Source organism: Adiantum capillus-veneris, chromosome 3 (genome assembly GCF_014529385.1).
Source record: "Adiantum capillus-veneris isolate H3 chromosome 3, ASM1452938v2, whole genome shotgun sequence".
Classification (NCBI taxonomy): domain Eukaryota; kingdom Viridiplantae; phylum Streptophyta; class Polypodiopsida; order Polypodiales; family Pteridaceae; genus Adiantum; species Adiantum capillus-veneris.
The window spans coordinates 10,633,516-10,705,604 of record NC_140933.1 but is presented as its reverse complement, the minus strand read 5'-3'; positions in this window follow the sequence as shown (position 1 = coordinate 10,705,604).

The following is a 72,089-nucleotide window of genomic DNA, read 5'->3' as shown; positions in this document are numbered from 1 at the left end:
ACCCCTCTAATTTGTCGAAATTCCCAAAATACCCTTCAAAATTTTAAAATTCCCAAAGTACCCATGTATTTACTTTGGTCAGATTGTTCAAGCTTTTCTACTTTTTATTCCTTTTTGACAATTGAGATGCTTTTTTGAGTGCTTAGCATGTAATTTGTCACATATTACCTCACAAAAAAGCGATTATGTCCAAAATAGTGTTAGAAAAAAATCGGGGTCCAATGTATTTTAACTGGCTGAAATCCTAAAATCCTTGTTAGATTTTGAGCTTGCCTTGAAGAAAACCGAGAAGTTTTCACAAACTTTAGTGTAATTACCGGCAAAAGATTTAAATTTTGACCTAAAAACCGGGAGAATTTCAAGCTTGCCCTTATTTTCTTCGGTTAGGAAAATTGTATTTTTCTAGCCTTGGTCCAAAAATAATGAAGCGATTCATCTCCAAAGCCTACATAACCAATTCAAATTCTGGTTTGAGCATCTTGTATTGATAGACAATCACTCTTCTTATGAAAAGCAAAAAAAAGCATATCTTTAGAGAAATTTAATCTCACTACCAGGGGTATTTTGGAAATTTTGAAAAATTGAAGGGCATTTAATCTCATGACCAAGGTATTTTAAATTTTGGGAATTTTGGAAAATTTAATTTCACGATCAGGGGTATTGGGGATATTTTGAGAATTTTTGAAATTTGAGAGGTATTTACTTGTTTGCTTATTGCGATTCAAGATTGAAGTTTGAAGTGTGGGACACTGTGGGCGTTTGTCCAAACTCTATGGCCGTGTGAGGTTTGAAGTTCCAGAGTTAGAAAAAAACCAGGGTCCAATGTATTTTAACCAAATAAAATCCTACAATCCCGGTTAGATTTTGAGCTTGCCTTGAAGAAAACCGGGAAGTTTTCACAAATTTTAGTGTAATTACCGACAAAAGCTTTAAATTTTGACCTAAAAACTGGGAGAATTTCAAGCTTGCCCTTATTTTCTTCGATTAGGAAAAATGAATTTTTCTAGCCCTGGTTGAACGCATATACCCTAAAAAAGTTCTAACTGCTCACTTCATGCCCTTTCTCAGTGCTCAACTCCCACCTCTGCGTGCATCTCTTTCACTGCTCTTCGCTATGGAGCCGTAATCTGATGGAGCCGACCTATTGGAGCCTGGCGGCGCTGAGTCCTTGACGCGTTTCATCTGTGTTCAGCCAGTTACACTGCAGCCTGCTATGCCTACTGCAAGAGCTCTCGAGTAGGTTCTGAGCTGCTCGATGCTGCGTCTCGGAGGCTTGGAGCTTGCTGCGCGTGCTGCAGCCAAAGACACAAGAGGTTTCAAGGTTTTCCTGAGTCCCAAGCAGTGATATATAATAGCATTGTGAGTAATTAAATTATATCATGCCTTTGAGCTTCTCCATTTTAATCAATCACCCTTGGTCTGCCTATATGCACCGAGTGATTCATCTAGCATAAGTTAGGTTGTCATTTGTGAACAGCATGCTCCCATGATTGTGTGGAATCTGGTAGAGCAAGCAGCACTTGCATTGATCAATAGTGCCCGTTGCCAATTGAGCTTCTAGTAGACAAGTAGGAAAGCTATGTGTAAGGACTAATAGGACAAAAGACACCCTAGATTTATAAAAGCGAGTACTCTTCAATCTTATCACACTAACGACTCAAATGAATTTTAAACAAATTAACATAGAATGATGCATTATGCCTGAATTGATTGTGATCTTCATGCTTCCCAATTTGCAACCTTTTTCCCTCCCCAATGGATGCTTCGCAACAACTAGTTGAATAGGATTGCGCCCATGAACCCACCTACATCTACATGTTGTAGGGGTTGAACCATAACCCCTTTTCATTACTACAACCTAAACAATTGGTTTTCCAAAGAGGAATAATAAGATGCAGCTTAGAAAAGTTTTCCATTCGGGAAAAGTTTGTCTCAGCTTAGCCTTGAGTACATTACGTAAAGAGAGAGAGAGAAATGCAAAGAGGGAAAGGCGAACAAAGATCAACAGGGGTAGCCCTTCAGCCCTTCAAAGGCATTTAAAAGTTTTGGGTGTGTATCATGCGTTTTTATCATAATGCATGATGGCCCAAAGTAAGCCACATCCGCAACCTAGATATTTCAATCATCGACAAGTCTGGGCATGAGATGTTGATTCGATGCTCATATTGGAGGTTAACTCACCTAAGAAGGTTGCCAACATGAATGCCTTGAGCTAGTCCTTAATGGATTAACATTCGATACCCACACATACTAGATCGCATGCTTTACCTAGCCACTTGGTCAGGCCTTCAACTCGACCACCTTAGTCGGTCTTGTAATTTCATTACCACTTTATCGTGGGATTGATTTCTCAATAGGGAATGCAAGCGATAGTACATTAGCTCCAACATCGTACTATATATATATATTAAAAATCCTTTAAATAATCTATAAGAGGAAAGATAATTGTAGCTAAACTATTTGTGATGCGCTCTAACTAAGATACATTTTTAGCAATCTCCAAAAATGCTATAATGGTAAGTACTTGAAAGAAGCCAGCACTTATTTTCTCTTGTGTGTTACATCACCGACGCACCTGTGCATTTGATCTATGTCCGTGATGATGGCCCCATTGCAGGTGTCACTTTGCAGTGCCCTGGGGGTTTTGAAGGATCGGACTAGCATCTCCTTAGCCAAGGTAGAAAGTGCAGGTTTCGGTTGACCTTGAAGTAGCTATTGTGAAGGCTACGAGCCATGATGACACTCCGATGGAGGAAAAATACGTGCAATTGGTTCTCCACTTGACGTGCTATTCAAGGTCTTATGTGAGTTCATGCGTCCAGGCTATTTCTAAGCGTTTGAGTAAGACTCATGGTTGGAATGTCGCCATCAAAGCCCTAATACTTTCCCATCACCTGTTGAGAGATGGAGATTTTGCTTTTGAAAAAGAGCTTACACTCTCTGGAAATGGGGTCTGCGTGTCTTGAATGCTTCAGATTTTTGAGATGAGGCCCATTCAAATGGTTGGGATTTTTTTTGTATTTATTCATGCTTATGGCCTCTACTTAGATGAACGTCTGGATTGCAACTCAATCGGTTCGTTTGCATCTTAGCAAAAGCAGGGGCGGAGATCCCCTTACAACGGGTCTAGATATGACTACAATGATATTGGTCGCTACAATGCTGCTTATGGATCTAGGGATTCTGAAGATCAAGGGAGACTAGCTCAGAGCATAGCAAAGCTGTTAACACTAGGTTGGTAATGGGACACTTTTATGTCCAGGGACACTTTTATGTCCTGTTAAGTGACCATTTTCCTTGAATTATGTCAAGAGTTTCAAAATGGATTTTGAGGTGCTATCTATCTAGAAAGTTGTCTCATGAGCTGAAAAAAACTCGACATTTTTTTGGAATATCAATTCCATCTTTAACCTTGTCCGTACACAACATTTCACAACCTAAACTGTGTGAAAAAACGGGTCCTGATTTTGGCTTTTTTCAACTTTTTGCAACTATACCACTCTAGAATTCATTTTCGTGAGGTCTATAATGCTAGAGAACTATCTTTAGTAGGCCTCAACATGTCCTAATGCTTCTAGGGAGAAATAAATATTAAAGTTGTAAGTTATGACCAAATTATAAAAATTGTCAAATCCTGTTTTTTAGCCAATTTTAGCCCTTCTATGATTTTTTTGGTGGATTTCATGATATCCAAATGCATTTTTTATTTTCTATGTCGCATATTGTAACATAAAGCTAATATTCCTTGAGTTTTGGGACACCTAATACCCTATTTTGCATAGTATACAACGATGGTTGATTTTTTCAATTATAGAAGAAAACGAAACATTCTAGTATATCAAGTATAGCTTTTGTTAGTTTCTTGTGACAACTACATGCATTTTGTAGGTAGTAACTATATCTAGTCATAAGAATCAAATTTGGTTAGATATTGAATAGTTTCTATGGGATTCTACAACTCATAATGTTGAACCCAGCTTTTTCATGTTTGTTGTATTTAGCACTTCATCTTTGTCCCCAAGATTCCCCTTGGTAAGAGATGTATTATTCTTTTGACATGCTCCATGGCTCCTTATGAACATAAAGGACAATAGGGAACTAAGAAAACATGCATATATTATTTGTGTCGAGTGTGGCTATAGAAACTTTGATGATAGGTTTGCAGAATGGTAAAAATGCAACTTTTTTGTACCTATTTATTTTGGCAAAACAAAAAATAGTGAGTGAGAAGCAATCATATGTTCTGATCACCAACCCATTGAAGTTAACTAGGGAATTTATCTCAAGTCCTACAAAAATCCCTAATCTTATTTTTATGCAACAAAACGTAAGAAATTACTGTTTTGATGAAAATGCACTGGTCCATCAACTTTGGAGGCTTGGTGTGACCAAAAGATGAGAAATTTTACAAGTTTCTTATTTTTTCCATGTGTATTAGGCCTTGAACTATAACCTCATGAAAGGATTTTATAAAATAAGTGGATCTACTATGGTTTTGGAGGTTTTTTTCAAAACCCTGAAAGGACACTTTTATGTCGGTTAGGTTACCAACCTAGTGTTAAAGAAGTGAAACCAGAGGAGCTATTGGAATTTTTTCCTTTTTTTCAACATGCGCTTGATCGTGTGTTAGAGTGTAGGCCAGCTGGAATGGCAAAGGTCAACCGGCTAGTGAAGATTTCCGTCTATTTGGTAGTGAGGGAGAGCTTCATGCTATATACGGATATCCGTGATGGATTGGCCATACTACTTGATGCCTTCTTCGACATGGAGCCAAGAGAGTGTAGCAAAGTGTTTGTCTTTTCTGTATATAATTACAAATATAGTCTCAATTTTGTCACATGGTCATATGGCTTGACCGGCTGTGCCATCTTGAGCTATTGATTTTTACCTTCAGTTCTTCTAGCTATCCATATGGATTGACCGGGTCTCTTGAGCTATCCATTCTTACCAAATGTGTAGTTGTGCTTCTTTTTACGATAAAAAGTGTTAAAGTTTTTAAAATTGTTAGTTTTGTTTCCATGTAGTTACAAATTCTATAGTCTCAATTTCCCACATGGTCATATGGCTTGATTGGGTGTGTTATCTTGAGCTCTAGTTTCTTGAGCTATCCATTCTTACCAAATGTGTAGTTGTGCCTCTTTTTACGATAAAAAGCGTTAAAGTTTTTAAAACTGTTAGTTTTGTTTCCATGTAGTTACAAATTCTATAGTCTCAATTTCCCACATGGTCATATGGCTTGATTGGGTGTGTTATCTTGAGCTATAGTTTCTTGCCAAGACACGTATAGCATACCTTGGGTCTATATGTCACACATACACAATGTCTTTATTTTGTATATAATTACAAATATAGTCTCAATCTGTCACATGGTCATATGGCTTGACCGGGTGTGCCATCTTGAGCTATTGAGTTTTACCTTCAACTCTTCTAGCTATCCATATGGCTTCATTGGGTCTCATGAGCTATCCATTCTTACCAAATGTGTAGTTATGCCTCCTTTTATGATAAAAAGCGCTAAAGTTTTTAAGACTGTTAGCTTTTTTTCCATGTAGTTACAAATTCTCTAGTCTCAATTTCCCACATGGTCATATGGCTTGATTGGGTGTGTTATCTTGAGCTATAGTTTCTTCCCAAGACACGTCTAGTATACCTTGGGTCTGTGTGTCACACATACACAATGTCTTTATTTTGTATATAATTAAAAATATATTCTCAATTTGTCACATGGTCATATGGGTTGATCGGGTGTGCCATCTTGAGCTATCGATTTTTACCTTCAGCTCTTCTAGCTATCCATATGGCTTGACCGGGTCTCTTGAGCTATCCATTCTTACCAAATGTGTAGTTGTGCCTCTTTTCACAATAAAAAGCGTTAAAGTTTTTAAGAGTGCTATCTTTTTTTCCATGTAGTTACAAATTCTATAGTCTCAATTTCTCACATGGTCATATGGCTTGATTGGATGTGTTATCTTGAGCTATAGTTTCTTGCTAAGACACGTCTAGCATACCTTGGATCTATGTGTCACACATACAAAATGTCTTTATTTTGTATATAATTACAAATATAGTCTCAATTTGTCACATGGTGATATGGCTTGACCGAGTGTTCCATCTTGAGCTATCGAATTTCACCTTCAGTTCTTCTAGCTTTCAAAGTGAAATATGGTATACCAATGTGTCACATTAGGTTAATGCAAGAGCTTTGATGTGATAGTTTGAAATAGAGTCATATTTTATATATATATATATATATATGTAGGTTGACTTGAATGATTCTTCTTTTTAATAGGATATCTATATAGTCATTATGGTAGAGGGTAAGAAGAAGGCATTCTTTAGTCTCTAAGGTCAACTCTCTGCAAGGTGATTAGTGAATTACCGGAGAAGCAGGTACAAAGTATTGTGCAAAATGAGACGCTCATAGACAAAATGCTTGAAAAAGAAATTGTAAGTGTAGTCTCCAAGGAAACCTTTGCTATAAGCAAAGACAAAGCTCGCCAGTCTACTTATAGTAACATTTAGTAACATGGAAAAGTGCGTCCATGATTTATACGAAGCTCTTCACGAAGGGTTCAATCGATAAAGCTCAAAGGCTTGGGATTTGGCTTGGCGTGCAGAAAGAGAGAAGAGTAAGCATGCCAAAGATATAGATACACAATATGTGTTATCTGAAAAAGCTACAAAGGGAGCAAGTAAACCAATCAAGTGGCAAAGATGAGGGATGACTACGCTTTGAAAATATTGACTTAGAATTGTGCTCAGTGCTTAATAAAAGTACTTGCATAAAAAGATGATGTGCTCCATGAAAGATGTTTGTCGGACATGGCATGTGGACCCGTGAAATGTTGATTAAGGGGTGCGCACTTCGTTCAGGAAACTCTGTTAGACATTTCATTTTGATGTTTTGATTTATGTATTTTATGTACACGGCAGCCATATGACATGGACATGCGATTTTGTTGATTGTGTAGTATGAGAAGCATGACATACTAACAATTGGAATGTAGTTTGATTTTGAGGGTTCTTAAGTTAATTTGGTAGGCTACTTTTATGTTTTCATTTTGTCTTTGTTTTGTACATAATCATCTATCGATATGGACATGGCCTTTTGGTAATTGTGTGATTAGACTTTGTGATTGGAGGTTTCCTATGTACTATGATATGCAGGTCATACCACCACTTTGAAGTTAGATTACTTTGACTCGATTGAAAATGTGTTTGATTTTAATGTGTAAGATAATCCTTAAATCCCACGTGGGAGCCCAAGATGAGGTGGATAGTCTTTTTGGAAAAAGAAATTATGTGATGAAAATCCCATGTGGGAGCCCAAAAAAAGGGTGTACTGGATTTTGTTTAGAAAGAGGTCTTCGTACAAAGGAGACTCTGGCAAAATTTTTAAGATTTATATTTTATGTACAAACTCAAAATTAAATACAGATGGTGCTTTTTTAAAAGTTTCATTTTGCTTAAGCGTAGACATGCATTCATATCACATATAATTGTTTTTGTTCAAAAAGATTAATCTTTTAATGGGTTGTTTTGTAATGTGTTTTGATTTGATGAGTGACGTTTTTCATGGTTCTTTAAGAGTATGCATTATTTGTTATTTAAAGAAAAATCCATTTCATATGTGTGCCTTAAATCCCATGTGGGAAGCTTACTAAGTAGGTGGCTACTATCATATGTTTTGAGATTGAGATTTGTATCAGTTTACAAGGTAAATGCTATTCGTTTTTTGACAAATTACATTGAAATGATTGGTTTATTTTAATTTAGTATTCATTATATTTGTTGCTTTTCATGGTTTGTTCTCTTAACATCTATTGCAAATGAAAACACACTACAATGTACACTTGCTATTCATTTGCAGTTCATCATGTATTTTTACAACAACATGTGCTTCTAAATTGTTATGTTACTAGTATACATAAAATAGTGGGTCATTACATTCCGTACAAAATCCATATGAGGGAGGATGGCTCATTGCGAGAACGTCCCTATCTTGTCCGTATGTAGGGGGGTAGGTTAGCATGTAAGATACCGTACATAGGGGGGTTTCTCTAATTTTAATGCACGCAGGTGACATCCCCCATTACTAATAGTGAATCCCCCGGGTATCTCGTGTATACATACTCATATAAGAATGCAGCATTGATTCTGGCATCATTATTTTGAGTTGCTTGAGCCTCGGTCCACTTGGTCAAATAGTCTGTAGCTACAATGATATATTGAGCTTGGGTTCTATAAGCAGGTGGTTGTATTGGCCCAACAAAATCTATACCCATTTTGCGAAAGCTCTAGCCTCCATCATTGGTCTTAAGGGCATGCTATCTACACGTGTTGGCATTTTTGCTCATTGACAAGCATCACACCTTCGAACTAATTATTTGGCATTTGCAAAAAGTGTTGGCCATCATATGCCTGCTATCAAGATTAATCTTGTGGTGGTCTAACTAGAAAAGTGACCTCCAGCTAATCCAGCATGTGCTTGTTCTATAATCGGAATATACTCGTCTTCATTTTCACAAAGACACAAATATTGATCTTTACCTCTCCGATACAATTGGTTCCCAATAAGAGCATAGTCTCTTGCTTCAGTTTCAATTGCTCTTTGACGGTATTTACTCATATCCTCAGGAAATGTCCGGCTTGATCAGTAAGTATACAGATAGTTACTCCACTTAGGAACAAGTGACATTTGAAACAATGTTACATGAGGTATGGGTGTTTGTTTTTGACATTGAGGACAATCCTTTACAAAAGATCAAACATCACTCCTCATAGTCAACCAAAATACTCTAAGTCTCAAAATTCGTTGCATAGTTTGGTCTTCCGCAAAGTGAAGTCCTATTATGGTAACATGTGCTTAACTTAGGTACTATTTTTTCTCTTTAGGATTAATGCATAAGAGTAATATTCCATCTTGATTTATTTTGTATAGCCTACCAGCTAGTAATTGATACATAGCCAATTGCTCGATTAATCTGATCGTAATAGGAAGTGATATTGTGAATCTACTTGAGCTATTGTCATCAATGACACCATGTTTTCCGACCATCAAGATATCATTTCCACGGAGAACAAATAGGCATTTGGTAGATCATCGTCTACCCCTTTAGGTGGTTCTCCTGAGACAATCCTTGACAAATGATATGCTCGTTGATGTATAATGCCCTTTTTTACAACCACAGTGAAATCAAATTCCAGAAGAATGATGAACCGTCTCACTATTCTTCCTGTGCTTCACGGCTTGTTGACCAAGTACAACAAAGCTTGGTGGTCCACAAAGAACACAAACTTGTTGGCTAATAGGTAATGTCTATATTGTTTAATGGCATAGATCATTCCTAATACTTCTCTTTCGGTAATGGTGTAATTCTTTTCCACCATGTTCAACTGTCGACTAGCAAAAGAAATAGGAAAGTCAATTTTTCTGTCTCCTGGTTGAGCTAGCATACAACCGATAGCAAAATTGAAAGCATCTACATGTATATGGAGTATCTTATTCCAATCTGGTGCTTTCAATATTGGAGCTAAGGTGAGAGCTTGCTTAAGCTTCATCAAGGATTCTTCACATGCCTCGGTCCACTCAAAGTGTGCAATCAAGCTATACATGGGTTTTGCAATTATAGCGTATATGTAGATGAACCATCGGTAATATCCACAATGACCCATGAAAGCTTGTACCCCCTTGATTGTTGTTGTTCTAGGCAAATCAGCAATGACATGAATTTTTTCAATATCAATAGCTATGCCATTTTTAGACACTATATATCTAAGAATGTTTCCTTGTCTACCCATGAATGTGCACTTTCCAGGATTTAAGCAAATCCTATAAAGTTTACATGTTTTGAATACATTTTTGAGATGTTCAAAATGATCAGCCCGGATTGATGAATGTATGCATAGATCATCCATATTTCCTAAGATATTCTTTAAAAGCATGGCTCATCAACCTTTGAAATGTGTCTGGAGCATTAGTTAACCCAAATGGCATAACCCGATAGGCAAAAATACCCCATTCAGTTGCAAAAGCAGTTTTATGCTGATCTTTTGGGTCAATCAAAATTTGATTGTATCCCAAAAAACCATCTAAGAAGCTATAAGCTTCTTTCCCTGCAACTCGTTCCAAAACATGCTCAGTGATTGGAAGAGGAAAGTTGTCTCTAATGGTAGCTGCATTCACTTTTTTGAGATTAACACACACTTATAATTTTCCATTCTTCTTGGGTACTACCACAATTGGAGACACCCAATCTGTGTGTTCAATTTCATAAATGAATTTGGCTTCCTTTAGTTTTTCAATCTCTTTTTTTATCTTCTTGGCAAATGTTTCATTATACGTGTATGGCCTTTGTCTCCTTAGTTTCGCATCATCTCTCATGGATATAGTGATAGCCGTTTTTCGGCTCTCCATAATTGCCATAGTAAGTTACTCCACCCTACCAAATTCACCCAAACGCTATGGCTATCCCTACCATTTCATTGTACATAGGCGTGTGTGAGTTAGGGGGCTTTTCCCATATCTTCTTAAAAACCCTCAGCTAGCTAGTCACTGGGCTAGTTGAGTCAAAAAAAATAAAAAAAATAAAAGTATATTATGGCCTCTTTGTGTGTAAATATTTCATTGTATATATGGCCTAAATATAGGGATTTTTTATAATTATTTTGGTATTTTATTTAAATATTCTACTTAGGTGTGTTTTATTAAACCTATGTACACCTTCTTTCATTCTCTTACACCATAATTATATTTTTTGTCAATATTGTACATACTCTAACCTCATATTTTTCCTTTATACAAATCACTCCCACATTTCCATCCTCACCCTCGTGAAAACAGAAAATTGATTTCTACTCATTGGTTACTTTTATTATATTATTTACTTGCATACCTTTTCCTCTTTCACCCAAAATATATCAAGGAGGGACCATATCATATGATTCCAATATCTTTCCATATCCATAACTCCTCCACATATTTTTATTATTTTTACTCATTATTCTAACACCATGTGCTCATTGAGCTAAAGTCCATGAATAGTCCATACACTAGTCCCACCATGTATATATTTCTTTATTCACCAATAATCCTCCTCCATGCATGGGTCAAGGGTAACTTGGATGCTTTGTATTATAATATGACAAAGGAGGGGCTCACTCTTGGATGCATTGTACAAATTCAACAAAGGAGGGGGTCACTAAAAGACTTTTGTAGGCATAGAAAACAGGCTTTTTGGTGAGAATTTTGGCACCTATCTCCACTCCGAATTTGGAGAGGTGGTCAAAAGAGAAAATTTAGTCCACGCTCTGAATAATCACCTCAAATTTGTTCATGATTTTTGGAGCTACCAGCGGTGAGCTATGATTTTTTGAGTGGACCCCAGTCTGCCCACTTTTCTCACAAGTAGCTTTTAGTCTTCTCTCACCCTTCCACACACCTACTCACTCTTACACATCCCTCACTCAAACCTGCAATTTCCATGGCTTCTCCCACCCTCTTCACCATTACCCTTCTTTCTCATCCCGATAGTTCTTTTATGAACCTCTACATACATACACCATCTCTATGCCTCTCTATTATCTCCAAAGTACAATTCCATCTTAACCCTTATATATATACATAAATTCAGCATATGTACCATGATTAACCTCTGCAAATCAAGAGATCTCATCAACGAAATTATCATTTTCATCACGATAATCAACCTTGGCGGCGGTGGCGTAAAGAAGAGAAGACGAAGAAGAAGATCGATAGTCATTTTGAGAACCTACACAAGTAAATCCAAAACATCTTCAAGCTTCACCATCACAAGGATTTGCTCACTTCATTCAACCATCCACTTCATTCTACCCATTGTAAATGTAACATTAACTTTCTAGTGATTACTAACACTAACCACTAACATACTAACACAAAATAGCATTGACCTAACCATAAAAGACACCTCACCTCAAGACATGTACAAAGTAACTCTCTCTCTCTCCCTCTCTCTCTCCTTTTCCTTAAAACTCTACTTTCATCTTATTCACCATCAATAATGCTCTCTTTTGAGCCCACACCCATGACTCAAGCAGACAAAGAAGGCCGCAATGTTTTGATATTCAAAAAATCATAATCTTGATTTGTTAGCTTGTAAATTAGGATTTCCAATAATCTTTATGAGGGGTCTCCGACCTATAAATAGGCCCCTCTCCTTCTTGTAAAACAACCTCCAACATCTCACATAGCACCCCAACACTCTATGCGTGAGGAGAGACTTAGGTGTAGCAACCACTTGTGAGCTTCACTCTTGGTGTGAGAGAAGCCTTCAAGCTACACATTGCAAGTGAGAGAGCGTGAGTTCCACAAATCTCAAAACCACTATTGTATATGCTCCTTCATCATCAATAAATTGAGGTTTGTTGCATCAAAGGCGTGATTCGACGTTCAAATCTTCGTCCTTCCATTTGTGCAATACGGTTTGGTGAATTCAAGGTGACTTGTGTATTTGAGTTTTTATCGGTTGATCTTGATTTTAGAAAGTGTTTTAGTGTGTTTTTCATTGCTAGTTTTGTATCCATTGTAAGAGGGTATTGTGGTGAGAGGTCTCCCACACCCTAAGACAGTGTGTGTGTGTGTTTTGACAATGTTTAGCAATCACTAAGCATTGAGTGATTTTATACAAACTCTACGATAGCATCATAAAGAACCATCTCCATTTGCAAGTCACAAATAAGGTATTACGCAAGATCCTTTTCTCTCTCTTCCCTTTGCTCTAGCTCTCCCTGGTCCAGTTTGTGTGTGTGTGTGTGTGTGTTTTGACAATGTTTAGCAATCACTAAGCATTGAGTGATTTTATACAAGCTCTACGATAGCATCATAAAGAACCATCTCTATTTGCAAGTCACAAATAAGGTATTACGCAAGATCCTTTTCTCTCTCTCTTCCCTTTGCTCTAGCTCTCCCTGGTCCAGTTTGTGTGTGTCTTGGTGTGAGGTTGTTTGTATGTGTTGTGTGGTGCATCTTCTTGGTTGTGTCAAAATCTCTCTTGCGTCCTAGTTCGCATACCATAACTAGGTGGTGCCCTTATCTTGTTTGGGTTTGGTTGTGGGTTTGTTGTTGTGTTGTGCTTGTGGTTGCCCAAGCCCCAATTGAGCAGCACGAGAGCCTTGAGGGGTGTTTAGAGGTCGCCTCTCTTGTTGTCGGCCCCGGACCGCCTCAATAGTATGTTGACAGATATCTGGATCAACACCCTTGAGATCCTTGTAAGACCAAGCAATGTAAGCAGGTCTAGGCTCTTCTCCTGGTTTAGCCAGGTCTATCTTTTTAGCGTTTTCAGGCCCTTCATAAGACTCGCCCTGTTTTTGTAGTTCCCTAACACGTTGTTCGACTATGATTTTTTGATCTTGGAGAGTATACTTTTTGTAATGGGATGGAACACTCATTACATCCTTACCATCCTCTTCCATGGTTTCCATTTCGGTCATATATATCTCCTTTAGAGCTTTTTTCAACTCTTGTTATTTCTTTTTCTGCTCAACTCGTGTCGTGATTGGCTTCTTATCATGTTGGGTTGCTTGAGTATCCTTCCTTGTTTTTCTCGATGTTTTAGATATTTTTGGATTTTTGTTTGAAGGATATATGTCAGTGATTTTGTCCTTGACACAATCATTTGCATCTATCTGCATCACAGGAATTGTGTTCTACTGGAGACTGATGGCATAGGTCATATTTTGGCGTTTGTGGTATCTCTTTTTTGTGTATACCATTTTTGTCTTCTTGATTTCTGGTTGGGAAAGTCAAAAAACTTTTTCTCTCATCCTTTCAAGTGTAGCTTAGCTCTCATATGTTCTTTTTCTGACCTCGAATCGTTTGAGATAGCTGAGTATTTATCTAACTCATCTGTTGCATCGTAGTAGAGGTCTGAAAAGACTTGTTGAGCTTTCATCAAGTCCTTGGGTCTCCCATCTTCATCATCAATGTTGAGGGTTGAAATCATTTGGATGGGAATTATGTCGTATCCATCCTCATTGCAAAATTGAGTAGGCATAGACGTATTCACACATACATCGATTGTCGCTAAAATTTGAGTCCACTTGAATGGCTCAAACAAATGCTCTGGAAAGGGTTCAAGTACATAAGCTTCGTCTATGCAATCCCTTTCTATAATACATTCTTCTCGTTTTAAACTCCCCTTTTCTGAAGCTCCACACATCCAAATAGGAGTGTCTTTGTTTAACCAGGATGGAAGCTTAGTTTCAACCAAAGAGACTGAATCAAAACTCTTGTATGGCTGTTTTCAAGACATCTCTATAAGTGTGATCTTTTAGATTTACTCTTATTATAGATCCCACTTGCTCCAAGTATAGATAATTTCTTCCCCAATCTTGGATAAGTTGTACCTGTTGCATGAAAGGTCTTCCCAATATGATTTCATAATTGAGTTTTTTTCCAAAGTCTACTATGGCAAAAGTGTGTTGATATTCAATTCCACAGGAATTGACTATCACCTTTTCAAGCAACCCTAATGGTCTCTCAATGTGTCCGTCAGACAATTGAAATTTCATTTGAGTTTTTCTAATGGCTGGTTGTCCCTAGGATTCCCATACTGCCTCTGTGGCTATGGCTATGCCTGCTCCACTATCCAGTATTGTCATGGTTTCAATGTGATTATATTTCACTGGAAGTGTGGTGTTTCCTTCTTTCCCTTTGTAATATTCTCCGACTTTGTTCATTGGAAGAGATCGAATCTCTTTGTTGTCCATTTCATATCTTAATTTTTCTAATTTTTTTGAGATAAGCCCCGTTATTCCCACCTTCTCTAGGGTTTTCTGTAGATCATTCCATAAATATGGTATGAGTTTTAATAGTTCTCCCAAGGTAAGAGTGCATTGGATGGGTGTAGACATGATTGAATGAATGTTGTCTACTTCTAGGGTCTGTTCAGCTCTTTTTACTTGAGTGGTCTTATACGCTATGGATTCATCTTCGTTATCTCCCAAGTAAGAAGGTAATGTTTTCAAGGTCAATGGTTTCAACATTCCTAAAGCTTCAGATCTTAGTTAGGCTCCCATCATTGGTCTCTCTAACTTTTTTCCATAAGTGTCTTGGCCAGTCTTCCTCTACGAATGGAATTCCGTCTAAGGCATCTTCATTGTCCGGCACTATAAGTTCTGGTTCTTTTGTTCCAAAGTGGGGTTCTGCCAACACATCGAGTTTTTCTTTAGTGTCTCTTATCACAAGCTCCTCAGGTTTTGCGATACTTTCAAGCTTGGGTTTTTGTTTTTCTAGCATTTCTTGCATGATTTTTACCAAATTTTGATAAGCTTCTAGCTTAGCTGCTTCCATGTGTGGACAAGGATAGTTTTTCTATTTGTTTTCCATGTTTTGGCCTGCTTTAAGTCCTGCTTCGTAGGCTTCCAAGGCTGTGTTAATAGGCTCAAAAATTTTATGAACCAGAATGGATCCTTTAGATTTCATGGTTGTTTCCTTGATTTCACTTCTAGTTTCTTTCACCTTTTCCTGGAATAGCTTTTTTGCTTTCTCCTTGATTGCAACCCGTTGTCTTTGTTTTCTCATCTCATACCTTTTGCTTTTGCTTCTTTTGATCCTTCAAAAGAAAACTTTTGTATTTTTCAAATCATCAAAGAAGTTGTCTTTCTTTTTCTTGACCTGGGCTCTAGTGATTACCTTGATTGAAACAATTGTTTTACTCTCTGATGAGCTACTAGGTATCACTTGGACTATGTTTACTACTGTTTTACCCTTGTTAAAAGGATTTTTAGGAAAATCTTCCGGAAAGTGTCCTCCCTGCTTGCAACATTGTATGGTTTCAGCTGGTTTGAGGTTTTTGTCAGGCTCTGGACATTCATTTTTCCAATGATCATCTGTACCACAATTGTGACAGTTTCCCGTTCTTGGCTTGATCATGGGTCTTACCATGGGAGGCCTCTTACCTTGATTAGCTACATAATACATTGGTGCGAGCTCTGGTGGAGCATAAGTCACGTTTCTTCCATTGGTGGTGGATGTGAATTATACCATTCTCCTTCTACCATTACTGTAGATGGACTAGGCTCCGCATAGGGTGCAACAGGCACTAATGCTTGTTCATCTATGACTCCTTTGGAGTGCATGTACTTTACAAGCACTACATTATCTTCTAGGTACGGATTGAGGTCTTTCCATACCCATTGGTGGTCTTTGAACTTGGGCCATATTAGGCTGATATCTGTACATGGGTTGTCTTTGTGGCCTCATAGGCATGTACTGAACATTCCCATCATACTTTGGTCGGAAGTAGCACTTGTGGGTCTCATGGTTGGTCCATTTACCTTCAATTGCACACCATTTTCGTGGCCTAATTGGTTTTCCCTATTGAGGTATCCCTTGTCTTGGTCCCCTCATAGGTTATTTTTGCATGTTGTTCATCATGTCGTTCATCCTTTTGAGCATATCTTCTATGGCTGAAAGTGGTGTTGCAGCAACTATTCCCACTTGTGCTGGTTTAGTGGATGTTGTTTTCTCGCTTTGGTTATCTTTAGGGACATTTTCTTCGTTAAAATTATCACAATTGTCTCCTAAGTCAATAGCATATGACACACACTCTTCTAGGGTTGTATGCTTTTTACTATAGAGTATAGCATGAAGTTCTTTATTTAGCAGTCCCTTTAGAAACAAAGATACGAGTCATTCTTCTGCAGGTATCTCTACCCTTGGGCATCTAGCAATGTATTGTTTCATTCGAGTTGCAAAATCCCTAACAAACTCACCATGTTTCTGTTTAAAGCTGTAGATTTGAGCTATCGTATTATGTTTGATCCCCGTTTTGGAACAAGCATCTACAAATCCTTGAGCTAATGTGTTCAAGTCCATGATTGACCTTGGTCGAACGTTTTGGAACCATATCAATGCTTTTCCTTCTAATATCATTCCAAGTCCCTTGAATTGAGTATGGAACTCGAATATACGTTCTGCTCTTAGCACTTGCTTAAAACTTGCTAAGTGGTCGTATGGATCCCCTGATCCACTGTATTTTTTGACCCATTTCTGAAAATCAGCTGGTCTCACGCTTCTGTTTGGTTAACTCCCTGTCTCCTGGCAGTTGGTCCTGTTCGGAGTCCTTCCAACCAGTCTGTTGGAAAGAGTGACTCATGTAGCCCTAGACTGCTGGCCTTAGTGTCACCCGATTTTCTATGTGATGAGATGGTTTCTGGTTTCTTAACATTACTCTCAGATGATCTCTCGCGGTGTTCATCTCTTGGAATTGTTTCTGGTCCTTGTCCCAATATCCAATCCCTTATGGAATACCCTTGGTATTTGGTTTGTTCTACCTCCTTAGGAGTCATCATAACAAAGTTTTTGTTATAACAATCCCTAAACAGGTAGGTTGGTAAGTCTGTTGATCCCTTATCTTTGATCTTAAAGATATATATGATCTTCATGGCTATTAGTTGTCCTGATTTAGCATGCGAAGTCCACATAAGACCTTTTACGTTTCTATCCTCCCAACAATAGACTCCGATCCTAGGATTATCCGTACTAAGCTGTTTCAAAGGCTTCAAATCTACTTGATCGTATCCCTCCAATTCTAAATTTAGTGGTCCTTCTTTTGCTGACATATCTGGGATTATGGTGTTTACTTCTAACCTCCATTTGTCTATCACATCAAGATTTTTGTCTATCACATCAGGGTGTTTGACTTGTACATACTGAGTTCCGTTTATGTCCATGTACATTTTTCCTTGTTTGTTTTCCCTATTCTCTTCTTCGAAATCAATACCATGGTGAATAGCATACTCCTCGTTAGGGTCCAGGTAAACCTGAGCACCATGGCAGTTAGTCTTATAAAAAGAGAGTATATTCTTATAGTGCATTGTCGTTACGATTTTTGAGTGAGTCGAGTAAGTAGACATTTTAGATGTTGAATCTGAAAAAGTGTTTGAGATTTCTTCAAGGATTGTGTGCAAGAAATTGCCTTGATTCACACTTTCTTCGGTGGATACTCTACTGGAGGTTTTTTCGTGTATGCCCTGATTTCCTAGTACACGACCAGATCTAAAGTTCATAAAGACTGGTGAAGCCCTGGATAGAGTACTTAGCTTTGGATTGACTTGTCGTCAATCTCCATTTGACTTGATTGCAACCTCTACTGAATTGCCGATTCCTCGTATGCAACCTGATTCATGTATAAATTTGATCAAGTTAGCTATTCTTCTATAAAGACAATAGAGTTTTTGCTAACTGTCATGATCGGTCTATGTGTATCACTTCAATTTGAGCTATGGGAGTCAACAATTGACTTTCAAATTCAACTTTAGTAAAAAATCAAAGGATTGATCTGCAACCTGGAAACTGAGTAAACATGTACCAATTTGGATCCAATTGAACCCAAAATTGCCCGGTGGCTTTGTATTATGTTGTTCTAACACTTTACAAGTTCAAAAGTCAAAAATGATATCCCTGGGTAGCAGTAATAAATGATCGTGATTATTTACTTTTGCTAGTTTTTTGCACTTTTTGGATTGGTTTGGCAAGTACACAACCTGTTAAAGTCTCTGGACAAGTTTGGACAAAATCTGATCAAGTTTATCAACTGTTTTGTATCCGCGGACTCTGATTTCAAGAATCTGGCTTAAGTCTCACTTTTGTCATCCAAATTTCACCAAAATTGATTTGTGGGATCTACTTGATATGCTTGACCTTGTGGTATGCTCACATTTGCAAAATTATCAAGTTTTAAAGCAGATGAAAATAATCACGATTATTTACTCCAACTAATTTTTTATATATTTTTGTCCCAACTTGACACAGATCTGTTAAGCACCTCAAGTTAGGGTCACTAGCCAAGTTTCATCAAGTTTGGACAATTTTTGATCAAGTGGTCATCAATTTTCTATCCGCTAACTTTGCAAATTTGGTCTCAATTTTCAATCCAGTGATCCAAATATTACCAAATTTGGTTTGTGGGCTTATTACAACATGCTAAAACTATTGGTATGCTGACTTAGTCAAAAAAGTTGAAAAATGAGGCAGATGTAAATAATCGCGATTATTTACTAATGGCAACTTTTTGCATCTTTTTGGTCAAAACTGAGCATGTACACATGTTTATCACATCAATATAAGCCTATGAATCAACTATCAACAATTTTGGACAAATTTTTTTCCAATTTACACTCAAGATTTAAGAAGTCAGTACAAACTTTAGTTTTTACCCAGTTTTTTGCCAGTTAAGTGATCCAAATCTTTTGGGGATTTACAAAAGTTGTTTGTACACATGCAATTAGTCAATGATATGAAACTTGGTCAAATTTGAGTTAAAAGTTAATAATCATGATTATTAACTTCAGGCTTAAAATGAACACTTTTTTGCAATGTTTTCAAAGACAGTCTTTACATGAGCTATTTTAAGCCTATGAATCAAGTCAAAATTTACTTTGGCCTAAAATGTCAAGGAAAAGTAAATAATCTGAATTTTGGTCAACTCTTAAATTTTTTTACCTCAAAGTGTCCCTGAGCTTACCCACTGGTTTAGAAAACTTTTAAGCTTACTCTCCAGCCGGATTAAGTGGTTTCGAGTCTTTTCGTGCTATTTCTAGTGCTATTTCTAGCCATAGACCTGAAATTCTGCAACTTTGAATAACAACTCACACTTGATTATTTTAGAGAGAGCAATGTTCTGAAATCCACCTCGGATCCTACTTACCCTACTCCTAGATTCTCATGCAATGGGGTTGTGGAAAGTGTCCACAAACACTTGTTTTCTTGTCTTTTATGGTTTTCTGAGCATTGATCTTAAGACTTGTCTCGTCTACCAATCATCCTCAAAATCCTAATCTATTTCGGCAATCTTACAATCCTAAAGGCACTCAGCAAGTACGCTTACTTCCAAGCTACCTCTACACAACAAAAGACGACAATCTTAGGCTATGCGGTTTCTAAAAGAAAGTTTTGAACTCTAGGCGATCCTAAAGGAAGTTAAAGGATAACTTCACAAGACGCTCGTGTTTTTCCCTAATTTAGGTCTCTTCGATCCCCGAAAGAGGCTCCAAATGTGGGACGCATGTCTAACCTCACCATCCTATCTTATTGCAATATTAGGGAGAGCCACGATTAAATTGTCAATCCATGGGATGAAGCTAACTCGACTAGTGCATAGAGGCTACAAGAGGTTGTTAATCTATAAAAAAACAACTAACAACTAGCATCTAACTCAAGCTACACTCAAATGATTGAAATCACCAAAAGCCAATCGCTCATCAGCAAACAAATCACGTCCGTTACAGCATCAAATGAGATACAAACGTAGAAAAACTTCTAGGACATGTTTATAAGACATAAGCACACAGGCTTATGGTCTCAAATCCCACTTTAGGTCAAGTTCCAAAATCGCGATTATTAATAGTAGTGGATTTTTGACCTAGTCATTTTCGACCCAGAATGCATCTAAAAGCTTAGCAATGATGCCCCAATATCCTGCCTATGCTTAGTTTTTTATTTGAAAGTATAAATTCCTAGTTATGATGAAATTTGGCCGTGGGTCGACGACGCCAAAAGCTACGAAATACTGTGATGTGTTTACGTCAATGCGTAGCCTCTCTTACCTGCGGCTGCAATGCAACAAATGCAACTGTAATGTGACAACCGAGAAGGGAGTAGGAAGCGCGAGAAGGAGAGGAGTGAGCGTCATTAGCTCATGCGGTTTATTTCATTATCCAAAACTTAATAACTTACAAAAATTGGCTTTTATACCTTAGCCAAGGTTTTTGGTGGTCAAAACTAATAATCTGGGAGTTCTACCAAAGATGGGTAATGATGGGTTGATATAATCTGGAAGCTTGTAGCCGCGGCTCATTAATTGCAAAGTTTATCCGAGAAAATAAGAGTTACAATATCCCCGATTTATCAAAATAATAAATGTTTTACAATGAGAACTTCAAAAAATAGTATTCGTGTTAGTTTGTTGCTAATACAAGGCGTTTCTAAGGTGTTATTACGCGTATGCGGGCATCCGAGGGCATCATCATGTTGGTCTCTATGAGAGCAATGAGCCTGCAAAGTCTCATCCTGATCAAATTAGGCATTCTCAAGTTAGAGCATTTTCAAGGCCTCATTTTTATCCTTCATTTTTATTAATCCTTAATATTAAGGTTAATAATTATTGAAGGGTTAAGTGACCAGCCCATTTGTATAAAAGGCTTGGCCTGGGCCATCATTTGAGGAATCAATAGAGAGAGTCTGCTAGCATTTTCAGCCAGCGCTCCCTCTATCTCCCTGTTGCCAGTGTTTCCTGTAGAGGAGACTCCCAGTGGTGATACAGAAGAGCGGAGGTGCATGCACGACCTCCTCTCATCCATGATGTTGATTCGCTCCAACCACTCTCTCTCTGGCATTGACTATGACAAATTAGCAACAACTATTGCTTCTGCTTCCGTCAAGGCGGCCCATAATTCCCATGCTCCAGTCACTGAAAAGCTCCAGTTCAGTAAGTATGATGGTAAGATGGATGGTACCACGAATTATTCTTGGTTGCATCAATTTAATTCTTATTTTTATACTACTAAGAAGACGGACAATAGTAAGGTCCTTACAGCAGCCATGTACCTCGCCGGTCATGCCATTAATTAGTATCATGCATGGCAGGAGAAGTAGGCTAAAGCTTATGCCAAAGCACATACACAAACCTATCGGAATGCCCGCCCACTGACCTACAGTTGGGAGGAATTCCAATCTTCTCTCCAATCCCGCTTCATGCCTCCACAATATATTGTCTGGCTCAAGAAAAATTGGCTTGCTCTAAAGGAAAATAACACCCTTGTCATGTCTCTCTCCAATAAAGTTTTGCAGGTTTGTACTCAGTTTTGCAAATCCAATGAGGACATGTTGGATTCTTTCATCTTGGGCCTCGATGCTACATCAAGTTCGATGTGAAGACTCAATATCCACCCGATTTCAATGAAGCGGTGCGCTTGGCACTTCTTCAAGAGATGAAGCATAGTAAAGGCAATCCCAAGACTGTTTTGAAGGACATTCCACGTTCGACATCAACCCCATCGAGCAAAGGTAATGACTCAGGTAATACTGCTTCCAAGTCTACTCCATCATCTTCCTCTTCTTTGGAAGGGAAGACATCAAACCCCAAGTGTAAAGGGCAAGCTCAACCCAAACTGAGACTCCGGATCAAAAAGCTATGAAAGGTATCATTGGTCGTTTGTTGTCTAAAGAAGAAATTTTGGAGTATGCTAAAGAGCAGCGTTGTTTTAAGTGGTGTCATAATAAGGGTCACATGAAAAAGGATTGTCCTAAGAAAGATGCAAAGAACACTAATGAACACTCTCCCATTGATACATCTAAGTCTAGTGTGTGGACAGTCCAGAAGGACGATGCCCAGTCTCCCTCGATTCCTGAGGATCCTGACGAGGCTCTTATCAAGTGCTATGCTCATGTCAATGGGCAATGCTTGGTGGTACTATTTGATTCTGGTAGTGCGCATGATGTCATCTGTGACTGCCTTGCTCGCCCTGCGAGGTTGTAAACACATCCAATTACCCCTATCAGGGGTTTTGGATTCGCTCCCGACATGGACTCCGCGATGGACAAGGAATGTCATAATGTGCGAGTGCAAGGTCAATCTCTAGTGTTTCATCGCAACTTTCTCATTTCACCTTTGACAGGATGTGACATGATCTTAGAAATAAAGTGGTTTTGTGATTTTAATACTATGCCTAATTGGCTTATAAGCACTTTTACTATCTCACAGAAAGGCAAGCCTCCCGTGGTTATCCGTGGTGTGGAGAGAATTCCCTATGTTCCTTTGATTTCTCATGTGCACGAAAAGTGAGAGTTGAGGCGTGGCACACAAGAGGCTATGATCTACATCAACACCCAACCCTCCAACATGGATGTTCTTGAGCGGTATCGTCCTTTGTTTTCCAGCTCTACCAATATTTGTTTTTACAGGATGATCTGTTGGAATTAGGGTTGCAAGAAAACACACAGCTTGGAGAAGACGAAGGAAGCTCAAGGCACACAATAGAGAGTGTGTTACTTAGTGTGCAATGAGAAGATAGATAGCTCTAGAGTGATGGGCGTATATACAATGCACGGGGGGAAAACCTCCTAAAGAGGGGAAAAATTCCCCAATGGTCCTAGTGTGTTCACACACATCACTACCACATGTATATGGTAACAAATCCCCCCTTGAGTGATGCGGTGAACGAGAGCTGGCACATGAGTAAAGGGAAGTGCCATGCCCTGAGCACATGATCAGTCCACAAAGGGGAGTAAGAACAAAGCTTTGCAGAAAGCTTCGAGCTTATCACAAGACAATGCCTTTGTGAAAAGATCTGCAAGGTTTTCCTGTGTTGGCACATAAGGCAAGCTAATCTCTCCTGTTGACAGCTTGTCTCTGACATAGTGGTAATGCACCTCAATGTGCTTTGTGCGGGCATGAAAAACTGGGTTCCTTGCAACTACCAATACGCTCTGACTGTCAGTGTAGATAGTGCTGGCATTGTCCTGTCCAACAACCAAATAAACCATAAGGCATCCGAGCCATATACACTCAATCGTAGCTGTGAAGACTGCCCTGTACTCAGCCTCACAACTAGAAGTTGCCACAATTGGTTTCTTCTTACTCAACCATGATATACATGAACTGCCAAGCATGAAACAAAAACCACTTGTGGACACTCGCGTGTCAAAACAACCAACCCAATCTAAGTTCGAAAAATCATGTAAGTCTAGCGGCAATGATCCCCCCTTGGGATAAAACAAGCCAAGATGTAAAGTGCCACTAAGGTATCAGAAAATCCTCTTGACACCCTGCCAATGCTTAGACCCTAGGCTATGCATAAATCTACTGACCTATGAGACTGCAAACTGAATATCCGACCTCTTGTTGCATACATAAATTAGGCAACCAACGTCAGTTTGGTAAAGAGTGACATCAATAGGATCACTAGTATCATGTAGACTCAACTTCAAACCTGTTTCCATGGGAGTGGAAATAGGTTCCTCAAGTCCAAACTTACATAGTAGTGTCTCTATGTAACTTTTCTGACACAAGGCAATACCACCATCACAGTGCTTAAACTATATACCCAAGTAGTGATGCAACAACCCCAAATCTTTCATATTGAAAGTAGCATTCAAATCAGCCTTAAATTTAGAAATATGTCTCTCATTTGGTCTAGTGATCAGCAAATCATCTACATAAAGAACCACAATGAGAAGTACATCACCCTCACGCTTTACATACAATGTGCTTTTTGTTGGACTCTTAACAAAATCCTTGATTGACCAAATGAGTGTCAGCTTTCTCATACCAAGCACGAGGAGATTGCTTCAACCCATACAAAGCCTTCTTACATCTGCACACTTTATCCTCTTGTCGTTTCTTGACAAAACTGCAAGGTTGCATTACATAAACTTCCTCAAATATGTCACCATTCAAGAAAGCAGTAACAATGTCAGATTGATGTACATCCCAACTAAAATGAGCTACCAATGCACAGTAGTCATACGACAAGTGGGAGCAAAAGTCTCTTCATAATCTATGCCTTTTTTTGTGCATAACCCTTTGCAACAAGTCGAGCCTTATGGCGATCGATCTCACCATCCGGCTTGCGTTTCAACTTGTAAACCCACTTCGTAGCAATGACCTTTTTGCCAGGAGGCAAATCACATAAAGTCCATGTGTCATTTTCTATAAGTGCATCATATTCTGAGTGCATGCCAGCCATCCACTTTTTTTAATTTTTTGCTTCATAAAAAAATAGAGGTTCCTCAACATCATGTAAGCTAGACACAGCCAAAGCATAACAATCTGATGCATAAGATGCATGGCAAGATCCTGAACGAGTACGACTAGACAAAAAGAGGCATTGTTGGCACAAGTGACTGAATTCCCATGAGGGACAGACTCGAGAGAGGTGAATAAATCACGATGTGAGGTAATGTGCTTTGTACCACCACTATCGAAATACCACACATGTGAATCTACAGCAACTGACATGCATGCATCATGGACAATAGGATTGTAAGTGCACTCTGCACTAAAATCCCATTTTGCATCAACATGAGCATCACAATCTCCTCCCATAGAAGACTCAACTATGGCTGCATTTGTTGTGGAACCAACATTTGCAGTGGAACCACCCTCTTTCTTCTTAGCCTCTTTGGCCTTCAACTTAGGACACTGCTCGATCAAGTGATCATTAGCTTTACAATAATGGCAACGCATCTTCTTTTTGCCCTTATCACCAAAATTTCCAAACAAGTTGCTGCGAGCAGAACATTAGGAACAGAATTTTTGCCACTCGCAACAGAACCATAAGAAGTGGTTGCATTGCTGTTACCACCCTTTCTTTGAGAAGCAATAAAAGCCTATTCAATTGCGCGCTACCTAGTGTTGTTTTTTCTTGAAAGTGACTCTTGCACATTGCAATAGTAATGTGCATAATTCATCAAATTTGACAACTTCAGGATTTCCTTTGGTTATAAGTCTCCAAGTAATGTAGAAAAAGTCTAGTAAGAATCTGGTTTCTTTGATTTCAGTGAGCTTTGGCGAGCGTTCCCAAGTCAACAAAAATTTCATCAGCTCACATGTTTTATTCGGGCTCATTTCGGCCTCCGTTTTCACTACAGCCAGGTCTGCACAGACATTTTGTCATTTTGTGCAGAATTCTTTTCAATTCCAAATATTGTATAGCAGGTCCCATACAGTCTACTGCGGGTTCTGCTATATAGCACGTGCTGGTCTCACTCAGTTTCTCCTCATTTTGGTAGTTTTCACATCAGGTGCAGGCATTTTCCATGGCTGACAACAACACAAATGTGTTCAAGATGTTTGCTGCTTAGGACAGATTGGATGGGGACAGTTACCCTATGTGGGTTTACATGATGCAACATCTTCTTGTGTCAAAGGGCGTTTGGAAGATTGTGCAGGGCATTGATGTACGTCCTACTTATGAGGATGTAGGTGATGTTAAGGATGTGGCAAGTCTTGTTGCTGCAAGGATTGCTGCTATTAGAGTTGTTTTGCCTATGGTAGAACAAGCTCGTTGGGATGTAAAGGATGCGCATGCTCATGTGTTGATTGCATTTTCTATGAAGTGCACCATTACTCCTCACATTCGTTCAATAAAATATGCAAAACAAGCTTGGGATATTCTAGTAGGTCTTTATGCAATCCGCAATGAGGCTAAAATTGCTTTGCTGCGTAAAGAGCTGGAATAAAAAATTATGCATGAGGAAGATGATATGGACACTTTCCTTGCTGGCGTCAAGGATATCAATGAGAAACTTATTTCTGCACATGAATTCATTTGAAAAAGTTCCCTTGTGCAGATTGTTCTTGATGTCGCAGGTGTGTGCTAAAGCTGCTGGTGACTAATCCCGGGAGGATGCAATCTGCTCTGATACCAATTGTTGGAATTAGGGTTGTAGGAAAACACACACATCTTAGAGAAGATGAAGGAAGCTCAAGGCACACAATAGAGAGTGTGTTACTTAGTGTGCAATAAAAATATAGAGATCCCTAGAGTAATGGACATATATACAATGCACAGGGGGCCAAAGAGGGAAAAAATGCCCTGGCGGCCCTAGTGTGTTTGTTCACACACATCACTACAACATGTATATGGTAGCATGATCTCCCTTCGGCTCTCCCTCCAGAGGTCCGGAAGATCATTGTATCTATCTTGAGGAAGGAGCACAACCGGTAAGTAAGGCTCCCTATCTTTTAAATAAACACTACAAGAGGTTATGTGCACTTGTGATGCTTTTAACGACAAAAATACTTTGGGTTGTTTCAGTCCCCGACGTCACTACAACCGTCGCTAAAAGCGCCGCTACCAGAACGTTGCTATAGACATCACTATAGGCGTCGCTAAATAGAGACATATCTAGCGACGCCTATAGCGATGATTGCAATCCTTCTGTAGTGACGCTTATAGCGACGTTGCGGAACCTTATAAAGAGACGCTTATAGCGACGCCCGAGAGTAAATTATCTTGGGTGGAAAATCATTGAATGCCCTGCCACCCATCAACCATATTGAATGTTTCGAAAATAAAGTATATCTAAATGAATCCAAGATCAGCAAAGACTCACCTTTGAAAGAAAGTGCAAGGTATAGACCCAAAGTAGTCATCCACAAGACAATATAACCATTAACTCCATCATGTATAGTATTGTTTGCAGAACAAAGATACAAAGCTGACAAAAGTAATTGAACAAAAGTGCATTAACGAAAGTAAATGAATGACAAAATTATACACATCATAGGCAAAATCACTTGATTGTTAAACTTTGCAAATGTAATAGTTACAACACAATTGTCATTATTGAGAAAATACATCGTTTTTTAATAGTTACAAAAAGACGTACACACATCATCTCATTATACATGCTATGACAAAAGAAAACTAGTGCTATCTGGCTACAACTAGACTGACATAGTCTAATTAGACGTCTCATCGTATCCAAGCGGCGTATCTGTCGGATTCTGCAGAAAAAAACAATAAGACCTTTGAACAAGTATAAACATATAATTACAAAACAATCTTTTTTCTTAGCTTACCATTAAAATACAACAAATGTAAAAGAATAAATTGAAATACTAACAATGCCGCCATGAGAACTGAGAATGTCCATCAACGCATTTAAGCACTTTCTACCCGCATACTCGCGCTCGTACGGTGTGGGGTCACGTCTTGTCATCTACCACTATTCAAAACATACAAAGAATACATTATGTTAGAATTTAAAAGTACAAATAGACGTAACTACAAAACCTAAAGGGCAATGAAAAAACACTTACAAAATCGGCCTCAAATGATGCCCACCCACCGCTCCCCAAGTGGTGTGAGCTCCTTGCCTCTACTCTCGCTTTGGCTGCCTCCTTTTGTTGCTTCCACTTGTCAGAATTCTTGCGTGTTGCTCGCTTTGCATTCTTCCAATCTTCTTTGGCCAACCGATCTGGTATGTTCCACCCATGCTTTATTGCTTTTTATACTTCAAAACTATTGTGCTTATAGTATTCGCACATTCGAACCTTCATCAGGTCTTCATTGAAGCGCTCATCCCAACTTGACAGGGGAAACTCATCATACAGCATGCTGATGACTCTGTCTTTTAAGTCATTTGGCACTTCACTCTAGATGTTTATTATGTAGTGTCAAAACACCTAAGAGCAAAGACCGTGCATGCACGAGATCACCTTCTTCCCTTTGTCATCCAAGATGATGCCGTCGTTGATATCGACCGAGTACGATAAGTCCTCTCGCCTGTGACGCGTGAACCTGGGTGTCTCGGCACGGGTCTCGAGTGGTGTCTCTAGTGGCATCTCGATGGGAATACGGACGCCAGGTGTCTCCACTGGCATCTGGGCCTCGAAGTGAGGAGTGTTGACTGGGGTGACTCCCGAAGGAGTATCTAGTGGTGTGTAGCCAGGAACGACCGATAGCCGTGCAAAACCTGGTGTAGATGGCGATGTCGTGGTTGGTGTGGGGTGAGCAAAGAAGAGGAAGGTAAGGAGCCTCGTCAAACACAAGGCGGTGTCGAGGCATCAATGGCAACATCCCCACAGCAACCGCCACTGCCACCACTAGAAAGATGATGCCTAGAAGAGTGTGAAGATTGTCTCGTCGAACCAAAGTCTGAGAGCATGTTGAATGCTCCAAAACAGAGGGAGACACTGAAGGAGTGGAATGACTTGATGGTGCTCTAGAGCGATGACACTCCTCATACCACCTCCTCTTCTAGGGTGACAAAGAAGAAAGAAACTCATCATCATCCATACCTGCATTAAACACACGAACATTTAATCTTAATATTGAATGGAGAAGAGAATATGGACAAGTTATAATTCATACTATAGATAATAGGGGAAAGGATTCATGTGTAGAGAGAGAGAGAGAGAGAGAGAGAGAGAGAGAGAGAGAGAGAGAGAGAGAGAGAGAGAGAGAGAGAGAGAGAGAGACTCATAAAGGGGGAGGGATTCCTGCGACGAGGAGTGCAAGCCGGCTTCAAATTAAACCTTAGAAAGTAGTGATGCATGCTTCCTGCTTCTTTGTTAGAAGAGCAAGATCTGTCTGCCTTTTGAAGACTCCTTCAGCTTGGAGTGGAAGCGATGGACGATTAAACACAATTTAAATTTCTCAAGTATAGCATATAGATAGGAATGGACAAAAATCCGCGTGAATACAATATATATTATAAAACGGAGCAAAATTGTTCAAATACAATGTTTATGGCTTTGAGAGGTCTCTCTCTCATCCTCGCAGAGCTCAACATAACTCCCTATGTCTATATAGAGCTCTCCGTTTAGGCAAATGTCCTCTGTTTCATTTTGTAGATCCTCTGCATGCACCCCATAGAGAGTAGCATCTTGATGCTTCTTTGGCACCACCTCAGCGGCTTCTGACTGAGCATCCTCTCCGATCTCCTCCACTGATGCCGTTGTGATTAGCAAATGGTAGCCCTCATACATCCGTGCACTATGAGGGGCTACCTCTATGACGTACCACTAGTTTGATCCAAACTTTGTAGGATGAAATACCACCTATCACAGCCACATAACTTACATGAGTGCTTCCAGGCACATAACTTCTAAAATTGGATGTTAAATATTTAAAGACTCACTTGTTCACAATACTCGGGTAGTACGAAAGTGTCTCTTAGGTCGGTCCATTTTTTAGTTGAATCCACCTCAAGGAAACGAGACTCTCCTCTATGCATGGTAATGTTGCAACCCTCCATGTTTATCTTGAACCATTGCACGTCGAAAAAGTCCACAAAAAATCCTCTATAATCGATCCTCAAAATCTCTTGTAGCATGCCGAAGTAAGTGAGTTCCACCACCACTGGATCTGCATGAGAGGACCGTCATTGACTAGACTGTTCAAATTTTGCCATGATTCCACAATCTTGTGCAAAACACTTTTTGTCAATCCGTTCCACCCTAAAATGTTGACCTTTACACCATGCTATTGTGTATGAATTATACTACAACCAACAAAGATTATGAGTGGTCGTTCATACATCTAGAAAGACATGAGTCGTACATTGCAAACTTACCTTGGCAGCGCAACCCTAAGAGTACTCCCACTCCTCCTTAGTCATTTCACCACAAAGTTGTGCGCTTTTAAGTTGTTTATGCAACCATCTTAAGCTCGTGAATGTTGGTAGGCTCTCCAGGCCCGCCGGATAATGCATCGGTGGTCGTCTTCCCCGTCTCCACTCGATTCGTGCCCTTTGTCGCTCTTGCTTTGCATCCTCATATTGTGAAATCCACTTTTGCATCACTGAATTGTGAAGCATGCAAAATCGATTGATTTTAGCCTCTAGATCTTACGTTATGTTCTTCTCAACACTGAGACTGCATATGACAATCCCAGATATGCGCTTATCATCTATGGTTCTCCATAGCGTGTCTTGGGCTTTATCAAATCCTTCTAGCCACTCTCCAATGTAAACTAGGGACTTTAATACCAGCCAACCTTCTGCCATGCTACCCTCCGGTCGTGCCTTCTGACGCACATATCCCTTGAGCGTTTTCATGAAACGTTCTAAAAAGAACATCCATCTGGAATATATTGTGCCAGCTATTCCCACCTCATCAACTATGTGAACAAGAAGATGAAACTTGAATGGCTAGCATGGTAGTAGGAAAGTGTTTCTCAAACATAAAATGACAAAAGGTTTTTCATTAAGGTCAAAAAGTGGTATAAATACCTTACAATTCTCAAACCCTAATGTTCCATTTTAACCATCTACTCAATCTAAATGTCAAAACTGGGATACAATCTGGAAACTTCTGTAAGCCCCAATATTTACAAAGGTGAAATGTCGAGTTTTCTCAATAAATGAATAATTACAAAAAATAATAATCTGCTAAGCAGTCATTTTTTGTAGGGTGTGTCCAGCTTCTAACAGACAGCTATGTCTCCCAAGTACCAAATGGATTAGTCATCCATCTTGGAATAATGTCGTCGGGTAAAAAGGGATTCTCTACCCGCTAAGACAAATTGACTAATGACTAAGGATTTATCTCTTTTACCTCATAGTCGAGGACGACTATGATTTCAAGAGAGAAGTAATGTCATTAAATCTAATATCTAACCAATCCAAATGATTTTCTCATATTAAACTAATCATTTAATGTGGGTTAATAAACGGGAACAAGGGTTAGAATAAAGACATGTGCTTACGGATCTATCTCAACACGGGGCCAATGGTAAAGGGGCCCAAATAAGAGATGGTATGTCAAAGAACAAGGTTAACTAATGGAGCTTAAATGACCTTAGGGTTAGCTTTATTAAAGACCTCCAATGGTTAGTGTTAAAAGCTCTTAGGCAAGCTAGGGATGAGCTTGAGGTGGGAATCCGACCTAAAGTTGCCTTTGATCTTAGGCAAGCGAGGGCTAAGATTGAGGTGGGAACCCGACCTAAACGTGCCTTTGACCTTAGGCAAGATAGGGCTGAGCTTGAGGTGGGAACCCAACCTAAACTTGCCTTTGATCTTAGGCAAGCTAGGGCTGAGCTTGAGGTGGGAACTCCACCTTAGGTGCTTGTCATGCTTGATGACTAAGGTACTTGAGGCACTTGTCATACTTGATGACTAAGGTACTTGAGGCACTTGTCATACTTAATGAAGAAGGTGCTTGAGAAGCTTCCCATGCATGGGGGGTAAGGTGCTTGAGTTAAAAAGAGATCCTACAAACTTAATGAGGAAGGTGCTTGAGAAGCTTCCTATGCATGAAAGTCCCAAAGGCAGAGGAATCTTTGGCCTAGCCTTCCACTCACCCAAAGGACACTCCTTTTCTCAAAGGGCACATGGGACACATGTCTTACTCTCCCTAAGCTTAAGCACATCGTGTGCTTCAATGCTATTGGTTGGGCTAAAGAGGGGTCCAATGAGCTTCAAGTTCCATCCAATAAATATCTAGATATTTTCAAGCTCTCTCTCTCTCTCTAAGGGGTATGGAATACAGTTGTCAAAAGACTATCCATGTACTTGAATGCATGCTGCATGTGATTGGCTAGAGGGAGAGGGGTCTAATGAGCTTGCAGCATGTGAAAAAGTTACAAGTCGCCCCAAGCAAGCAAGGGGGGTCCTAGGGGGATATACACCACACACACACTCATTTGGTGGATCCGTTCTCACTTGGTGAAAGTTAAGGAACTCCACCTCCTTCTCCAAGCTTGTGAGAAGTGAGAGCCTACACCAACACTCTTGGCTATGCAATGCAAATCCAACCAAGAGCCATGCTTCAATGCTTAAGCTTGCCATCTTCTCCATCTTCATTAATATACTATTATGTATGCTAGCAAGAAGAATAATGATGAGTGAGGAACTATTTCTTTCTCCTATGGAATGTTTCTTCTTCCTCTTCCCTATCCTCATTCCCCGCTAGCTCTCTCCACCTTCGAAGGTGTTTGAGGCCTTGGGATAGTCAATGCTTTCTACGAAGTTTATGTTATGCTTGTGATGCATGAATATTTCCATCTTCATTGCATCACCTAGGTCACAAGGAGCACAAAGATTGTATTGTACCAAGTCTCTCCTGATGGGAGAAACTATAATACAAATGCCTATTAGAGGGGGGACCGGCTCCGTATGAATCCGGTCCTCAACTATTGTCATGTTCTCTAACCTTCTCTCTCTTGCAAAAGTATTGTTCATGCCAAGTTAACTAAGTACCATGTTTATGTTGCTACCATCAATTAAGTTCACCCACTACATTCACAAAGTAATCTCATAAAAGTGCTTCCCCTAATTTCCTAATTCCGCTACTCTCAAATTTTATATGCCATTTCCATTACATTGGTATCAGATCATTTCCATTACAGGCCATGTGTCGTCCATATGTTTCCAGGTTGTGCAATCTGCAAGAATCCGTAGCACACCATCCGAAGATCTATTCTCCTCGTGCCATGATGCTAGGGCGGCCATGGACTTACATTCGAAGAAATGCTTCATGCAAGGAAGTAGAGAAAAGTGTTGCAAAACCTTTTGTGGAATTTTTTGTTCGTCGAGATCTACTCGATATCTCTCGGACTCACATTTCGAACACTTTTCCATGTCTATGTATTCCCCTCTGAAAATAATGCAGTTGTTAGGACAAGCGTGAATCAAATTGTAATCCATCCCCAAGTTTTGCAAGATCTTTCTTGCTTCCTCTCTGAAATCTGGCATCACATTATCAGCTGGCAGTATGTGCTCTTTGAGTAATCTATACATGGAAAAAAATGTGGTACACTTGTGTAAGTAATCTATCAGATCATTATACATCTAGAGTTTTTTATTGAAATTAACACATTGTAATAGATCACCTGAAAAGTGCTGTGATGCCAGTGTCACTCCATCCAAACTTTTCCTGCATATTGAGAAGAACTAGGAGCGCCTTCAATCTAGACACACCTGCTCCATCATACAATGGCGTATCGGCTTCACTTTTCATATCATCATAGATAATCCTTTTTGAATCCATGATCATCTTGATCATTTCATCGATCTCGGGCTCAAACATAGCCTCGTTGGGAATGTGGCCTGTATGATCATCCTCCGAGTTGTCAGAGGCTACATCTTGTGGTCTCACGTATGCTGCTTGACCAAAGCGCCTGCAAATACGTCTATTGGGTTGCAAGATTGCTGATTGTTGGCCAGCGTCAGAGTGCGACGAGTTATCTTTGACAACAAATTGATCTATAATAGATGGATCAAAATTTCCAAATTCGCAAACGTGCTACAAAGAAACACATCTTGTTTGTCGCACAACATGTTTGTGCTGATTACAAGGACATAAGATCCTTGTTGAGGTGTTTTGGTTGGACGGCCCCACATCATCGTCACTACTCATAATGAATGTAAAAACCTTATAACCTAGACATAAATTTAATCTTCTATCGGAATCCTCCGTCTTCTCTCTCTCTCTCTCTCTCTCTCTCTCTCTCTCTCTCTCTCTCTCTCTCTCTCTCTCTCTTTTATCACATTGTAAACTACCTCACATTCTCTAGTCATGTCTGATCCCCGCACACCTCAGTCTAGAGGTGCATGGAGATTGGAACCAACGGGTTATAATCTCGTCTTTATTGGTCAATGCCTATATTTGTGGGTACAAGAAATCTACACACCCACATCTACATGGAAATGCATGTAGTGAACAAAACCCCTTTGCCTCTTCTTTAGATGTAGCAATTCACAGCATCTTAACATTTCTTCACAACAGATCCTTGTTCGAGGGATTATTGTGCACATTACATGTTGCCCTCCAATCTGAGTATCATGCCGTTGAAAGCTTTCCAACTTAAGGTCGCATCTGTAGAGAGGAAGAGAGGGATCCCCATTGGTCTAACTCTAAATGTTTTTCGTAATCCCGAAGGTAGACTTTTATATAAAAACTAAATCCATAATCTAATCTTAAATCTAACTTAATTGAACATATGGTGATTTTGAGCTAATTGAACATGGTTAATGGGTGAGTTAATAGGTGTCAGATTCTGATAGGATAGTTCATTGCATTGTGTACCTAGTGTTTGCTCTTTGGGCAAAGCCTTGAGCTTAGTTGGAACTCCCCCTTCATTGACATGCCCTAAAATCTAACCTAAATCTAAATCTAATCTAATCTTAAATTTAACCTAGCTAATCTTGAATCTTGCCCTAATCTTGAATCTAACATAAATCTAAATCTAATCTAATCGTAAACTCAACATAAACCTAAATCTAATCTAATCTTAAATATAACATAAACCTAAATTTAATCTAACATAAGCTTAAGTTTAACTTGATTTAAATCTTAACATAATCTTAACACTAGAATGGTAACCTAACAAGACATAAAAGTGTCCTTTCAGGGTTTTGGGAAAATTTTCAAAAACCATAGTAGATTCACTCATTTTGAAAAATCCTTTCATGAGCTTATAGTTCAATAACTACTACATATGGAAAAAATGAGAAACTTGTAATTTTTCTCATCCCTTGGTCACTTCAAGCCTCCAAAGTTGATGGACCAGTGCATTTTTCCCAAAACAACAATTTCTTACGGTTGATTGCATATAAATAAGAGTGGGGATTTTTGTAGGACATGAGATAAAATGCCCTGTTAACTTCAATGGGTTGGTGACCAAAACATGTGGTTGCTTTTACCTCACTAATTTGTTTTGGGCAAAAAAAAAGGTACAAAAAAGTTGCATTTGTGCCATTCTGCGGAGCTATCATCAAAGTTTCTATAGTCACGCTCAATACAGATACTATATACATGTTTTCTTAGTTCCCTTTGGGCCTTTGGATTCAAAAGGAGCCATGGAGCATGTCAAAAGGATAATGGATCTCTTACAATTGGAACCTTGGGGGCAATGATAAAGTGCTAAATATAGCAAACATGAAAAAACTGGGTTTAGCATTATGACCTCTAGAAACCCATAGAAACTACTCAATATCTAGCCAAGTTTGTAGTCTATGATTAGATATGGTTACTACCTACAAAATACAGACAATTGGCCTAAGAAACTAGCAATATACTTGCTACTCTAAAATGTATCGTATTCTTCAGCAAAATCAAAAAACTCAACCATCATCATATACTATGCTATATAGCATATTAGGTCCCCCAAAACTCAAGGAAGATTAGCTTTATGTTATACATTACACTTACACAATCAAAATTGAATTTGGATATCAAGAAAGCCACCAAAAAAATCATAAAAGTGCTCATTTTGGCCAAAAAACAGGATTATGCAATTCTTGTAAATTGGTCATACCTTTCAATTTTAACACTTAGCTCTCCCTACAAGCATCAAAACATGTTGAGAACTATGAAGGCCTAACCTCTAGCCATCTAAACCTCACAAACATGAAGTTTAGAGTGGTATAGTTGCCAAAAATTGAAAAAAAGCCAAAAACAGGACCTGTTTTTTCACACAGTTTAGGTTCAAAAATGTTGTGCAAGAGTAAGGTTAATGGTGAGATCAATACTCCAAAAAAAATGCTAAGTTTTTTTTCAGCTCATAAGGCAACTTTGTGGATATATAGCACCTAGAGATTCATTTTCATACTCTTCAAATAATTCAAGCAAAATGGTCACTTAACAGGACACAAAAGTGTCCAAGGACATAAAAGTGTCTATTTACCATTCTAGTGTTAAGTCTATCCTAATTTTAAAGTAAGTATAAATTTAAATATAAGTTAAATGCAATCTAACTTAATCTTAGATCTTAATCTAACATAATCTTAAATGTAATTTTAAATCTAACCTAACCCTAAATCTGAATATAGCATGTCATTCATTCATATTTTCTCTACTTTTTTTATCTATCTCTCTCTCTCTCTCTCTCTCTCTCATTGTTTTCTCCCCTTATCTCTCTCTTTTTGTCTTCTCCCTCTATCTCTCTCTTTGTTTTCTTTTCCTCTCTCTCTCTCTCTCTCTCTCTCTCTCTCTCTCTCTCTCTCTCTCTCTCTCTCTTCTCTCTCAATGTGTGTGTGTGTATGCATTCTTTGTTTATGCATGTGTGTGTAATTTTTTGTACATTCAATGTGTGTGTATGTGTTTTATTTATTCATGTGTGTACATTCTCTCTCTCTCTCTCTCTCTCTCTCTCTCTCTGACACAATGTGTGTGTGTGTGTGTGTGTGTGTGTGTGTGTGTGTGTGTGTGTGTGTGAGAGAGAGAGAGAGAGAGAGAGAGAGAGATTGAGAGGGGGAGAGAGAAAGAGGGGAAGGGAACATGAGAGGGAGGAGAGGGAAGGAGCATACCTGGATCTCCATCCTCTCCTCGTGTGTGTGTGTGTGTGTGTGTGTGTGTGGGGGGGGGGGGGGGGGGGGGGGGGGAGAGAGAGAGAGAGAGAGAGAGAGGGAGAGGGAGAGGTGCGGGTTTATCGCCGACCTCAGATATGAGATCTAAGTTTTTAGCACTCTCGATTTCTTTTTTACCCCTGTTGGTGTCGCTATGCTCGTCGCTATAAGCATCACTTAGTACAACAAATAGTATAGAGACAATCATAGAACGTCATGGATTTTAACATTTGAGCGTCGCACTACTAGCGTCACTAATATGAAGAACCTCTTGTAGTGAAGCCCAAGAGGCCGAGTTAGAGCTCCAACTAGGTGAGTTACTAGGAAGGGGGTTTATTCATCCCAGCGGTTAAGTCCTTTTTCTACTCCTATCTTATTTGTCAGCAAGAAAGATGGTTCTTCACGCCTTTGTGTTGATTACAGGAGGGCATTGAACAAGCTGAACGTGAAGAACAAATTCCCTATGCCTTGCATCGAGTACATCCTGGAGCGACTAAATGGGGCTAATGTGTTTTCCAAGGTTGATCTCAAGAGCAGATACCATCAAGTTCGGATAACCCGTGGTGATATTTACAAGAGTGCATTTTGCACGGAGCGTGGTTCGTATGAGTTTGTCGTAATACGTTTTGGTCTCATTGGTGTAGTTGCCACATTTTGTAAACTCATGACAAATACTTTTGGTGACATGGTGGGTGTGTGCGTGTTTATATTTTTGGATGGCATTCTCATTTTCTTGCCTGCAGTGGAACAACATGAGCTAGAAGTAGAGAAGGTTTTAGCCCGTCAAGAGGCTAACCGGCTGTATATTTCAGCTAAGAAGTCAGAAATGTTTTTGACTACGATTAGTTATCTCGATTATATCATCTCTCTGGACGGTGTCTCGTTGGATCCATCCAAGGTGAGTGCGGTACAGAATTGGGAACTTTCCCAAACCGCGTCTGATGTGTGTTCATTTCTGGGTCTTTGTCAAGCATATAGTTACCATGTGAAAATTTTTGCATCCATAGCCACAACTTTGACCGATGTGTTGAAGAGGGTCAAGACTCACTAGCAGCCCGTGGTCTTGTCCGAGGTGGCCCAGACAACATTTGAGGCTATTAAGGTCACGGTGACAGAGGCTCCTTGTTTGATCCTACCTTCTTGGGATGATCCCTTTGAGGTTTGGAACGATGTGAGTAATGTTGCCATTGGGGAAGTGCTACAGCAGCATAGCTGTCCCGTTGCATTCATTAGTCGTAAATTAAATAGTGTGGAGAGAAACTATTCGGTCTATGACTGGGATCTCCTTGCCGTTATTCATGCATTGAAGTATTGAAAGCATTTTTTGTATGGACGTGATTTCATTGTGCGTATTGATCATCAAGCTTTACATTGGTTGTCTACTATGCCTAGTGCCCATTGAAGTGGCAGACAGGTTCCTTGGCCACGACTATTTGAGCAATTTGGAGGTATGATTGAATATGTGCCTGGTAAAGCTACTCTTGTTGCAGGTGCGCTTAACAGAAAGGGCCAAATTCTAGCTTTATGAGGAAGCTGTTACCATATACATGTGGTAGTGATGTGTGTGAACACACTAGGACCGCCGGGGCATTTTTTTCTTCTTTAGGAGGTTTTTCCCCCCGTGCATTGTATATACGCACATCACTATAGGGCTATCTATCTTTCCATTTACACACTAAGTAGCACACTCTATTGTGTGCCTTGAGCTTCCATCGTCTTCTCCAAGCTGTGTGCATTTCTCTGCAACCCTAATTTCAACAATTAGTATCAGAGTAGGTTGCGTCCTCCAGGGCTTAGTCGCCAACTGCTCCAGCACACGCCTGCTCACTTTCTCCAATTTCAATGAGCTTTGGCAAGTGTTCGCAGGTCAACAAATTTCTTGGGATTGCTCGTAGAGCTCAGTCTGCTTAGATTTTTGATTCGGGCTCATTTTGGCCTCCGTTTCCACTACAGATAGTACTGCACATGTTATTTCGTCATTTTGTGCAAAATTTTTGTCAGTGCCATTTTCTGCATAACAGGTGCCTTACATTCTTCTACGGTTTGTGCTATATAGCACGTGTTGTTGCCGCTTCGTTTCTCCTATTTTTGGGCAGTTTTCACATCAGGTGCAGCATTTACCATGGCTGAAAACAACATAGATGTCTTCAAGATGTTTACTGCTAAGGACAGGTTGGATGGGGACAATTACCCTATGTGGGCTTATATGATGCAACATGTTCTTGTGTCAAAGAGCATCTAGAATATTGTGCAGGGCATTGATGTACGTTCTAGTTCTGAGGATGTACGTGATGTTGAGGATGTTGCAGGTCTTGCTGCAAGGATTGTTGCTATTAGAGTTGTTTTGCCTACGGCAGAACAAGTGTAAGGTCTTTGACCTCGATCATAAAAGCACCATTGTACCATGAAACGAACATAATGAAAAAAGTTACTAATTTTAGCGGTTTTCCAAATTCTGTCAGTGCCATGATGTTCAGAATGTTTTAAAGATTCGAAATGTGAGTTAAAATAACTTTTGTAAAAAATTTCCAAAAATAGCAAGTTTTTGGTCACCCAACCCGTCCAGTTCTGATCGTCTCGAAAAACTACACCCGTACCCCGAATTTCAAACAAATGCATTTTCGGACCCCGGGGGCTGCTAAATATGGCAGGTACTCGGGCCAGTACGCCTTAGTTAGAGCTTGCTATAGCAATTTTCGGCATCAAAATCCGACTCGTATGACCCATTTTAGCCTAGAATCAAATTTTCTCAAAATTGCCCGGGGTGGTACCGGGGGCCCAAGACTGTGTGGGAACAGGTTCTAGCCCACTCCAGATCAGCTTTAGCAGCTAGGGGGCGCCCTCTTGCTTTGTGGGAGTCCTGGGAGAGTTTCCAAGCCAACAGCTCAGTCTCAGAACCAGTTAACCAAGCCAACCTGACACTTGGTGGGCAGGGAACTGGACTTGCCATGCTTAACTGGAGAAGCTCCCAGATGCATTTAGCAACCCAGATCGATTTTCAGCTTGAGGAGGCCTATTTAAAGACCTGCACACACACACACACACACACACACACACACACACACACACACACACACACACACACACACACACACACACACACACACACACACACACATATGCTCACACACACACAGTGCACACACTCACACACCTACACACACTCTGAGACAGTGCTACCGGAACACACACCTTTTGAAGGGGAAGCAAGGAGGGAGGTGCTGTCGAATTCTTGCCTCAAGAAGCTCGATTAGATCAGAGAATGGAGAGGATTATCAGCCCTTAATCACGGTAACCACGGTTTAATTAATGCTTTCTGCAATCCTTTTTCATTACCATCTAAATTTCTCGTCTATTATGCTTATTCCTAGTCGTAATTCTCTATGATTACTCTCTTAATTCTCCTTATCCATATTCTATTATGTAATCATCATTTCATAGCTGAATTATCAGCCATTCATCACTCTCGATTAATGATTAGAACATAATTATCAGAATTTTCTCTCTCTAGGTAGCATAGTAATTAATCGGTTAGCTAGTAATTGTGTAGATTGGAGAGAATCACTCTTTTAATCACTCATTAACAATGAAGCTTAATTAAATTCATTCTCTTATGCATTAAGATGTAATTAAGGAGGAATTAATCTGTCATTAAGACTCTAAGAATTGGTTTTCCTCACACATATGCCTAAGGTAAATCTGCATCGTCTATTTGCCACGAAATAGTTTAATCATACTTAATTCAATTCTCTTGTAATTCCAATAGTGAAATCCTAATTATTCTTAATCATGTAAGCCGAATAATTATCTTAGAGCCGGTTCCCATAGGATTATGTGCCATCCTTAATGATTGCTTTATGAAAGAAATCTAGATCTCTCATATAGGAGAAATTAATTGATGTCACTAATCTACCCATTGGACTGTTATGATGCTTGCGAACCTTAGCTCTTTCTCCAAGCTAATCATTTAAAGTAGTGAGAAATGGCCCCGGTTAAGAGGACGCGCTTCGGTGGTGCCCACGACCGCGAGGTAGGAACGAGTAATGTCAACGGAAAGGGGAAAGCTCCTATTAAGGAACAAATACCGGCCATCTCACGGGCCATCGATGAAGAAGTGGAAGAGGTAGATCATATTTTTTATTCAAGTTGTTTAAATTAACATTGCATACGCTAGTTAGGAATGCTCATATCCCCAAACATGTTGGAGAAATCCGACGGAAACCTCGGCATTGAAATCATTGTACATTAAGTTCTAAAGTAGGAAGGTAATGTTTGATGGGTATGCTGTTTGCAATAGGAAAGAATGTCTGCTAGGGAGAATTTATCTCGACATGTTCATTTTAATTCCAATGTTGAATCAGTCCTGACCCCCCTACTGATCACAGGGGGCAGAGTTCCTCGTTAAGGACTCTTGAATCCATGACTTGCTTTCTATGCGGTGGATACCCACGACTTGCTTTCTATGCAGTGGGAACCCACGTCTTGCTTTCTATGCGGTGGGAGTGTCCATGATGTGCTTTCTATGCGGTGGACATACCTAGTTGTATGGGCAGCTAGGCGGCAACGGGAGGAGTGAACTCTCGCTGGAGGGGGGATGTTGTACCTCCAGAACATTGGAACTTTTATGAATAAGTTTGAGTAGAATTTTTACTAGAAGTCTGTCTTGGTGTTGTTTGCAATACTGGTTGAAGGGCTGTATTAACGAACAATGTGATTCGGAATTAAACAAGGGATCTTTATGTTGAACAACCTTTGTGGTAGTAATTAGGTCACACAAGGAAGTGTGAGTGTGGGGGTGGAAAGTGGGGGCTTGGCTCAGGTTGCCAATGCCTACGAGATGGGTGGTCCCGATTGGTCGGGAACTCTCTGTCCCCATTGTGCTTACTTCGATATTAGTAATACTCATTGCCCCTAGAGCGGTGAAATCTCGAGAGTACGTGCCTCTGAAACATGGGGAAAAAGGCACTCGAGGTTTCTCTTCTCTTGGAAGGTGGGTCTTAGGATCGCTACATAGGTTAAATCACTCTTCCCCTGCGAGGTGGAGCTAGATCTCCTTGCTAGTAGGCTCGAACTCCATTCACTTTGTGATGAGAGATCGTCCGCTAGATGAACCCAGACCACTTTGTTTGCTTCCGCTATAGATCTAGTGGCCACCAGGTTTACCATCAGATCCGTTGTTGAGACGACGGGGTGGGGACCTCACAACAAGCTCATTGGGATGTAAAGGATGCGCAGGCTCATGCATTGATTGTGTTGTCTGTGAAGCGCACCATTGTTTCTTACATCCGTTCAGCAAAATCTGGAAAACAGGCTTGGGATATTTTGGATGGTCTTTATGCAAGTCGCAATGAGGCTAAAATTGCTTAGTTGCATAAAGAGTTGAAGTCGAAGATTATGTATGAGGAAGATGATATGGACACTTTCCTTGCTAGTGTCAAGGATATCAATGACCAACTTATTTCTGCAGGTGAAGTCATTTCAGACAGTTCCCTTGTGCAGACTATTCTTAATGCCTTACCTGATTCATACCAGACTTTTTCTAGTACTTGGAGACTTATAACCCAAGGAAATCTAGAAGTTGTCAAGTCTGATGCATTATGCACATTGCTGTTGTAAGAGTCACTTTCCAAAAAAAACAGGACTAGACAGCGTGCAGTTGAACAGGCTTTTATTGCTTCTCAAAGAAAGGGTGGTAACAGCAATGCAGCCACTTCTTATGGTTTTGCTGCGATTGGCAAAACTTCTGTTCCCAATGCTTCTGTTGGAAGCACATCGTCTGGCAATTCTGGTGATAAGGGCAAAAAGAAGATGTGCTGCCATTATTGTAAAGCTAATGATCACTTGATCAAGCAGTGTCCTAAGTTAAAGGCCAAAGAGTCTAAGAAGAAAGAGGGTGGTTCCACTGCAAATGTTGGTTCCACTACAAATGCAGCCATTGTTGAGTCTTTTGTAAATGGAGACTGTAATGCTGACGTTGATGCAGAATGGGCTTTTAGTGCAGAGTGCACTTACAGTCCTGTTGTCCATGATGCATGCATGTCAGTTGCTACAGATTCACATGTGTGGTATTTTGACAGTGGTGCTACAAAGCACATTACCTCACATCGTGAATTGTTCACCTCTCTTGTGTCTGTCCCTCATGGGAATTCAGTCACTTGTGCCAACAACGCCTCTTATCCGGTTCAGGGAGTTGGAAAGATTGTGCTTACTACTGCTAATGGCAGTTCTTTCACACTTGTTGATGCACTTTATGTACTTGGGATCAAGAAGAATCTTTTGTCTGTATCTACACTTGCTAGACTTGGACTTGTAGTCAAATTTGTGGATGACAGATGTACAATTCATGATCTTAGTTTTGGTGATTAAATTGTTGCATTTGGGTTTTTGTGTTGTGGGTTGTATAAGCTCTCTTTGTGTGACAAGTGTGGACAAAATTTTGCAAATGCAGTTGCAGATTCAAGGGCTATTTCAGATGAAAAACTTTGGCATGCATGTTTGGTCATGTGAATTTTGCCAGTTTGCTACGTTTGCAGAAATCTTATATGGTTGCTTCTTTGCCGCCTCTTGAAGAACCTGTCAAACATGTTTGTGAAGGCTGTATTTTGGGTAAAATACATGGTTCTAAGTTTCCAAAGGATGGTTCAGTTAGGGCCACATGCAAGTTGCAACTTGTGCATAGTGATGTTTGTGGGACCATGCAAACTCCTTCCTTGGGCAATCACCTGTACTTCGTGACTTTCATTGATGATTACTCCAAGCATGCATGGGTATTTCCTCTTAAAGAAAAGTCTGAAGTTTTTATGTGCTTCAAACAATTTCTGACTATGGCTGAAAATGTCTCGAAATGTACTATGGGCACCCTCCGTTCTGATCAAGGGGGGGAGTATATGTCTCATGAATTTAATGCATTTCTGGCTAGTCGTGGGATAAAACACCAATGTACAGTGCCTTATACACCTCAACAAAATGGTGTTGCTGAGAGGAAAAACATGTCACTTACGGAAATGGCATGATGTACGGTCAAAAGTCAAGCTTTGTTGCATTCTTTTTGGCTTGAGGCCATCATGTGTGCCACTTATGTACTTAACAGGTGTCCTACGAAAGCTTTGCAGTCTATTACTCCCTGAGAAGCATGACATGATAGAAAGCCTTCTATTGAGCACATGCATGTTTTTGGTTGTTTGGCATATGCTTTGTGCCACAAACACAGCACTAAAAATTGGATGATAAGGCTGTCAAATGTATTTTTGGTGGTTATAGTACTGAAAGCAAAGGTTACAAGTTGTATCATCCGCAAACAAAGCGTATTTTGGTTTCACGGGATGTAGTGTTTGTGGAAGATTCTGTTCAGCCCTTGTTGTCATGTACTAGAGAAAATAATGTAAGCCCACAAGACATTTATGACACTTTGTTGCCACTTTTCAGTGGTGGAAATATGAATGTAAATTACAATGAGGCAAATGTACAGCCTATGGGGATTTCAGAAAATGTTATAGATCAGCCTATTACTGATGCAGATGTACATGATGTACTTGATGAGGAAAGGGCTGAAAATGAGCAGGCTAGAGGTATGCCAAAATGGTTGGTGCATACATTGCTTGACAGTAAATTGGATGCACCATTGTCTAGTCGTACTCGTTCAGGCTCTTGCCATGCATCTTATACATCGTTTAGGCTCTAGTCGTACTCGCTCAGGCTCTTGCCATGCATCTTATACATCATATTGTTAAGTTTTGGCTGTGTCTAGATTACATGATGTTGAGGAACCTCTGTCTTTTGATGAAGCACAAAATTCAAAAAATTGAATGGCTGCCATGCAATCAAAATATGATGCACTTATAGAAAATGACACATGGACTTTATGTGATTTGCCTCCTAGCAAAAAGGCCATTGGTACAAAGTGGATTTACAAGTTGAAACGCAAGCCAGATGGTCAGATCGATCACCATAAGGCTCGACTTGTTGCAAAGGGTTATGCATAGCAAAAAGTCATAGATTATGAAGAGACTTTTGCTCCCACTTGTCGTATGACTACTGTGCGTTTTCTATGTGCATTGGCAGCTCATTTTGGTTGGGATGTACATCAATCAAAAATTGTTACTGCTTTCTTGAATGGTGGCATATTTGAGGAAGTTTATGTAACGCAGCCTCGCGATTTTGTCAAGAAAGGACAAGAGGACAAATTGTGCAGATGTAAGAAGGCTTTGTATGGTTTGAAGTAATCTCCTCGTGCTTCGTATGAGAAAGCTGACACTCTTTTGGTCAAACAAGGCTTTTGTAACAGTCCAACAGAAATCACATTGTATGTAAAGCGTGTGTGCGGGGATTGGACATGACTAGAGAATGTGAGGTAGTTTACAGTGTGAACAAAGAGAGAGAGAGAGAGAGAGAGAGAGAGAGAGAGAGAGAGAGAGAGAGAGAGAGAGAGAGAGATAAAAGACGGAGGATGCCAATAGAAGATTAAATTTATGTCCAGGTTATAAGCTTTTTACATTCATTATGAGTAGTGACGAGGATGTGGGGCCATCCAACCGAAACACCTATCTCTCAACAACAAGGATCTTATGTCCTTGTAATCAATGCAAGCATGATGTGCGACAGACAAGACGCATTTCTTTGTAGCACGTTTGCAAATTTGGCGAGTTTGATCCATCTATTATAGATCGACTTGTTGCCAATTATAACTCGTCGGACTCTAACGCTGGCCAATAGGAGGCAATATTGCAACCCAATAGACGTGTTCGCAAGTGCTTTGGTCAAGCAGCATACGTGAGGCCACAAGATGTAGCCTCTGACAGCTCGGAGCTCCCTCTCTCTCTCTCTCTCTCTCTCTCTCTCTCTCTCTCTCTCTCTCTCTCTCTCTCTCTCTCTCTCTCTCTCTCTCTCTCTCTCTCTCTCTTCTGTACATCGATAGAGGATGCCAACTCCTGGGTCTAACATGGCCGTTGGACTTTGGTGGTTAATTAATGGAGCATGTGGTTAATTAATGAAGTTGCGAGCCTTCATGCACAGTGCACACTGAGTGTACGCGACCCGCGATCAAGTGAGGAGCCCATGTTTGCGCAGTGCTCGACTAAGGGCCACCTCTATCTCTTGAACAATCTCCTCTCTCTCTCTCTCTCTCTCTCTCTCTCTCTCTCTCTCTCAACGCGAACAGTTGCAGCCTTGCAGGGATCATTGGCAAGGGAGGTCGGAGCAAACAGGGATTGCCACATGATTGGGGGGGAGCAGAATCCCTCCCCCTTTTATCATAGTATAGATTTCTTTTTTATAATTGAGATCCGTTTTTGAGTGCTTAGCATATGATTTGTGGAAATTCTCAAAATACCCCTCAAATTTTAAAAATTCACAAAATACCCTTTTATCTATTTTGGTCGGATTGTTCAAGATTTTCTAATCTTTACTCCTTGTTTATTTGATAACTCATATCCGTTTTTGAGTGCTTAGCATGTCTAAAAGTAATGGAGAAATTCATCTCCAAAGCCTACATAACCAATTGAAATTATAGTTTTTTCTAGTTTTAGCATCTTCTATTGATAGACAATTGCTCTCCTTATGAAAAGCTGCAAAAAAATTTCTCAAATTTAATCTCAGAGCCAGGGGTATTCACCTAGCGCTGATAGATCTCCCACTCTCACATATGCGGCCACCAACCATCTGAGACGCGAGGGGTCTCTCTCTCTCTCTCTCTCTCTCTCTCTCTCTCTCTCTCTCTCTCTCTCTCTCTCTCTCTCTCTCTCTCTCTCACACACACACACACACACACACACACACACACACACACACACAGAGGAAAATGCTTAGGCGTCTCTCTCTCTCTCTCTCTCTCTCTCTCTCTCTCTCTCTCTCTCTCTCTCTCTCTCTCTCTCTCTGTGTGTGTGTGTGTGTGTGTGTGTGTGTGTGTGTGTGTGTGTGTGTGTGTGTGTGTGTGTGTGTGTGTGTGTGTGTTCTCTCTCGCGGTCTCACTTTGGCTCAGAGCTCACTGCCACGAGGGTGCCGGAGTCAGGAAACAATGACGCATGGCAGGGGGGCAGAATTCCCTCCCCCGTTATCCTTAGTATAGATTCGATGCAGTGCCAAATTCATCCCCAAGCATCTTTGCAACCCGGGCAACTTGATCACGAGGCGGCATAATCAGAGAGATCATGCTTGTCCCATTCCCGCGGGCCGCCTGCAAAGCCTTGATCAGCTTTTTCATTTTCCATACCTCCACGTTGTGATCGGTCCCCCCGTTCTCCGCCATGGGATTATCTCAGCGAAGCAGGGTCTCGCCTCTCTCGAGTCTCTTCCCTTTGAAGTTTGTCCCTTATAACATCTATAGTATATAACAGGACACATGCAAATTTACATTTAGCATCTTGGAGTGAAGGGAACAAGAGCATTACTAATTTGACAAGGGATATACATTTGAAAAATCCTATAATATTTATTGCGAGTAGTCATGCTCATGAAATTCATTTACAATACATGCAACCAAGGTGCAATTGATCTCATCTACGGTTTGTTTTTTTTCACAAATAATGGTCAAGAACTGAAGCAATTTAGGGTTTGCTGCATGTCTTATAGAGCATGACATCTTGTACAAAGTTACATGTAGCGAGTGGATCGAGCTTGTGATATGGCATGTGCTACAAAGCTCCCGTACATGATTACAGACTCAGGGTAGTTGGATAAGATTATCGAAGAAGAGAACATATTTGTTGTTTAAGGGATTTGTCAATGTACTGCTTGTTATGTTGACATTTTGTCTTACGATAAGGTCAAAAGTCGTTTAGGTTAACATGGATAGCATCTAGAATTGAAGGGAACAAGAGCATGACTAATTTGGCAATGGCGGCATTGCGTGAAAGTCATATATACATTTGGAAAATGCTATCGTTTTGCTGAGGAGGTGAAATTTAGTTCTTCAATCAATAGAGATTTAGGGATGATTGTAAAACTGTTACTTTTTATTATGTGCACAATAATTGAGGAAATAGAGAAAATTTGTTAAATGAGAGGATACAAACTTGTTTTAAAAACGAAATAATAGAGATTGATATGAGTATTTTAATAGTCAACGAACCAATTTACTTGATGTGAATTTTGCAAATGGTTTATGTGCACAATAATTGAGGAAAGAGAGAAACAAGTGTTGGAATTAGGGTTGCAGAGAAACGCACACAGCTTGGAGAAGACGAAGGAAGCTCAAGGCACACAATAGAGAGTGTGTTACTTAGTGTGCAATGGAAAGATAGATAGCCCTAGAGTGATGGGCGTATATACAATGCACGGGGGAAAAAACCTCCTAAAGAGGGAAAAAATGCCCCGGCGGTCCTAGTGTGTTCACACACATCACTACCACATGTATATGGTAACAAATCCCCCCTGGAGTGATGCGGTGAACGAGAGCTGGCACATGAGTAAAGGGAAGTGCCATGCCCTGAGGACAGGATCAGCCCACAAAGGGGAGTAAGCCCAAAGCTTTGCGGAAAGCTTCAATCTTCTCACGAGACAATGCCTTTGTGAAAATATCTGCAAGGTTGTCCTGTGTTGGCACATAAGACAAGCTGATCTCTCCTGCTGAGAGCCTCTCCCTGACATAGTGGTAATGCACCTCAATGTGCTTTGTGCAGGCATGAAAAACTGGGTTCCTTGCAACTACCAATACGCTCTGACTGTCAGTGTAGATAGTGCTGGCATTGTCGTGTCCAACAACCAAATCAACCATAAGGCATCCGAGCCATATACACTCAATCGTAGCTCTGAAGACTGCCCTGTACTCAGCCTCACAACTAGAAGTGGCCACAATTGGTTTCTTCTTACTCAACCATGCTATACATGAACTGCCAAGCATGAAACAAAAACCACTTGTGGACACTCGCGTTGAGGCGGTCCGGGGCGGGCAACAAGAGAGGCGACCTCTAAACACCCCTCAAGGCTCCCGTGCTGCTCAAAATTGAGGCGGTCCGGGGCGGGCAACAAGAGAGGCGACCTCCAAACACCCCTCAAGGCTCCCGTGCTGCTCAATTGGGCCTGGGGCAACCACAAGCACAACACAACAACAAACCCACAGCCAAACCCAAACAAGATAGGGGCACCACCTAGTTATGGTATGCGAACTAGGACGCAAGAGAGATTTTGGCACAACCAAGAAGATGCACCACACAACACACACAAGCAACCTCACACCAAGACACACACAAAATGGACCAGAGAGAGCTAGAGCAAAGGGAAGAGAGAGAGAGAAAAGGATCTTGCGTAATACCTTATTTGTGACTTGCAAATGGAGATGGTTCGTTATGATGCTATCGTAGAACTTGTACAAAACTCACTCAATGCTTAGTGATTGCTAAACATTGCCAAAACACACACACACACTGTCTTAGGGTGTGGGAGACCTCTCACCACAATACCCTCTTACAATGGACACAAAATTGGCAATGAAAAACACACTAAAACACTTCCTAAAATCAAGATCAACCGATAAAAACTCAAAATACACAAGTCACCTTGAATTCACCAAACCGTATTGCACAAATAGAAGGACGAAGATTTGAACGTCGAATCACGCCTTTGATGCACCAAACCTCAATTTATTGATGATGAAGGAGCATATACAATAGTGGTTTTGAGATTTGTGGAACTCAACGCTCTCTCACTTGCAATGTGTAGCTTGAAGGCTTCTCTCACACCAAGAGTGAAGCTCACAAGTGGTTGCTACACCTAAGTCTCTCCTCACGCATAGAGTGTTGGGGTGCTATGTGAGATATTGGAGGTTGTTTTACAAGAAGGAGAGGGGCCTATTTATAGGTTGGAGACCCCTCATAAAGATTATTGGAAATCCTAATTTACAAGCTAACAAATCAGGATTATGAATTTTTTGAATATCAAAACATTGCGGGCCTTCTTTGTCTGCTTGAGTCATGGGTGTGGGCTCAAAAGAGAGCATTATTGATGGTAGATAAGGTGAAAGTAAGTAAGGAGAGAGAGAGAGAGAGAGAGAGAGAGAGAGAGAGAGAGAGTTACTATACACATGTCTTGAGGTGAGGTGTCTTTTATGGTTAGGTCAATGGCTATTTTGTGTTAGTATGTTAGTGGTTAGTGTTAGTAATCACTAGAAAGTTAATGATATATTTACAATGGGTAGAATGGGTGGGATGGTTGGAGTAAGATGGTTGAATGAAGTGAACAAATCCTTGTGATGGTGAAGCTTGAAGAAGTTTTGGACTTACTTGTGTAGGTTCTTAAATGACCATCGATCTTCTTCTTCGTCTTCTCTTCTTTACGCCACCGCTGCCAAGGTTGATCATCGTGATGAAAATGGTAATTCCGTTGATGAGATCTTTTGATTTGCAGAGGTTAAGCATGGTACACATGCTGAATTTATGTATATATATAAGGAGTAAGATGGAATTGTACTTTGGAGATAATAGAGAGAGGCATAGAGATGGTGTATGTACATGGAGAGCTCATATGAGAGCTATGGGAGTAAGTGGGGAGGTTAATGGTGAAGAAGGTGAGAGAAACCATTGAAGGTGCAGGTTTGAGTGAGGGATTGAGAGAAATGTGTGTGTGTGTGTGTGTGTGTGTGTGTGTGTGTGTGTGGAAAGAGGTGAGAGAAGACTATGGGCTACTTGTGAAAAAAGTGGGCAGACTGGGGTCCACTCAAAAAATCATAGCTCACCGCTGGTAGCTCCAAAAATCATGAAAAAATTTGAGGTGATTATTCAGAGCGTGGGCTACATTTTCTCTTTTGACCACTGCTCCAAATTCGGAGTGGAGATAGGTGCCAAAATTCTCACCAAAAAGCCTGTTTTTATGCTTGCAAAAGTCTTTTAGTGGACCCCTCCTTTGTTGAATTTGTACAATGCATCCAAGAGTGAGCCCCTCCTTTGTCATATCATAATACAAAGCATCCAAGTTGCCCTTGACACATGCATGGAGGAGGATTATTGGTGAATAAAGAAATATATACATGGTGGGACTAGTGTATGGACTATTCATGGACTTTAGCTCAATGAGCACATGGTGTTAGAATAATGAGTAAAAATAATAATAAAAATATGGAGGAGTTATGGATATGGAAAGATATTGGAATCATATGATATGGTCCCTCCTTGAATTATTTTGGGTGAAAGAGGAAAAGGTATGCAAGTAAATAATATAATAAAAGTAACCAATGAGTAGAAATCAATTTTTTGTTTTCACGAGGGTGAGGGTGAAAATGTAGGAGTGATTTGTATAAAGGAAAAATATGAGGTTAGAGTATGTACATATTGGCAAAAAAATATATATATATAATTATGGTGTAAGAGGATGAAAGAAGGTGTACATAGGTTTAATAAAACACACACCTAAGTAGAAATATTTAAATAAAATACCAAAATAATTATAAAAAATCCCTATATTTAGGCCATATATACAATGAAATATTTACACACAAAGAGGCCATAATATACTTTTATTTTTTTATTATTTTTTTTTTTTTGGCTCACCTAGCCCAGTGACTAGCTAGCTGAGGGTTTTTAAGAAGATATGGGAAAAGTCCCGTGACTCACGCACGCCTATGTACAGTGAAATGGTAGGGATAGCCACAGTGTTTGGGTGATTTTGGTAGGGTGAGGTAACTCACTGTGGCAATTACAAAGAGCCGAAAAAATGGCTATCATTAGCCCTCCCCCTGGATGATGGTATATTCATGTACCATCATAGAGCATCTTTTCCAAAGAGAGTGCTTCAGAGTCCTTGACGAGATCTTCATTGTTTGGCCCCTCAAAATTTTGGCTGGAGTTACACTCATGCTTCATGTAACAATACTTACATGAGACAGCGGCCTTTGGACAGATCTTTGGTAGATCCTTTGGTAGAAGGCGACTCAAATAGGGCTTCAAGCGATACCCGTTTACCTTCCTGGAGTGCTCTTTACCATTCAAGTCCATAAGCTGATAGTAACTAGAATTGAAAGCCTTCTTGACTATGTATGGCCCTTGCCATCTAGTTTCAAACTTGGCATCAAAACGATTGTCAAGTCGATTGTCATACCTTAGCACAAGCTCTCCTTCCTTGATGCCTTTGTCCTTCAGTTTCTTGTCGTGCGTTTCTTTCGCTTGTGTGGCTTTCCTCTTGTAGCACTCGTATGCTGCTTCTCTTTTCCACTCAAGCTCCACTAACGTAAGAAGTCGATCCATCCATACCTCTTGATCATCTTGTGCTCCTTTGCCATGAAGTCGCATTGTTGGAATGTTGAGCTCGATAGGCTGCAAAGCCTCTTGACCATAGACCAAGTGAAATGGTGTGAACTCCGTGGCTTCCCTATATGTGGTTCGATATGCCCACAAGGCACCATCCAAGAAGTCATCCCATAATTTTGTCTTGTTTTGCACCATCTTTCTAATGATTCCTGCAATGACACCATTAGCCTTCTCCACCAAACCATTTGACTGTGGGTAGTATGGTGTGCTATGACGATGTAGAATGTGAAGCTCTTCACAAACTTCTGTGAGCAAGCCCTTCCTAAACCCTGGACCATTATCAGAAACAATCTCCAAAGGTGTGCCAAATCTGCAACAAATGTGAGTGTACACAAACTTGCTAACTGTCCTCTCATTCACTCTTGCCACACTTTGAGCTTCCACCCACCTAGTCATATAGTCTACAGCCACTAGAATGTAGAGTTTACCATTTTTTGTCCTAGGTAGAGGACCCATAGCATCAATGCCCCACTTTTCAAAGGGTCCATTTGCAAGCACTATTTGCCTCGGGCCATGCACCAACCTTCTATTTCCATTTATCTGACAATTGTGACAGCTTTTACACCAATGTTGAACATCCACATGCAAGCTTGGCCAAACATACCCCGCAAGCAAAATCTTCTTCACAGTTGATTCTTGGGCAAAATGACCACCACATGCCTCTTCATGCAAACCTTTTAGAATGGCTGGAATTTCCTCAATAGTTGGTACTCTTCTGCATACTTGATCCTTCCCTTTTTGATAGAGGGAGCCTTCTAGGAAGAGATATACGCTTGCCTTCTTCATGAGTCTCCTCTTCTGAGCTTTTGTGAAGTCTGGTGGAAACTCACCCTCCAAAATGTAGCCAATGATGGGAGCCAATGACTCCAATCCCTGGTACCTCGGTTGCTTCACAGCAGCCGCCACCATGATGACCTGCACTTCTTTCTTTACACATGCAACGGCTTGTTGTGCAAGTAAATCAGCATCTTCATTCTGTTTCCTAGGAATATGATATAGTTGCACTTCTTCAAATTGATTAAACAATCTACGAATGGCATGAACTTTTGTCTGTAAGCTCTCATTCTTGCATGCCCAAATGCCTAAAATCTGTTTAACAATGAGAAGTGCATCTCCCTTTACCATGAGGCGTTGTATCCCTTGGCCAATGCACATCTTCAAACCTTGAAGTAGAGTGTCATATTCTGCTTCATTGTTGCTAGCTGAACTTGGTAGATTGAACTTCTCTTTCATGACCACCTCTCCACTTGGGTTGAGCAACACTAGCCCTCCCCCTGCTTTTCCTGTGGCTCGTCGAAAAGCTCCATCAAAGAACAAGGTAAAAGCATTGGGAATACTTTTTGGTGGTGGCAATGGTAGGGTCTTTACTTGAGGCACCTTAATTTCCTTCTCATGTACCCTATAAGTGAGAATCCCTGCCAATTGTGCACGCACACTATCTTCTACCTTGAAAGAGTATTGGAACTCTTGCAACTCCATAATCCACTTTGAGATCCTAGTACTAAGATTCATTTGAGATGACACCCAAGGGAACAAATTTTCTGCAGTGAGAATTACAAAAGGTTTTGGTAGTAGGTAGGATCTAAACTTTCTCACCGCAAACATGAGAGAAAGCATCATGAGTTCTGCTTCTGTGTAGTCTCTCTCCAAAGCATTCATGACCCTACTAGCAAAGTAGATGGGTCGCATCCTTGTACTGTGGGGATCTTGTTGTAGCAACACAGCACCATTTGTTTCCCTTCCAACACTAGAGCTAACAAAGAATGTGTACTCCCAACAAGGAGGCATGAGTGTTGGTAGCTCTGACAAAATGACTTTAATGTTACAAAAATACTCTTCAAGCTCATCAGACCATGCAAATTCTACTTGTTGTGTCAACTTTTGCAAAGGATGAAGCAACTCCGAGGCTAAGTGAATGAAGCGTGACATATAATTCACCTTCTGAATGAAAGAGATGACCTCCTTAAGACTCTTCGGTGATGGGAGCTCAATAAGAGCCTTTGCCTTTGAAGGATCCACCTCAATGCCTTTATAGGAAACCTTGTGACCGAGCAAGATCACTTCATCCTCACCTATGTGGCACTTGTCGGGGTTGAGTTGACCTCCCATGTCGTAGAGCTTCTTTAAACCTTCTTCTACCCTTTGTAGATGCAATGATTCTGAGCTATAAATGCAAAAATCATCAATGAACACCCTAATTGACTTTCCAAAGAATGCTTGAAACACCATGTTCATGAAACGTTGGAATGTTGCAGGAGCATTTGTCAGACCAAATGGCATGACTCTAAAAGCATAACAACCCCAAGGAGTGATAAAGGTTGTTTTCAATTGATCTTCCAATGCGATACCTATTTGAAAGTAGCCTGAGTAGCCATCACACACAGTGTACTTCTCATGACCAGCTACTTCATTTAGTATCTCATCCTGAAATGGGAGGGGAAAGTGATCTCTTTTTGTTGCCTCATTGAGTGGACGGTAATCCACACACACCCTCCACTTTCCGTTCTTCTTAGGAGTGACAACAACAGGAGAGACCCACTCTGAATTCTCCACTGGATAAATGAACCTGCTGCTAGAAGCTTTCTTACCTCCTTGAGTAAAGCCTGCTCCTTGATGACTCCTAGCCTTCGTAGCTTCTGAGCCTTAGGTGTGGCCTCTGGCTTCAACTCAATTTTGTGTTGAACAGCATCTACTCCACGCACATCGGTGTAGTCTTTAGCAAAAAGCCTAGGAAACTTCCTTAGCACACATTTGAACTCCTCTCTTTCATCCTTTGTAAGTGTTGTTGATAGCATACCTTCCAGCATCCCTTCATCTTGATATTCACCTTCGTTCTCTTGAGGACCTACCTCCTCCAAGCCTTGACAAGAGGTCTCTTGGTTGCTTGGCTTAAACCTTACCCCCATGACTTCGATGGAAGACTCCTCTTCAGTAATGCTGCCGCTACTTTCTTCTTCTGAAGTGCTATCGGTCCAACCTTCTTCCGTCTCACTTTGAGATGATTCTTCATGGAGCTCCTCTTGGCGTTGCTCCTTCATGTCAAAGACAACCTTCTTATGATTGTCATTCCTGCAAATTAATTTCCCACTTTCCCAATCCTGCAAAGCTCGCATTTTCATTAGCCATGGTCTCCCTAGGATAAATGGGTAACCATTTCCTTTGGTAGACATGACATAAGAAATCCACTGCCTTCTTAATGCCAAAGGCCTCCACAAAAACATTTTTACAAATGCCTACGCACCTAGCCTTGCTATTGTTTGCCATCTTGACCTTAATTTCAGGTGTCTCATGGATGTGCATGCCTAGTTTTTGCATGAGTCCCTCTGTCATGATGCAAATTTGTGCACCCCCATCCACTAGACCTTTCCTAACCAATCTTCCTTTGATGTAACAGTCTAGCACCGGTGTAATGTCCTCATTCATTTTAGCTTGTGCAATTTTTACAACAGGCACACTCTCTTTTACCTTTCTCCTAGTGCTAACTGCCCTTGTTAAATCCCTCCTAACTTGTGGACATAATGCAAGAAATTGAGGCCATGAAATATCAGGACCCTTACCTCTCATGTCTTCCAACAAGTTGTACGGAGCCATACCATGTCCAAGAGGGAAGTCTTGGAGGTTGATACGACGTCGAGTCCTCTTGGTTTCCTTGGTTTCCTTTGCCTTCTTGCCTTGTCCATGGTCACTCTGTGATGTGACTCCTTCTTTCTCTTTACCTTTTCGTCGGCCACGCTTAATGCCATTGGCTTCCATGTCAACCTCATTTGAATTTGTCACCTCTACCACATGCACATTTGGATCTGGCAAAGGTGGAACTCCTTCTACCCCTTGTGGAGGTGGTCTTGGTCCATTTGGCCTTTGTAGAAGCCTTGGTTGTTGACCAGCTCCTTCTCCTGCATTCATCACTGGGTAATTCAAGTTAGGCCTCCCTGGCTCCCCACGGGGCCAAGGACAATTATACATCCCATGTCCAGACTCTCCGCAATTCCAACATTGCAAGACTCTCCTAGGTCGTGGATCTCGCTCTTCAGACTTCTTTGCTTGTCCCTTTGGACCTACAGCTTGTGCAAGGTGAATTGACAGGCTGCTTAAAGATTCGTTTAACTTCTCAATTACTTCCGTCGTTACCTCAGGAATCTCCCTCGATGTTGATGCTTGTGACTTACCTTTGGGTCTAAGACCTTCTATTGGAACCTCTCCCCTTAAGCACTTGAGTTTCCTATACTTCTCAACAGCCCTAGTTTCAGCTGCATCAAAGGTAGCAGGTGCACCCGCCTCAACTTTTACCTTAAGGTCAGGAAAGAGTCCGGCTATGAACCTCTCCTTCTTTAGAAATTCTGCACCATCACCAGGGTTAGCAACATTTCGTATCCATAGAGCCCAAAGACGTAGGAACTCTTGCTTGTACAAGTAGTAGTCATCTAAGTCTTTTTGCTTATGAGAAACAATGTCTTGCCATAGCTTTTGAGTGTTTTGGGGATCAAAGAAGTATCTCTTGAAATGATTGACAACTTCCATGTAATTCTCTTTAACTTCCTCAGGCAAAGAGTCAAACCAAGTGCTAGCATCTTTCCTAAGGACTACCTCAAACATTTCTACACGTTCTTGATTAGTTACTATCCTCTTGATACGACAAGACATCTTGAAATTTGCCAAAAATAATTCTGCATCCTCTCCAGGCTCTCCAAAGAAAAGAGGATATCCAGACATTTGGCGTTGATTCTCCATTGAATTGATTTCAAAGTGACGCGTTTTGTTTTTTCTTTCTTTAAAAGATCTACACAATAATATTCTCTAAATTGCAATCTATTCTACAACAAAATAAAAATATTCACATCAAATGACCTATGATAATCAATGAGAGGTAGGATGACAGGGTTTGGTGACGCGAGAATTTCTCTTACTCTTTGGGCACCAAACATGAACACCATACGTTGTTGAAAATGGATTTTTCTACTAATTGCAATGTTTATTCTAATGTGTGGAGTGAAATGAAAGGGGAAAACCTTTATTCTTGGGCCATTATCCATTGTCTATGCATGACCTTATGCTTAAAACAAAACAAAAATATAGACGTCCAAACTAAGGTCGTACCTAATGAGAGGCAAAATAAAAGGATTTACTGATGCGTTTATCTCTGCCAACCTAAGAGGACCTAAAATTCTACGAATTACACGTTCAAATTGCAACTTAGTACTAACAATTATGTGTACCTTTTGCCTTGCAATGGGAATGAAGGGATCATACAAATTCTCGTGATTCATGCAAGCTACTTGATTATGCTAAAGGTTGAGCTACACAAAACATACACAAGCCTGTCCTCAGTGGGGGCACCAAAATTGAGGCGGTCCGGGGCGGGCAACAAGAGAGGCGACCTCCAAACACCCCTCAAGGCTCCCGTGCTGCTCAATTGGGCCTGGGGCAACCACAAGCACAACACAACAACAAACCCACAGCCAAACCCAAACAAGATAGGGGCACCACCTAGTTATGGTATGCGAACTAGGACGCAAGAGAGATTTTGGCACAACCAAGAAGATGCACCACACAACACACACAAGCAACCTCACACCAAGACACACACAAAATGGACCAGAGAGAGCTAGAGCAAAGGGAAGAGAGAGAGAGAAAAGGATCTTGCGTAATACCTTATTTGTGACTTGCAAATGGAGATGGTTCGTTATGATGCTATCGTAGAACTTGTACAAAACTCACTCAATGCTTAGTGATTGCTAAACATTGCCAAAACACACACACACACTGTCTTAGGGTGTGGGAGACCTCTCACCACAATACCCTCTTACAATGGACACAAAATTGGCAATGAAAAACACACTAAAACACTTCCTAAAATCAAGATCAACCGATAAAAACTCAAAATACACAAGTCACCTTGAATTCACCAAACCGTATTGCACAAATAGAAGGACGAAGATTTGAACGTCGAATCACGCCTTTGATGCACCAAACCTCAATTTATTGATGATGAAGGAGCATATACAATAGTGGTTTTGAGATTTGTGGAACTCACGCTCTCTCACTTGCAATGTGTAGCTTGAAGGCTTCTCTCACACCAAGAGTGAAGCTCACAAGTGGTTGCTACACCTAAGTCTCTCCTCACGCATAGAGTGTTGGGGTGCTATGTGAGATATTGGAGGTTGTTTTACAAGAAGGAGAGGGGCCTATTTATAGGTTGGAGACCCTCATAAAGATTATTGGAAATCCTAATTTACAAGCTAACAAATCAGGATTATGAATTTTTTGAATATCAAAACATTGCGGGCCTTCTTTGTCTGCTTGAGTCATGGGTGTGGGCTCAAAAGAGAGCATTATTGATGGTAGATAAGGTGAAAGTAAGTAAGGAGAGAGAGAGAGAGAGAGAGAGAGAGAGAGAGAGAGAGAGAGAGTTACTATACACATGTCTTGAGGTGAGGTGTCTTTTATGGTTAGGTCAATGGCTATTTTGTGTTAGTATGTTAGTGGTTAGTGTTAGTAATCACTAGAAAGTTAATGATATATTTACAATGGGTAGAATGGGTGGGATGGTTGAGTAAGATGGTTGAATGAAGTGAACAAATCCTTGTGATGGTGAAGCTTGAAGAAGTTTTGGACTTACTTGTGTAGGTTCTTAAATGACCATCGATCTTCTTCTTCGTCTTCTCTTCTTTACGCCACCGCTGCCAAGGTTGATCATCGTGATGAAAATGGTAATTCCGTTGATGAGATCTTTTGATTTGCAGAGGTTAAGCATGGTACACATGCTGAATTTATGTATATATATAAGGAGTAAGATGGAATTGTACTTTGGAGATAATAGAGAGAGGCATAGAGATGGTGTATGTACATGGAGAGCTCATATGAGAGCTATGGGAGTAAGTGGGGAGGTTAATGGTGAAGAAGGTGAGAGAAACCATTGAAGGTGCAGGTTTGAGTGAGGGATTGAGAGAAATGTGTGTGTGTGTGTGTGTGTGTGTGTGTGTGTGGAAGAGGTGAGAGAAGACTATGGGCTACTTGTGAAAAAAGTGGGCAGACTGGGGTCCACTCAAAAAATCATAGCTCACCGCTGGTAGCTCCAAAAATCATGAAAAAATTTGAGGTGATTATTCAGAGCGTGGGCTACATTTTCTCTTTTGACCACTGCTCCAAATTCGGAGTGGAGATAGGTGCCAAAATTCTCACCAAAAAGCCTGTTTTTATGCTTGCAAAAAGTCTTTTAGTGGACCCTCCTTTGTTGAATTTGTACAATGCATCCAAGAGTGAGCCCCTCCTTTGTCATATCATAATACAAAGCATCCAAGTTGCCCTTGACACATGCATGGAGGAGGATTATTGGTGAATAAAGAAATATATACATGGTGGGACTAGTGTATGGACTATTCATGGACTTTAGCTCAATGAGCACATGGTGTTAGAATAATGAGTAAAAATAATAATAAAAATATGGAGGAGTTATGGATATGGAAAGATATTGGAATCATATGATATGGTCCCTCCTTGAATTATTTTGGGTGAAAGAGGAAAAGGTATGCAAGTAAATAATATAATAAAAGTAACCAATGAGTAGAAATCAATTTTTGTTTTCACGAGGGTGAGGGTGAAAATGTAGGAGTGATTTGTATAAAGGAAAAATATGAGGTTAGAGTATGTACATATTGGCAAAAAAATATATATATATAATTATGGTGTAAGAGGATGAAAGAAGGTGTACATAGTTTAATAAAACACACACCTAAGTAGAAATATTTAAATAAAATACCAAAATAATTATAAAAAATCCCTATATTTAGGCCATATATACAATGAAATATTTACACACAAAGAGGCCATAATATACTTTTATTTTTTTATTATTTTTATTTTTTTTGGCTCACCTAGCCCAGTGACTAGCTAGCTGAGGGTTTTTAAGAAGATATGGGAAAAGTCCCGTGACTCACGCACGCCTATGTACAGTGAAATGGTAGGGATAGCCACAGTGTTTGGGTGATTTTGGTAGGGTGAGGTAACTCACTGTGGCAATTACAAAGAGCCGAAAAAACGGCTATCATTAGCCCTCCCCCTGGATGATGGTATATTCATGTACACATCATAGAGCATCTTTCCTCCAAAGAGAGTGCTTCAGAGTCCTTGACGATCATTCTTCATGTTTGGCCCCTCAAAATTTTGGCTGGAGTTACACTCATGCTTCATGTAACAATACTTACATGAGACAGCGGCCTTTGGACAGATCTTTGGTAGATCCTTTGGTAGAAGGCGACTCAAATAGGGCTTCAAGCGATACCCGTTTACCTTCCTGGAGTGCTCTTTACCATTCAAGTCCATAAGCTGATAGTAACTAGAATTGAAAGCCTTCTTGACTATGTATGGCCCTTGCCATCTAGTTTCAAACTTGGCATCAAAACGATTGTCAAGTCGATTGTCATACCTTAGCACAAGCTCTCCTTCCTTGATGCCTTTGTCCTTCAGTTTCTTGTCGTGCGTTTCTTTCGCTTGTGTGGCTTTCCTCTTGTAGCACTCGTATGCTGCTTCTCTTTTCCACTCAAGCTCCACTAACGTAAGAAGTCGATCCATCCATACCTCTTGATCATCTTGTGCTCCTTTGCCATGAAGTCGCATTGTTGGAATGTTGAGCTCGATAGGCTGCAAAGCCTCTTGACCATAGACCAAGTGAAATGGTGTGAACTCCGTGGCTTCCCTATATGTGGTTCGATATGCCCACAAGGCACCATCCAAGAAGTTCCCATAATTTTGTCTTGTTTTGCACCATCTTTCTAATGATTCCTGCAATGACACCATTAGCCTTCTCCACCAAACCATTTGACTGTGGGTAGTATGGTGCTATGACGATGTAGAATGTGAAGCTCTTCACAAATCTTCTGTGAGCAAGCCCTTCCTAAACCCTGGACCATTATCAGAAACATCTCCAAAGGTGTGCCAAATCTGCAACAAATGTGATGAGTGTACACAAACTTGCTAACTGTCCTCTCATTCACTCTTGCCACACTTTGAGTTCCACCCACCTAGTCATATAGTCTACAGCCACTAGAATGTAGAGTTTACCATTTTTTGTCCTAGGTTGAGGACCCATAGCTCAATGCCCCACTTTTCAAAGGGTCCATTTTGCAAGCACTATTTGCCTCGGGCCATGCACCAACCTCTCTTTTCCATTTATCTGACAATTGTGACAGCTTTTACACCAATGTTGAACATCCACATGCAAGCTTGGCCAAACATACCCCGCAAGCAAAATCTTCTTCACAGTTGATTCTGGGGCAAAATGACCACCACAGCCTCTTCATGCAAACCTTTTAGAATGGCTGGAATTTCCTCAATAGTTGGTACTCTTCTGCATACTTGATCCTTCCCTTTTTGATAGAGGGAGCCTTCTAGGAAGAGATATACGCTTGCCTTCTTCATGAGTCTCCTCTTCTGAGCTTTGTGAAGTCTGTGGAAACTCACCCTCCAAAATGTAGCCAATGATGGGAGCCAATGACTCCAATCCCTGGTACCTCGGTTGCTTCACAGCAGCCGCCACCATGATGACCTGCACTTCTTTCTTTACACATGCAACGGCTTGTTGTGCAAGTAAATCAGCATCTTCATTCTGTTTCCTAGGAATATGTATAGTTGCACTTCTTCAAATTGATTAATCATTACGATGGCATGAACTTTGTCTGTAAGCTCTCATTCTTGCATGCCCAATATGCCTAAAATCTGTTTAACAATGAGAAGTGCATCTCCCCTTTACCATGAGGCGTTTATCCCTTGGCCAATGCACATCTTCAAACCTGAAGTAGAGTGTCATATTCTGCATCATTGTTGCTAGCTGAACTTGGTAGATTGAACTTCTCTTTCATGACCACCTCTCCACTTGGGTTGAGCAACACTAGCCCTCCCCCTGCTTTTCCTGTGGCTCGTCGAAAAGCTCCATCAAAGAACAAGGTAAAAGCATTGGGAATACTTTTTGGTGGTGCAATGGTAGGGTCTTTACTTGAGGCACCTTAATTTCCTTCTCATGTACCCTATAAGTGAGAATCCCTGCCAATTGTGCACGCACACTATCTTCTACCTTGAAAGAGTATTGAAATCTTGCAACTCCATAATCCACTTTGAGATCCTAGTACTAAGATTCATTTGAGATGACACCCAAGGAACAAATTTTCTGCAGTGAGAATTACAAAAGGTTTTGGTAGTAGGTAGGATCTAAACTTTTCTCACCGCAAACATAGAGAAAAGCATCATGAGTTCTGCTTCTGTGTAGTTCTCTCTCCAAAGCATTCATGACCCTACTAGCAAAGTAGATGGGTCGCATCCTTGTACTGTGGGGATCTTGTTGTAGCAACACAGCACCATTTTGTTTCCCTTCCACACGAGAGCTAACAAAGAATGTGTACTCCAACAAGGAGGCATGAGTGTTGGGTAGCTCTGACAAAATGACTTTAATGTTACAAAAATACTCTTCAAGCTCATCAGACCATGCAAATTCTACTTGTTTGTCAACTTTTGCAAAGGATGAAGCAACTCCGAGGCTAAGTGAATTAGCGTGACATATAATTCACCTTCTGAATGAAAGAGATGACCTCCTTAAGACTCTTCGGTGATGGGAGCTCAATAAGAGCCTTTGCCTTTGAAGGATCCACCTCAATGCCTTTATAGGAAACCTTGTGACCGAGCAAGATCACTTCATCCTCACCTATGTGGCACTTGTCGGGGTTGAGTTGACCTCCCATGTCGTAGAGCTTCTTTAAACCTTCTTCTACCCTTTGTAGATGCAATGATTCTGAGCTATAAATGCAAAAATCATCAATGAACACCCTAATTGACTTTCCAAAGAATGCTTGAAACACCATGTTCATGAAACGTTGGAATGTTGCAGAGCATTTGTCAGACCAAATGGCATGACTCTAAAAGCATAACAACCCCAAGGAGTGATAAAGGTTGTTTTCAATTGATCTTCCAATGCGATACCTATTTGAAAGTAGCCTGAGTAGCCATACAACACAGTGTACTTCTCATGACCACTACTTCTTTAGTATCTCATCCTGAAATGGGAGGGGAAAGTGATCTCTTTTGTTGCCTCATTGAGTGGACGGTAATCCACACACACCCTCCACTTTCCGTTCTTCTTAGGAGTGACAACAACAGGAGAGACCCACTCTGAATTCTCCACTGGATAAATGAACCCTGCTGCTAGAAGCTTCTTACCTCCTTGAGTAAAGCCTGCTCCTTGATGACTCCTAGCCTTCGTAGCTTCTGAGCCTTAGGTGTGGCCTCTGGCTTCAACTCAATTTTGGTTGAACAGCATCTACTCCACGCACTCGGTGTAGTCTTTAGCAAAAAGCCTAGGAAACTTCCTTAGCACACATTTGAACTCCTCTCTTTTCATCCTTTGTAAGTGTTGTTGATAGCATACCTTCCAGCATCCCTTCATCTTGATATTCACCTTCGTTCTCTTGAGGACCTACCTCCTCCAAGCCTTGACAAGAGTCTCTTGGTTGCTTGGCTTAAACCTTACCCCCCATGACTTCGATGGAAGACTCCTCTTCAGTAATGCTGCCGCTACTTTCTTCTTCTGAAGTGCTATCGGTCCAACCTTCTTCCGTCTCACTTTGAGATGATTCTTCATGGAGCTCCTCTTGGCGTTGCTCCTTCATGTCAAAGACAACCTTCTTATGATTGTCATTCCTGCAAATTAATTCCCACTTTCCCAATCTGCAAAGCTCGCATTTTCATTAGCCATGGTCTTCCTAGGATAAATGGGTAACCTTTCTTTGGTAGACATTCATAGAAAATCCACTGCCTTCTTAATGCCAAAGGCCTCCACAAAAACATTTTTTACAAATGCCTACGCACCTAGCCTTGCTATTGTTTGCCATCTTGACCTTAATTTCAGGTGTCTCATGTTGTGCATGCCTAGTTTTTGCATGAGTCCCTCTGTCATGATGCAAAATTGTGCACCCCCATCCACTAGACCTTTCTAACCAATCTTCCTTTGATGTAACAGTCTAGCACCGGTGTAATGTCCTCATTCATTTTAGCTTGTGCAATTTTTACAACAGGCACACTCTCTTTTACCTTTCTCCTAGTGCTAACTGCCCTTGTTAAATCCCTCCTAACTTGTGGACATAATGCAAGAAATTGAGGCCATGAAATACAGGACCCTTACCTCTCATGTCTTCCAACAAGTTGTACGGAGCCATACCATGTCCAAGAGGGAAGTCTTGGAGGTTGATACGACCGTCGAGTCCTCTTGTTTCCTTGGTTTCCTTTGCCTTCTTCCTTGTCCATGGTCACTCTGTGATGTGACTCCTTCTTTCTCTTTACCTTTTCGTCGCCACGCTTAATGCCATTGGCTTCCATGTCAACCTCATTTGAATTTGTCACCTCTACCACATGCACATTTGGATCTGGCAAAGGTGGTACTCCTTCTACCCCTTGTGGAGGTGGTCTGGTCCATTTTGGCCTTTGTAGAAGCCTTTGGTTGAGACCAGCTCCTTCTCCCTGCATTCATCACTGGGTAATTCAAGTTAGGCCTCCTGGCTCCCCACGGGCCAAGGACAATTATACATCCCATGTCCAGACTCTCCGCAATTCCAACATTGCAAGACTCTCCTAGGTCGTGGATCTCGCTCTTCAGACTTCTTTGCTTGTCCCTTTGGACCTACAGCTTGTGCAAGGTGAATTGACAGGCTGCTTAAAGATTCGTTTAACTTCTCAATTACTTCCGTCGTTACCTCAGGAATCTCCCTCGATGTTGATGCTTGTGACTTACCTTTGGGTCTAAGACCTTCTATTGGAACCTCTCCCCTTAAGCACTTGAGTTTCCTATACTTCTCAACAGCCCTAGTTTTCAGCTGCATCAAAGTAGCAGGTGCACCCGCCTCAACTTTTACCTTAAGGTCAGAAAGAGTCCGGCTATGAACCTCTCCTTCTTTAGAAATTCTGCACCACACCAGGGTTAGCAACATTTCGTATCCCATAGACCCAAAGACGTAGGAACTCTTGCTTGTACAAGTAGTAGTCATCTAAGTCTTTTTGCTTATGAGAAACAATGTCTTGCCATAGCTTTTGAGTGTTTTGGGATCAAAGAAGTATCTCTTGAAATATTGACAACTTCCATGTAATTCTCTTAACTTCCTCAGGCAAAGAGTCAAACCAAGTGCTAGCATCTTTCCTAAGGACTACCTCAACTTTCTACACGTTCTTGATTAGTTACTATCCTCTTGATACACAAAGACATCTTGAAATTTGCCAAAAATAATTCTGCATCCTCTCCAGGCTCTCCAAAGAAAAGAGGATATCCAGACATTTGGCGTTGATTCTCCATTGAATTGATTTCAAAGTGACGCTTTTGTTTTTTTCTTTTCTTTAAAAGATCTACACAATAATATTCTCTAAATTGCAATCTATTCTACAACAAAAAAAAATATTCACATCAAATGACCTATGATAATCAATGAGAGGTAGGATGACAGGGTTTGGTGACGCGAGAATTTCTCTTACTCTTTGGGCACCAAACATGAACACCATACGTTGTTGAAAATGGATTTTTCTACTAATTGCAATGTTTATTCTAATGTGTGGAGTGAAATGAAAGGGGAAAACCTTTATTCTTGGGCCAAGTGACTGAATTCCCATGAGGGACAGACTCGAGAGAGGTAAACAATTCACGATGTGAGGTAATGTGCTTTGTAGCACCACTGTCGAAATACCACACATGTGAATCTGCAGCAACTGACAAGCATGCATCATGGACAACAGGATTGTAAGTGCACTCTGCGCTAAAAGCCCATTCTGCATCAACATCAGCAACATAGTCTCCTTTCACAGAAGACTCAACAATGGCTGCACGTAGTGGAACCAGCATTTGCAGTGGAACCACCCTCTTTCTTCTTAGCCTCGTTGGCCTTCAACTTAGGACACGCCTTGATCAAGTGATCATTGGCTTTACAATAATGGCAACGCATCTTCCTTTTGCCCTTATCACCAGAATTTCCAGACGAAGTACTGCCAGCAGAAGCATTAGGAACATAATTTTTTCCACTCGCAGCAGAACCATAAGAAGTGACTGCATTACTGTTACCACCCTTTCTTTGAGAAGCAATAAAGGCCTGTTCAACTACACGCTGCCTAGTCCTGTTTTTTCTAGAAAGTGACTCTTGCAACAGCAATGTGCATAATGCATCAAACTTGACAACTTCAGGATTTCCTTGGGTCATCAGTCTCCAAGTACTAGCAAATGTCTGGTAGGAATCTGGTAAGGCATCAAGAACCGTCTACACAAGGGAACTGTCTGAAATGACTTCACCTGCAGAAATAAGCTGCTCATTGATATCCTTGACACTAGCAAGGAAAGTGTCCATATCATCTTCCTCATGCATAATCTTCGACTCCAGCTCTTTACACAGCAAAGAAATTTTAGCCTCATTGCGGCTTGCATAAAGACCTGCTAGAATATCCCAAGCCTGTTTTGCAAATTTCGCAGAACGGATGTGAGGAACAATGGTGCGCTTCACATACAACGCAATCAATGCATGAGCCTGCGCATCCTTAACATCCCAACGAGCTTGTTCTGCCGTAGGCAAAATAACTCTAACAGCTACAATCCTTGCAGCAAGACCTGCAACATCCTCAATATCGCCTACATCCTCAGAACCAGGACGTACATCAATGCCCTGCACAATGTTCCAGACACCCTTTGACACAAGAACATGCTGCATCATATAATCCCACATAGGGTAGTTGTCCCCATCCAACCTGCTGTCCTCAGCAGCAAACATCTTGAACACATCTGTGTTGTTGTTGTCAGCCATGGTAAATGTTTCACCTGATGTGAAAACTGCCCGAAAATAGGAGAAATGGAGCGGGAACAACTTGTACTATATAGCACAAACCGTAGAAGACTATAAGGCACCTGTTATGCAGAAAACGGCACTGACAGAAATTCTGCACAAAATGACGAAATAGCCTGTGCAGTACTGCCTGTAGTGGAAACGGAGACCGAAATGAGCCCAAATCAAAATTCTGAGCAGACCAAGCTCTTCGAGCATACCCAAAAAATTTGTCGACCTGCGAACGCTCGCCAAAGCTCACTGAAATCGGAGAAAGTGAGCAGGCGTGTGCTGGAGTAGTTGGCGACTAAGCCTGGGAGGACGTGACCTGCTCTGATACCAATTGTTGGAATTAGGGTTGCAGAGAAACGTACACAGCTTGGAGAAGACGAAGGAAGCTCAAGGCACACAATAGAGAGTGTGTTACTTAGTGTGCAATGGAAAGATAGATAGCCCTAGAGTGATGGGCATATATACAATGCACAGGGGAAAAAACCTCCTAAAGAGGGAAAAAATGCCCCTGCAGTCCTAGTGTGTTCACACACATCACTACCACATGTATATGGTAACAACAAGATGTTGTGTTAGCAGAGAGAACATCATCTTTCAATGAGACATGCACGACAATGGCAAGGAGAACTTAGATCTTTCTTTTTTGTTTCAAGAACATATATTTCTTGTAGTGAGGGGGATGAGCTCGCAAAATATTGTATCCAACAGAACTTGTACTACTATGTCTACTGATGAATGTTTTTTCTAGTATATTTGCTACATGTAAATTCTTGGAGACAAAACGTATGTCAAAAATAAAGTTTTGATCGAATGGCTGGTAGCGAAGAATGTCAGATCACATCTTTGAAGGTGGTTGCCGAGTGTGCTCTGTCTTTCGTCTTTTGAAATTATTTGTGAAACCTATGTACTTTCGTCTGTTTTGGCTGCATGTGATGGAATAGATGGTGTATTCAATATCCGTTGTTTTTTGCTCGGGGTTGATTGTCGTGCTTGAGCAGCAAAACTTGATTCTTGTTGCTTTATTCAGCACATCAAAAGGTGAATTTTTAAAAAGGTTGTGCGACCTATGGGTTGGTTGTCGATGTTGATGAAAGCGTATGGATTAGAACTACCAAATCGTGTTTTGTAAACATCCTTGTTGTGTTGCCATGTCAGCTTTTTCTCTGTAATTGATGGTGGCTCGTCATTGCATTATCTCTTGAAGATTGCCAAGAGGGTAACAAGTCTCTGCAAGGTTATACCAAAGTGATCAGTAAGTGCATTTGTGTGCATTGAAGGAACATAATGTGATATGTTTTATAGAGCAGTATACCTTTGAATTGCTCATTTTGTTCTGTTGATTATCTATGTTGCCTACAATGGTGACGTGATTATATTTTGTACTAATAAAAATAATAGTAGAATTGTTCAGAACCATTGAGAAAGTGGTCATAAGAATTGAGACAAAATTAGCTTTTTGTTGCTCTCTCCACCCAACCACTCTTGTTATGCTCATTAGGAATCTATTCTAATGAAAATCTCACTATGTTCATGCTATTTTCAGCTACACACAAATTACTAGGCCATTAAATGTTACATCTTCTTTGGGTGCTCGAGATCGGCTGGTACCCACCTAGACAAGATAGCAAAAATCTATAGGAATTTCCTCTGGGCTGGCGACCCCTTTATTGCTAAAACAACAAAAGTGTCATGGGAAATATGCACCTTACCTAACGGAAAGGGAGGCAGGGATTTCATATTCACGTGATCATATGTGTTTTTCTGTTATCACAATGTTAATTAGCAAAATTTATAATTCACAAGTCTTTCCATTCACAAAAAATGGCATGGTGACTTGAAGGGAAGTTGGAGGTCCGATGAGATTTTCCCATTGGTACAACAATTTAGCCCGTCGGGCAACATAGCCAGCCTGGAGGGCCCTTGAGGTATCTATATATAGGGCCCCTAGGTGGGGCCATTTCCTTCATAATTTCCTTGCCCTCCACCTCAGCGCTTCCCAGGTATCCTCACAAGCCTCATAAGTTCTTTATTTTCTTTGTATTTAAGTTGGTATACATTTTTTAATAAAATATTTTTGTAGATTTTGATCTTGCTTTTCACGTCGATTTCGGTCCTATTATTGGACTAGAAGTGTCGTTGTGAAACGCTAGACCAACAGGCATGCTTTACAAAGTGCTGACTGAGTTCACTTTGGCATCGGTTCTATTTTGGACTGGAAGTGTCATTGTTGAACATGGTTGGTTGTGTTCGATTTATAGGTAGTTATATTAGTCTTGTCATCGGCATCACTTCTATTATTGGACTGGGAGTGTCATTGTGAAAGTTAATAGGCTGCTTTCTATGTTTTGTGTGTGATATACGTGCTTTTAGGCTAGTTCGGTGTTGCTTTTGACATCAGCTCTACTATTGGGTTGGAGGTGTCGTTAGTTTTGTAATGGAAATGACCTATTAACTTTGAGAGTAGCGGAAATTAGAGAAGTACTTTTATGAAATCACTTTGTGAGCATAGCGGGTGAACTTAATTGATGGTAGAAACATAAACATAGCATTTAGTTAACTTGGCATGAACAATACTTTTACAAGAGAGAGAGTTTAGAGAACATGACAGCAGGTGAGGACCGGATTTATGTGGAGCCGGCGGTCCCCCTCCAATAGGCATTCATATTATAGTTTCTTCCATCAAAAGAGACTTGTTACAATACAATCTTTTTGTTCCTTGTGACCTAGTTGATGCAATGAAGATGGAAAGATTCATGCATCATGAGCATAACATAAACTTTGTGGAAAGGACCAAGCCTCAGTCCCAAGACCTCAAACACCTTCGAAGGTGGAGAGAGATAGTAGGGAATGAGGGTAGGGAAGAGGGATAAGAAACATTTCATAGAAGAAAGAAATAGTTCCTCACTTATCATCACTCTTCTTGATAGCATACCTAATAGCATAGTAATGAAGATGGAGAAGATGGCAAGCTTAAGCATTGAAGCATGGCTCTTGGTTGGATTTGCATTCCATATCCAAGAGTGTTGGTGTAGGCTCTCAACCTCTCTACTTTCTTGGAGAGGGAGAGAGAGCTCTTGCACTTTGGACAATACACAATGCGAGTGTGTGTGAGGGACAATATACCCCCCAAGCATGCCCCTAGCTTCCTTGGTCGACCCCCCTTGTAGCTCATGCTTGAAGCTCATTGGACCCACCTCTAGGCCTAGCCAATCACAAGATAGAGGCATTACAAGCAGCAAGGGTACTCTTGGAACAAGTGTCCCATTTTCCCCTTTCAGAAAGAGGACTTGATAAATGCAAACACAATTAATTCAATATTCTAAATTATCATTGGAACCCTTGGGTGGCCAACCAATAGGCTTTAGGCACACCATGAGGGCAACATGAGGAGGAACTTGACAAGTGTCCCTTTTGCTTTCTTTGTACCAAGCTTGCCTTGTGTGAGCGTGTGTGTGTGTTCTCTCTCATCTCCCCTCTTGTAGGGCTTGCCCCCTCCTTGTAGGGATAGTGATTGACTTTTGCACACCTTACCTCAAGCACCTTAGTCAACAATCATGACAAATCTCCTCAAGCTTGGGTGGTGTTCCCACAAGCACCTCAAGCTCCCTAGTCGGCAAGCACGACAAGCACCTCAAGCACCTTATTCAGCAAGCATGACAAGCACATCAAGGACCTTAGTCATCAAGCACGACAAGCACATCAAGAACGACAAGCACATCAAGCACCTTAGTCATCAAGCACGACAAGCACCTCAAGCACCTTAGTCATCAAGCATGAAAAGCACCTTAAGCTTGGGCCGGGTTCCCACCTCAAGCACAACCCTAGCTTACCTAAGGTCAAAATACTTTTAACACTAACTATTGGAGGTCTCTAATTGAAGCTAACCCGAAGGCCTTTAAGCTCCTTTGGTTATCCTTGCTCTTTGATAAAACCATCTCTCGTTTGGGCCCCTGTACCATTGGCCCCGTGTTGAGATAGATCTATAAGCACATGTCTATATCCTAACCCTTGTTCCCGTTTATTCTCCCACATCAAATGATCAGTTTAATATGAGAAATTTTTTGGGTTGGTTAGATATTAGATTTTATGACATTAACTCTCTCTTGAAATCATAGTCATCCTCGACTATGAGGTAGAAGAGATAAAGCCTTAATTATTAGTCAATCTTGCTTAGCGGGTAGAGGATCCCTTTTTACCCTATGAAATCTTTCCAAGATGGATGACTTATCCATTTGGTGCTTGGGAAACATAACTACCGCAAGCATGTCTACTCTTTAGTCCATTTCATTCTCCCAAGTAGAGTGATAGATTCTACTTGGTGTTTGAGAGAGGTCGTCATCACAAACATGATTCTAAGCATGCATACTATTTGTGCACAATGAAAAAAAAAAAAGAATAAGTCTTATAAGACAAAAACATTGGTCATTTAACAGAAATTTGTACATCTGCTTACACTAATGTAGCATTGTAAGCATTGTCAAGGTTCATACTACCCTTAAGATGTATTCCTTGCATCCATCTAACATCTTTAAAAGGATAATTTTTTAACTTAATAAGATACCGTCGGATAATCTTACCATGTCATAATACCTTGTATTCATGCTGAAGGATAGCTTCAAGTTGTAGCACCTCTTCTTGGTCTTCAACTTCGGGAGGGTCAATAATTGGTTCACTTGGTGGCTCTCCTTTGTAGGGCTTAAGTAGGCTCACATGAAAAGCATTGTGTATGAGCCAATGGTTGGGCAACTTGAGTTGGTAAGCCATCTCATTGATGGGCTTCAAGATTTGTAAAGGACCATAGTATCTTTTTGCTAGCTTAGCATAATTCTTTTGATGGCCGTAGGATTTTTGCCCGGCGTTTTCCTTAATCGAGCCTTAGGAAACTTAAGTAAGATCCAATCATTTTCTTTGAACGTTAAGGCCCTTCTGTGCTTGTTAGCGGCATCTTTTTGCCTTTGTTGAGAGATGGATATAGCCTCCTTAATCTTTTGAAAAGATTCTTGTAAGTCACGGCTATACTCATCGACAATGAAGATCTTCCCATGTACTTTAAGTAGCAAGGGACTTTTAGGTCTTCCCTCAATTATTTCAAAAGGTGATTTTCCCATAGAAGTATGTACAATATTATTGTAGGCGTACTCTACAAAAATTAAGTAATTTTCCCATTGTGAGCATTGATCTACTTATGTAACATAAGTCTTTAGTAGATTGAGTATTGTAAGATTGGCTATCTCA